Raw genomic sequence first — 72,089 nt, forward strand, 5'->3', positions numbered from 1 at the left:
GATGGTCCAGGAAAAAGGGATTCTGTCTAGAGAAGTACATCTGCCTCTTGAAGAGTTAGAATGCACAGCATTGTATTGAGAGGACTTCTGAGAACTCCTACAATAAGGGAATACAAAAAACTCAGTTTTTCATTCACTGTTTCACAACTGTACATGACCAGGGAATCCCTTTTTAACACACACACACACACACACACACACACACACACAACACGCCACTGATTAATATGCTGAAGAATACACTTTTGGGGAAAAAAGATACATCAGCATCAAGGCAGGAAGGGCAAATAAAATGGCCCAACATAGTAGAAAACTCCTAGAGATCATGCCCAGACTAATAATATCCATTTTCAATATTTTTTGGCAGCCCTTGGGCTGGACTACACATAAATTCATGTGGAGTTGATTCTTGATCCAAAGGATGCCTGAGTTATTGGATTGGACTGTTGCTCTCTTAAGAGAAGAGCTTTGGTTCATTTCAAGATAGGTCATAGAGTGATTACTGATAAAGACAACTGCCTCTCCCAGTTTTAAATTTATTGAGATTTGAAAATTTGAAGTAAAGAAGCAGTATAAAATCTATCTAGTTGTTTCTGGAAGCATAAGATTGTCTATTAAGGCATCAGTTTGAAAGTTGGAAGTACAACCGAAAAGTCAAACAGGATGGCATAGTGAAAAGATGGGGTCAGATAGACCAGTTTTAAAATTTTGGCTTAGCTGTGTGACCTTGGGTCAGTGACTTAACGTCTCTGAATCTCATTTTCAATATCTGTAAAAACATTTCCCTTGTAGCATAATGCAAGCATTAGAAATAGTACATCCATTCTTGTGAATTATTAACTCATCGTTGTGAAAATATAGAACCTATGTGCTTATCATGTAATAAATGTTCACTTAAAGCTATTTCTATTAATTCTAATAGAAAAGAACTAAGACACATACTATTCATTTGATTCCCATACTATAAATATTTTCTCAAATCTATGTCACCTTTTTGTCTTGCTAATATAAGGCATAGCCTGGGGTCTGGAATTACTGCCAGGTTAAAATCTCAATTCTACTACTTGTTATCTATGTGACCTTGAAAAAACCACAGTACCTCTCTCTGCCTCAATTCTCTAATCTACAAATTAAGGACACTCATATTATCTATCTCCTATTTCTTTTACAATTTTTGTGAGAATTCAACTAAACAATGCAACGTGCTGCAGATATAGTTAAGGACTCATTGTTTTTTATTGTTGTTAGTATCAGCATTTCTCAATGCTTTATAAAATGTTTGAATTTGAAAACTCTGACTCATTGCACACAGAAAAAGTGATTGGACATAAGACAAAATGTAGCAAATGATTTCTTTATTTCTTCATCTCCTTCCTCTTCACATGTCACCTGTGGCTTTCCTTGGCCTTGGGTAACTGCTGTCTGAGTCTTAACTGTCACTTTGACACTCACTTCTCATTGCAGTCCAATCTTCATTGGCTACAATTAAATGGTTTCCAATATTGCCTTAGGAGAAGAAGGTTCCCATTGGAATGACAATTTCCAAGGCAACATCACCTTGGCCAGTAATAATTTACAGTATTTCCATCTTCTTCATTGATTCTAATTTTTTCTCCTTTCTTGAATTTGTAGGTAAGAGCTGCAAATTCAAATCTATTTGGCTTTAATGTCCATTTTCTTTTCACAGCACCACAGTAATAATAAGAGTAACAGTCTCACTAGTTATAAAAACTAAAATTTATTGAATATTTATTAGGTCAAGAACCATACTAAATTATTTATCTCCATTATCTTATTTAATTCTAACAGTGAACCTATGAGCAGTAGACTTCATTGTCATACATGAAGAAACAAGACCCAGAGAGGTGAAGTAACCTTCTCAAGGGCACACAGCTGGGACATGGTAGAGCCAGAATTCAAATTCACTTGTGGCTGACTCAAGAACCTACACCTTTAGCCACTTTGTGTTGCTGTTGCATTTTCAGACTTTTCTTGCCCTTTAATAATGATGATGCAAGAAGTAACTCTAAAGGATTTAAGGCAGAACCAGGTATAGAGGCTACTCTCCTCACATCAAAGCAGCATCTAGATGTATAAATCATCTGCTGTTAGGGCTACTAGGGACAGGGATAAAGGAACTGACGATGGAAGGGAATAGTCATGACAGCCCTGCAGGAACAGACCTGAGAATGTTTCCCCCTACCTTCTCCTATGAACAAGACCCTTTTTGAGACTGTGGCCCCTTCTCCAGGTAAATATTCAGTGAAGATACCTACAATATGGGCTTCTGTGGAGGTGGAGGGTATGTGGGTGTGGATGAGAGTGAAAAGTCCTTTGTGGAGTTCCAGGCAAGTTGTCTGGAAGGAGCACATATGATAGAGGTCCCGTATAGAAAGTGATTTTTGCCTCCCTTGCAGATGCCCTGAGAATGGTAATGACCATAGTCACCTCTTTGTCCATACATTGATGATAGATTAGTGCTTACCTAATATCTACATGTAGCAATATACAAGCAACACAAATTGTACAGATGTACAAATTGCAAGCCAAAACCCAAGTGAGCAAAAGTTACTTCATTTTTTTTGTAACAGAACTTTATGTTGAAAGTTGGCTTTCTAATAAGTGGTGTCAACTTGATCTCAGCCAATCAAGTTTTCTTCCCTTACCCTGGGGTTGCTTCTGAGCACGGCTGGTGGACCATGGAGGCATTGGATGGGGTAGGGACAGGGGAGAGAGGGGAGCATAGGTGTCTGCTCTGAGCTACCTTCTACCAATGCCACTGTCAGCTGAAACATCCATTCTAGTCTTTGGGAAGTCTTGTGCTGATCAATGTTACTCCATGCTCCTTGAGAGTTATGTGAGAGTCATTTTTGCTCTTGGCTATTACCTCCTAAATGACTACCTGTATGCAGTTGTTCATTATCTGAGGCTCTGCTTCCAGGTGGAGCTAAGCTTGGGCAGGGTCTTTGTTTATCTATTGGATCAGCATTAAAAAGTGTATGGTTTAATACTGGCTCTTCTTTTGTACTCTAGGCTCAAGAAGGCACAATTTGAAAGGGATGGTATTGGTAGTGGAATGAACAAATGGAACTTTTATTAGTTTTGTTGATATAGTAAGGCTGTGTAATCAACCACCTGAAGACTCGGTTGCTTACAACAAGCATTTATTCTCAATTCAACTTGCCAAGGTGACAAGTTCAGTTTATTTAGGCTGTACTCATCTGGACAGCTCTGGTTCATGCTGTGAGATGGCTGGGTTTTGTTCCAGAATGTGGATCTGCTCCATATACATCTGTTCTGGAAACAGGCTGAAGGGGCAATAGCTCCCAGGAACGTACTCTTCTCATAGCACTGAAGCACTGAAAAGTCAGCGCCAAGCCAAACTGCGAGCAGATTTAGGGCCCTTATTTGCACCACATTCACTAATATTTCATTGACCAAAGCAGATCAAGCTTAGCATCCATAGGCCAGGAAAGTACACTCTGCCCACTGGGGCAGAAAGAGTAGAGTGAATAATCATCATCATCGTGTGTATTAGTGCTATATAGCCTTGTAAAATTATGAGGCAGTTAGGAAAACATTACTCTTCCTCCTTATGGGTTTAAATTTATATTTAAGAATTAATGTCTGTCCTTGAGTCATGTGTGTGTATTTGTGTTTGTACTCACAACCTGCACATGGTTAGTCCAATAGTTACCAAATGGGCATTCAAAAGAAAACAGAGATATATCTTCAACCCTCCTGGTGGGAAGACTTTGAAGATGGCTGGATATGGAGGACAAAAGCCAGTTGAACAATCCTCTGGAATTCTTGAAAAATTATTTTAGTTTTACTGAGTATTTATTACTTAGGGGGAAGGAATGGGGTCTGGGGGAAAACCAACACTTCCCCCCCCACCCCCCAGTAGGAAGAGGTCAGATTCTGAAATGGTGGGTGGAAATTCCTGGAATGAAGGTTTGAAGCAGGAGAGAAAAATGGGCCTGAGAATAGGAGATCAGAATTAGGAATTGTGGGCTTCTAATGAGGGGCCCTCTGGGAAGGAGTTAATGCTTAGTTGCTGTAATCTGGCCTATAAACAATGTCATGATTAGTGAACTGTTGCAAATGACTTCTCTCACATGCAGTCCCTGTAGTTCGGGTTTTTTGTTTTCTGTTTTTCCCTCAACACTTTAGTTAACGCTCAATCATACAACTCACACAGTGAAAGACGGGGCTATAAAGGAAAATGAAATATACCTATTTAAGCAGATTCTTAAATTACCTTCAAGAAAGCCCATTTAGGGACTTCCCTGGTGGTCTAGTGGTTGAGACTCTATGCTTCCACTGCAGGGAGCTCGGGTTCAATCCCTGGTCGGGGAACTAAGATCCCACATGCCCTGTGGTGAAGCCAAAAAATAAACAAGAAGAATAATTAATAAAAAAAGAAAGAAAGCCCGTTTAACTTCTTAATGTAAACCTTCACCTTTTCCTTTTTACAGTTCATTTGGGAAATATAATAAGTAAGAGAAGGAGGTCCTGTTTTTGTTGGAAACATAAGCTTTTTTTTTTTGACTTTGTGAGAAACCATTTATTCTTTTGATTTATAAGCATATTGTACATATTCTAGTTAATACATCAAGTATATAATGTGGGAGTTCCTTTAAAAATGCGAAGACCATACATGTTAAACTCAGCTACACATTGTATTAGGCTATTAGACAAATGTCATTTTTAATACCACAACACATATATATTACACTTTTTTTTTCACTGACAGAGGAACATGCCTTTCAAAAATATTTTATTGGATGAAACTCTCTTATTCTCAGGAAAATTTTGGTTTTTGATATAATTTATTATGCCTTTTAAAATTCTGTTTGATAAAAGCATTTGGTAAAGCATTATAAATACCTGTAAAGAAAATATAGTTTAAAATTCTGAGGGAAATATTATATAAGTTTCCTTTTCTACATTTTCACAAAAATCCACACAGGCACTAAGAAAGACTGACAAAAATATTTTATGTCTGAACAATATGTTCCAGGTTGGAAACATTCAAACATGACTTTATTTAAACATTAAAGCTTCTCTTGATTGAACCTTTGGCTACAATCCAATGGTTGGTTGGGGTTTTAACCAGGAAAAGATACTGTCAGAAGAATGAAAAAGAAAGCTTCATACAATTAGCACTAGGTTAGGAATGGGGATAGGATGAGTTTTCATTTTTTACCGTTTATTGGCCTCTCTGGGCCTTAGCTTTATTTTTTTAGTTGAAAATTGATCCAATAACTCTCTGGTACTTTTCAGCTTTATTTAATACTTTTTGATGTGCAGAAATTTTCAAAATTCTATCTAACACTATGTATCAAACAACATGTGATACTTCCAAGGACAGAGTGATACTGCAATTCTTTCAGGAGAACATCCTAGATGCATCATGGGTATTGCTCTGGAAATACCCTCATTCTGCACAAATTCAAATGGTAGAATTGGGGGTGAAAGTTTGTCTTACCAAACACACTTTAAAGCAAGTGACAGACTCTAGGGTTCTTTTCCTGATCTAGTTCAATGTAGTTCTCTTCCTGGTCCAGTGCATGTGTGGCCTTATGAAGTTCAGACTTCATGGAAGAATTGCAAACAGCAAACTCAGTGGGAGAATGCCAGTATTGTAGGTGACTGGAACCTTTGTGAGCATATAGGGAGTGGGAAGTGAGGGGATTGGCAGTTAATGAATTAGTATAAATGAGCATCTGGGTAAGGTGAGATTAAACATATAAGTCAAACAAGATTTCAGAGGTATTTTCAGGGGTCTCAAATACCATTTTTTTTTTTTTTGGCCTATAAATTAGATCATGACAGATTCTTATAATTATTGATTATCATACAGGTCCTACCTGAAAGAAGTTGGGGATATTTTTTTCCTAATGCATTTACACTTTGTACATGTTCATTAGTGCAGGAAAGGGTAAAATCAAATGCCTATTGAATGCTGACCGGTAAGGTGCCCGTGATAAGCAGCACGGAACAGGGTATCATGGGGGCATGTGTTCAAGTCTAGCTGGGCAGCTGCTACTCAGCTCCAACCAACTGTTGCGATGAGGGAAGATGGGTCTGAGAAGTAGGTTTTATGTGAAATCTCATATTTTCAATAATCACTCACATATTTAAAACATTTAGCATGCCAAACAAAATCTAGCCTTTGGGCTGCCAGCTTGTGTCCTCTGAGTTGAAGCTTGGAGACAATTTGGTGAGAATTTGGATACTATCATCTATAAGACTGGAGAAGGGCCTTTAGTGTCAAGGAATGAACACTCAGTTTCAAAGATCTAGAAAAATCTGCTCTAATGAACATAATTTAAAAAACAAATGAAGCCTCCCATTGGCTCTCCTTATTATGAATATTTTCCTGTTATTGGTTTTCCATGTTATGAGTGGTTTCCTATTATGACTATTAAAAAAATTATGATTAGGAATTTGCCAAGTCCCAAGTATAAGTTTGTTCTAAGAAAGTGGTATCAGTAGCTCTCTCAGTATTTAGTTTGTGGCTGAGAAAGGAGAAGGTAATGAGGAAGAGAGGAAGGCCAGAGCTCACAGCATGAGTCACAGTCACCTTTAGATCCATGGAGGCCTCCCCATGGCACACCAAGCAAAGAAAAATGCTCTAAAACTGCTCAAACCAGAAAAGGCAGGGTTTGAGGCCTGTTTCTGGATCTAAATAACCCAGCCTTTCCCCAGAATGATCTAATGGCCACTTCCTGAACGAGCAGTACTTTGGAGTAGAAAGACCCAGGGTGTGAGTCTGATTGTGAACGCCTTCATTAGAGACTTTCCAAACCCTTCTTTAGCATTACAATTTGAATCACCACCTGGCAAAGACAGAGGACAAGCTGTTAAGAATAGTCTTCCTTCCTCTCATTTTTTGCAGATTACTTTTTCAAATTACCTGTTGCCCAGGTTATGCTTTTTTCTTTTCAGACATGAAATGGGAGGCCTGAGGAGGCATTCTCATGTGGTATGAGGACCACGTGTGAACCGTGGCTCCGGGAAGAACAAAAGATTTGACTTGTGCAGGCAGGGAAGATGTGTTTTGAAAGAGCTATAATCAATTCAGGAAGTTGGATTTACTGCTTGAGCTCATAGCTTTCAACTATCCAGGCTGGGGAGAAAAAGAAAAAGTACCGCAAAGGATATTACAAGCAGAAGAATCAATGACAAAACAACCACTTCAGACACAGGCAATATCTAACGGGAAGGAAGAAGCATGACTATTTCCAACTTAGGACCACCACTCATTTTAATTTTCCTTCCTCAGAATGTCCACCAGAGCTTGCAGCAGCCGGTCATCCCTGTGCTTGTAAGGCTTCGTGTTATAGAAAACATCAACGTAGTCATTATACAGACTATCCTCAGAGTCTTTAAGCTGGGAAGGTTTGTTCAGCCTTTCCAGGGCTTCATGGAAATTTTCGTAAGGGATGTTGAGCTTTGCACTTGGAGACTTCTTTGGTGATTGCTTTGGGGGTGGGTTTTTGCTGAAAGCGCTTTGTAGGAGTTGTAGCATGGCCTCAGAAGGGGCTCCCTCTGCCAGCTCATCCCTTCTGCCCCCCACACCGCTGCTGCTGGGGCTTTTGGATGCCAGAGGGTTCTCATGCAGGTTCTCTTGTGTGGGCTGCTCCTGAAACACAGAAAGCCACCGGCAAAGGGGAGAAGGCTCATTATTTAGGAGCAGGCAAGGCAGCTGCAGCACACGCCCACTGCCTGCCCCTCGAGAGGCAGTCTGGGGAGCCGAGAGAACACAAGGCTTGGATTCGCACTAACTCGGAGTTCAATCCTCATTTTCTCATTTACTGAGGCACCTGTGGCACCTTTTTAATCTCCGTGAACTTCTCCTATAAAATGGCAATTAGAATCCCTCCATTTCTGGTGGTTTTGAAGACTGAACGAGATGATGTATGTAAGCGCTCATACCTATCGGTCTCCTTCACTTGTCAGCCTGCTGTAGTAGAATTCATGTTAGGGAATTTAACAATATTGAATTCATTAATTTTAATGTCTGAATTCTGGATGAAAAAATAAATTTTAAAAGATAGTAGGGTTTCATCCTATGGAAAAGAAGCAGTTTAGCACTCCCACTCCCTTTCCTCCCACCCATGTTTTGGGAAGGAGCTGATAATAAAATAGGTAATAACTCGTACAGAGGCACCAACAGTGCTGTCGTGTGGGAATAGCTTTCTAGAGGCCTCTGGCTCTGTCAGGAGCTGCCCTTTCAGCCTCTGAGTTGTCAGAAGGGACCTGGGAAGAGACTGGGGTGGTGGGCGGGGAAGGGGGGAACTGGAGAAATCAGAGAAGCGGCTCTTTGTCAACTGTTGTGGAAGCATTTCAATATTTTAACAGCCAAAGGGTCCTGTTAATACCCTTTAAGGAATCTTGGAGGAAGAAATACCCACAAGGTCCACCTGCCTCCAGAATTGGGAAGAGCAGGCCTCCAAGGTGGAGTCCCAGAGGAAAGCTATTCTGTGGAATATAAATGGGGCCATAATATGAGCTGAGGCCTTCTCACAGCTAGTTTATAAATTTCTTGAATAAATAATGTCTTTGTACCTTCCAAAACACCTGTCACAGAGCCAGACCTATTCAGGGAAGGACATTCTGGAAATTCTGATAACCTACCTACTACATCTGAGGCACTGTGCTAGAGGCCTGAGGGATACAGAGATAAAGAAAATGTGCTTTCTGCCCACCATCTGATAAGGGAGAAGCCAGCAGCCTCAGTAGGCTGAGACCTAGGAATGTAACTGACTGACTTTAGCTTTCCTTGGCAATTTTCTGAGAGAAACTGTGATTCTATAGCTCCCCTTGGAGTTGCCAAGAAGTGTCAGTTAAGGAATTAGTAAAGAGAAGCCTGCATGATTTGGTCACTTGAGCCTTGGTCTTCTTTCTGTAAAATGGACATATTGAGGTCTATCCTCTCTAGGTTACAAGGATTATAAGTTAAATGAGACAATGTGAAAAATGCTTACAAACTAGGTGCAATACAAATGTTAGCTATATGTGATCATACAAAAAGACAGCTCTCTTTAAAATTTGCTATTGTTATAAGTGGAGAAAATTCATGTTAGAGAACTGAATAATTTTGAATTCATTAATTTTAATTACTAACTTTTGGATAAAAGAATAAATGAAACAATTTCCTGTGGAAAATAAACAGTTTACTCCTACTCCCTTTCCTCCCAACCCATGTTTGATTCGCTTCCTGCCTAAAAGTTAGGGGCAGCTTCACCTACTACATTGTCTACTACAGTTCACAAAAGAACATGCCAGTAAGAACAGAGCCACACAGACCTCCCCCGAGTCCACCATCTTCTCCACCCCTCTTCGGTCATTCTGAACGGTGTTGTAGGACGTGTACACTCGGGGCTGTTTCATGTGTTCTGGTTGAGAAGAGGTCCCATGCAGAATTAGCTTCCAGTTCACGATTCTTCCTTCATTTTGCATTCTTCCAGACTAATGAATAAGCATACATAATTTTAATGTATGTTCTGAGCAATATAAACTCCTTCAAAATAGCTAAATTTTATAGTTTAATTTTAAAATTCTGTGCATTTCATGTGTAGAGCTCTGGGTACAAAGACATAAATCACTGGACTCACTCTTGCTATGAAAATAGATAGTTGACAGGTTCAAAGATTTAAAAACTGATTAATTGCCTTCAATTAAAAAAGGAGAACTCTCTACGTGAACCTTCTTTTCTATATTGGGTGTGTCCTTGAAAAGTTGACTGTATCTTATATAATGAGAATTATATTTATCAATTATCAACTTGTAGAAACATTCCATTGGGAAAAAAAAATGTCTGCAGAGTAATCTAAATAGCCTTCAGCATTAATCAGTCCTTAAGAACTGTATATTTATGGGAAGAGTACTAATTTTCACAGGCCTAACAATTATGTTAAAAATAATGCTGAAATCTAAAATATCTTTTAAAAAAATCTAAAATATCTTTAAAAAACATCTAAAATTGTAGAGTCAGATTTTGCAGACTTGGTATAAAATAGTCCCATCTTGGTAAACAGATTTTCTTAGTTTCCTTATGGTGAAACTGAGTTAAAGAATGGAGGCCAAGGTTAGGAACAGGACCATAAACTAAGAATGTTTTCTTGTTCTCCCTATGAGAGCAGAAATTTTTACAACTTCCATTGCTAAATCACAATTTTAGCAGTCTTTAGGTGAAAGCTATTCTCAGAGAAAAAAAAGTAACAATGACTGTAGAATTTTTATTAATTTAATTAACATCTCCAGGAATGTAAAATCATTTATTTTTAAAAAGTTATCTAGACATTGAATCTGGTGCTACTGGTACTTATAACACTGCTATCTCAGAATAACTTGGACCCGAAAAACCATTCATTTATATGCTCACCTATAGAAAATGCTGGAGAAATGATATAAAAATAAATAATTCAACTGTATTTGGCTTTTTGCTCAGACACTTTATTTTTGGGACTGTGTGTTACAATTATAGATGAAAATCAGAGTGTTAGCAAACAGAAAGAAAACTGAGAAATGCTTTTGTTTCATAACTGAAACAAAACCAAAAAAGTCATATTAAATAAGATATGTTATCTAACAAGTAAGCTACTTTTAAATAGCCACTGCAGTAAATATTGGTAAGAGTTCTGTCATATGACCCCAGTAGAGTGTCATAGCAAAGTTGGTGTAGCATTTAACTATGGTTGTGAATACAGCTGATTCTGGTGGCTGAGTAGGTCATGTGGCTGGCTGTGTTCTGACATGGGTATACTTGGATTTGCCCCACAGTCTGCCACATTGTGTATCAAAATATCTTTTCTTCCTTCTTATATGGCTGGTGCCTGATTTTTTAAAATTTATTTTCTATATAGCCAAGTGGGCAAAGCTTGAGACACTAAACTTTCTCCTTACCTCTATAAGGAGTGATCAAATTTCCTTTGGGTCCTTTCTTATGCACTAACTTTATAAGTGCTTCAGAGTATTTAAAAGTGAGCTTGTGCTTCTGTATCCTTTCATTCATACTTACAATGTCTGTAATTCCCAAAGTCCAAGTGCCTATGGGATTCTCTCCCCATGTGTGAACAGACATGAAGTCCCAATTCTTAAAGCCATTAGGAGATGTATCCCGCTCTCTTTCAGCCAACAGTACGGTGCTGGTTCCTGTTTTCATGCAAGAATCACGAATTAACATGTGTCCTAACAGATCTGATAGTAAGACACACTTTAGCATTTGATAACTGAAAATGGAAGCCGGGAAAAACTAGCCCTCTTAATTTTCTCTTTGAGTATAATACCAGGATAGAGACATTCTCAGGAAATAAAAAAGTTTTTATTCACAGTACTTAGTGCATTGCCTGACATATAATAAGTTATCAATAAATATTGTAGAAAAATAAATAATGGATGAATATATTGAGTAAGGTTTATCTGAATAAGGAGAACTCAGAGAACTATGTTTATGAACTACATTAAAGAAGAGCATCAAAGACCTAACATACATATTAATGGAACTATCATTTTGAAATTTAAGAGGAATTTTTGAAAATTTAATAGGTGCCTGAGTCTATAATGTAGCATAGACATAATAAAATAAAGCCATATATAATTTAATCTCTTGTCATATAAAAGCTACTAGTAAGAGTAGTTTACTAGTAAGAGTAGTTACTCTAAATTTTCAAATCCAAGTTCTCTATAGATCAATAAATAATATTTTTAAGAGAAAGTGTCAAATGAACTATAGGGCCATTAATGAAAAAGCATTCTGCCAATATTTCAGGCCAATTCCAAGGTATTAAGGAAGCATAATTCCAGAATTAACAGAACTTACTCATATCCTGGAAGGGCATTATAGAGATAGTTCATCTTTCTCATACATCACTTATGGGAATTAAATTTAGTCAGTTGAATCCTACTAAAACATGAAAAAGGATTAGGACAGCTTCTCCTGGTTGGATCGTGGTTTATGTTTCACAAGCTCTTTACCATCTATGATCTTGTCTGACTTAGTAACCTTTCAGGAAAGGACAAGTGTCCGTATATCATATCATATGCCTTAATCATATAATTGTGGAAAATTTGTTAGTCTCCTCACTGTCTTTCATGGATCAGAATTCTCAGTTTTTCCACTTAATTCCTTGGATGAGACTGATGTATCTGTCAGCTTAATTATTAGAGTAACTTTCACTAATGTGTTACCTGAGAGAAATGAATGATAGATCAGTGACCTGGGATAATGAGCACAGTTTGAAAATGCATAACTCAGAAGGGTTTATTAATTGGTATTATTTGAATAGGCCTCACTCTTTGCTTATCTAAGGATCAGTTTGAATGAGCAGAGCAGAGGTCTGATGCAAAAAAAAAAAAACAAACAAACAAACATATTTTTTAAGACTTGGAAGTATCTATGGGAAGACTTAGGTCTATATATAAACACAAATCAATCATTGATTTGAAATCATTTAATTTATACTGAAAAATTTAAACACATAATTTAGAAGAAATTGATTTTTTTTTTTTTTTTTTTTGAAATTTACCAGCAGCAGAAGTGAGGGTGACATGAAGGTCTCCTCTGCGGGAATATTCAATTGTTGCTTCAAATTGCACATGTTCCAGTGACTTGATAGCATTTTCTTGTCCTTCACAAGCTCTTGTTGGAATTTCTATGATAACTTCTCCATTAGCTTTCAGGGCTCTAAATACATTAAAGAATCATCACTGAACAAAGTGTACCTCTTCTTCCTTGCATTTTATGGAAATATGTACACCACACTCTTGAGGAGATACTCAGCTAGGCTTGTTGTCTCTCTCTACTATGAGTAGAACCCAATTCAGGATTAGGTATAAAGTAATTTTAATGCACAAGAAAATGATAAGGTTTTCTGGAAATAGAAAAAAACAATTCTACAATTTATATGGAACCACAAAAGACTATAAATAGCCAAATCAACCCCAAGAAAGAAGATCAAAGCTGGAGGAATCACACTTCCTAATTTCAAAATATAATACAAAGCTACAGCAATCAAAACAGTATGGTACTGAAGAAAAAATAAAAAAAACACTAATTCAAAAAGATACATGCACCCCAGTGTTCATAGTACCATTATTTACAATTGCCAAGATATGGAAGCAGCTTAAGTGTCCATCAACAGATAAATGGATAAAGACGATGTGATACACACACACACATACGATGGAATACTAACCAGCCATAAAAAAAAATGAAATTTTGCCATTTGCAACACCATGGCTGGACTTGGTGAGTACTATGCTAAGTGAAATAAGTCAGAGAAAGACAAATACTGTATGATATCACTTATATGTGGAATCTAAAATACACAACAAACTAGTAAATATAACAAAGAAACAGACTCACAGATATAGAGAACAAACTAGTGGTTGCCAGTGTGGAGAGGGAAGTGGAGGGGCAATACAGGGGTAGAGGATTGAGAGGTATAAACTCTTAAGTATAAAATAAGCTATAAGGGTATATTGTACAACACAGGGAATATAACCAATATTTTATAATAATTATAAATGGAGTATAAACTTTAAAAATTGTAAATCACTATATTTTACATCTGTAACTTATATAATATTGTACATCAACTATACTTCAAAAGAAAAAAAGTATAGTACTGGCATAAAGACAGAAATACAAGCCAATAGAACAGAATAGAGATCCCAGAAATAAACCCACCCATTAGACCTGAAACTGTAAAACTCCTTGAACAAAATATAGGGAAAAAGCTTCATGACATTGGTCTTGGCAGTGATTTAATGGATATGACATTAAAAGCACAGGCAGCATACACACACAAAATAAATGAGTAGGACTACATCAAACTAAAAAGCCTCTGCACAGCAAAGGAAACAAACTGAAATGGCAACCTGCAGAATGGTAGACAATATCTGATAAAGGGTTAATCTCTAAAATATATAAGAACTCCTACAACTCAATAGCAAAAAAACCAACAACCTGATTCAAAAATGAGCTAAGGACCGAAATCAACATTTCTCCAAAGAGGACATACAAATTACCAACAGGTATGTGAAAAAAAAAAAAGTTTACCATCATTAATCGTCAGGGAAATGCAAATCAAAACCCACATCAAAACACCTGTCAAGAGTCAGATGACTATTACTAAAAAAAAAAAAGACAAGTGTTGGTGAGCATGTGGAGAAATTGGAGCCCTTGCACAATTGGTGGGAGTGCAAAATGGTGCAGCCACTATGGAAAACAGTATGAAGTTTCCTAAAAAAAATAAAACTGCCATAAGATCCAGCAGTCTCACTTCTGGATATTTATCAAAAGAATTGAAATCAGGATCTCAAAGAGATATTAGCACTCCCATGTTCATTGTAGTATTATTCACAGTAGTCAAGATGTGGAAACAACCTAGATATTCATCAACAGATGAATGGATAAAGAATATGTAATATTCCATACATACAATGGAATATTAGCTTTAAAAAAGAAGGAAATTCTGCTTTATGTGACAATATGGATACAACTTGAGGACATTGTGCTGAGTGAATAAACCAGTCACAGGTAGATAAATATTGCATGATTCTACTTATATGAGGTATCTAAAATAGTCAAATTCATAGAATCAAAGAGTGGAATGTTGGTTGCCTGAGGCTTGTGGGGGAAATGGAGAGTTCCTAATCACTGGGCATAAAGTTTAAGTTAAGCAAGATAAATAAGTTCTAGAGATCAGTTGTACATTGTACCTATAGTTAACAATTATGTATTGTACACTTAAAATTTAAGAGGGTAGATCTCATGTTAAGAGTTCTTAACACAATAAAATAAAATGGGAAAAAAGGGAACAAAATGTTAAGGAAGACACAGATACTTAAATACAATGCTATTTGCCATGGCATTGAATTCAAGCAGATTTGCCTTATACCCATCAAAAAGTGGTCCAATACTGAAATATACCCTCTTAAGAAATGATTTTCTCTCCCTAATGCAGGCCCTCCAAGCCTCCCACCCTTGGGTATTTTGTGTGAGTGGGTCTTCAGTATAATTGCAGTTGCCTTGATATGAGATTCTGCTTCCGTAGCTAGATGTAGTGGGAGAGGTGTAGTCTAATTGAAAGCCATATGATAAAAGATCCTTCACAGAAGGGAAGTCATGAATCACAAAGCACTGTGGCATGAAGCGAGGTTCTTTTGGAAGTAGGTTTGGGGTAACACTGGTTGGCAAGTACTGCATTTCATCATTTCTAAGATGCGCTAGAAAAAATTTTAACATCTTTGAATTTGGAATGAATATTAAAGAACTGATGGTTGGTAATAGTTTAACTGGCAATGATTTTTCTTAGTGATATATAAAACAATGGTGCACATTAACTTACTGCTATCTGGTTGGTAGGCTATGAGAGGAAAATACAAATATGTTAACATGATTTGCAAATCTTTGATCTCTGTGATTCCTCATGGACACACAGGGAACACTGACAAATGCCATCTCCATCTACTTCAGAAGGGTAGGTGAGAAAAATTAGGCAGAGTGACAAACGTCATACTCAAATAGTGCCATGGGCACACATTTGTTTAAAATTCCTGGAGACACTTACCTGGGCTCAAAGTCATTGTCTTTTACAACACACTCCTTCTTCTCAGGCACACTGCTCCAGGTCCTGGGATCAGCTAAATCCACCAGAGCTTTGGCATTTAGCAACCCGAATCCAAATCGACTATTCACCATCAAGCCTGCTCCATTCTTTTTCCATCCAGGGTTATTGGCCAGTGGGTCATACTCAGAGGTCCAGACAACCAAGTGCTGCATATCTCGCCAGGTGAGATTTGGACTGGAGAGGAAGTGACCCAAAGAAATCTTTCAGGGACAAAAAGAAGTTTCCTTGCAAAAGCAAGTGCTAAAAACAATCATCTCCATCCAGAGATGATGAGGTATCTTTTGCAACTGTACTTATGTAATTTTTGTGCGTATCACTATTGGTATGTCTTTCATTCATAATTAAAAATACAGTCTTGAAAACTTCTCCTCATACCGCATAAGTTAAGATCTTAGCATGAGTAAAATTGGTTTTCAGCATTGTAGAAAGGTAGAACTTGGCCCCTGATTCCTATGTACTTACATTTAACTGGAGCAAAAATTAAAAATGACAGCACTTCCTTTGCGCCCTCCAATCTTCTGCTGTTCATTAATAGCCTTAGTATTTTCAGCATTATGAACCCACAGTTGAGCTTTTGACTTCCTTCTTAGGAAGACTCAGATTTAGACATGGGCTGGCTACCTACTCTTAAATATCTTTTATCTCTTTTCTTTATATAGCAAAAGTGTCAAGAAGTTCTTAGCTACTTGAGATCATTCTTACAAGGCACCATGCTGAATAGTGTGGGGATATTCAAGGAGGTAGTTCATGTTTTTAAGAAGTGTACAATCAAGTAAAGAAACTAAGTCTTTCAATAACTATAATATATCTGTTGAACGCTGTATTCATAGCATAATGTATTGTAGAACTTTGAAGAGAAAGAATTCTTTTGGGATGGAAAGATCTAGGAAGGCTTTTCTAGGAGGAAATATTTGAGTTGATCTTTAAAGGGTGGGTAGAATGTCAAAAAGTGGAAAGAGAGAGAACAGGGGATGAGGCAATGGGTCAAAACCTCTGACGGGGGAAGGATAGGGTGTGGCCAGAGTACAGTGAACAGTCTGGTTTACTGGAGCAAGGAAGAGGTGAGCAGGAGTACTGAGCCGGATGGTGAGGACCTTGAATGCCAGGAAAAGGAGCTTATACTTTATCGTTTGGGCAAGGGGGAGCCATCGAGGATTTTTGAGCAAGGAAATGGTATAATGAGGAGTCTTGGCAAAATTAATTTAGTAGCAATATAAAGATAAATCAGAGATGCATGGGATTGTCAGGTCTGTTATAATGAATATGAAACCTTCCCTGATCACCCTATTTAAGATTTCAATTCTCCCCAAATACTCCTGAGCTCTCTTATCTTGCTATACTTTATTTTTCTTTTATAGTGCTTATCATCTTCTAACATACTGAGCAACTCATTTGCTTTGTGTATTATTAATGTCTGTCTCCCCTGCTAGAATCAGCTGGGAGAAGGGCTGAGATTTTTATCCATCTTGTTCTCTGATGTGTACCAAGCACTCAGAAGAATGCCAGGCGCAGGGTATATATGCTGGGTAAATATCGGTTGGTTGGATGATTGAATGTGTCTAAGTGTTAACTAGCCTTAAATACAATTTTAAAACTTACTGCTATTAGTCGTTAGAGTCTTTCATGATCTCAGGTTTTTCCTTAGCTTTGAGACCTGCATTGTTTCTATCAAGCCAATCAAGCATTATTTATTAAATAATAAATGCCTAAGTGTTGAGTCTTCAAGGTTTCTATCTTACCACTAGGTTGTGAAACAACCATCTGGGGAATCTGGCTCAACTTGCTATCTTCTCCCCAGAGCCCATAATGGACTGGTTTAACAATCCCCTGGTGACAAGCAAGAGGCAATACACATTCCTAAACACTGAGGAGTCGGTTGCTGGCTAAAAGCCTCGTCCTCATCATAAGCATTGCAAAGGCTCTATCTGGTGGACCTCAGGGGGAAGCTGTCCTCTCTCCACACCAGCCTGAGTGCACAGCCCGTGCATCACCATCTCTGAAGGGAGCTGCAGTCAAGGACTCAGGCCTTCCTCCCCCATCAAGCTCTTCCAATATTTACATTCCTAGGCCCTGCGCCTTCATTCCTAGGTCTCCTTATCTGAGGCCTTGGGCAAAGCTCTTCTTCAGGCGCCTCAGCCAAGGCCTCCTAATGCGGGGAGGAGAAGGAACCTTGAAGATACTTCTCCCCACTCTGACTCAGTACCCAGTACTTCTCCACTCGGAGCCTTCCCCCTCACCCCACCCCACCCCAGAGTCCATAAAACTACCAGAGCCTTCTGTTGGGGCTTCCTCAACAGTGAGACAACCCCCATGTCCATGCTTTCAGCTGACCATCAGCTGGTGCACCTTTCCATGGGGGAAAATGGAATAGGGAGAGTCAGTGTTTTGTCTGGTTTTAGACTCTGGCCTTTACCATCACAGTAAGTGATGAAAGGCTTAACTCTTTCATTTTTGGTCTGTTGCTTTAAAGCTACTCTGACCCCTGGCAGCTCAATATGCTTTCTCTCTGCTCAGCTGAGCTCCTGACAAACAACACAGAGAGTGACTGATAAAGGCCTAAACCTACTGAATCAAAATATCTGAGGGTAGGGCATGATTTTGTATGTATATTTGAAAAAAACTGTCTAGGCAGTTTTATGTTATACCTAAAATAAAGTTGGAAGAAAGAATACAAGCATATAACTAATTAAGACAATTAGGGGTCAGAATAGGGAGTAATAGAAGGCACATTGAATTATATTCTACTGCCAAAGACCTGTATGACCTTAAGCAAACAACTTCATCTCCCTGGGCCTGAGTGGACTCATCTATAAGATGAGTTGTTGAGTATGACAATCTTGAAAATTCCATATTATTCAGAACTCCAATCTGCCCAATATCATATATACTTCATTGTAGATCTTGTTTCCACACTGGCCATCCCACAATGAGGAATAATTAACCAGCTGAGCAGAAATGGCTTATTTTCTGAATGTGGAAACTAGTTCTGGCCCATATGGCACTTTATTGAAATTCTTGCTTCCAGTCTTTTAAAGAGAGTTTTAGGTAAAAGCCTCTTATCAAGGGGGTCTCTGGGCAACACACCAATTTCCCACTTGGACTCTCAGTGTGGGCAGGTGTGTGTGTGTGTGTGTGTGTGTGTGTGTGTGTGTGTGTGTGTGTGTGTGTGTGTGTGTGTAGGTTGGGATGAGGATATGTAGTAAGGAGGCATGGTCTTGATAATCATGATAATCAAACACAAAGCTGATTTTCTACATTAGTTAGAGAATTTGTTTTTTATTTAGTTGCAGATTTTATTGTTTTTTAATTTTCTTTTACCTATTCTTTGCAAAATATTCAGAGGCTTCATTGTCATGCAATTAGGAAAATTAAGCCTATTTTTCATTTGAGTGATTGCATTTCATAAATGAAAAGGAGCTTCTAACAATAGTGCATCTCATTCCTGACAGTCTTCCTCTGTTAATTAGCATCTCACTCCTCAATGGCATCCAGAATAATTAAATTTTTTAAAACTACATTGGGTTGCTAATCAAGGATGTGTTTATAGAAAATAAGGGCTTTGGAATTAAACACTGAAATTAAGCATTGCTTCTAATTAGAAGAGTGTAGGTAAAGTAATCTGGAGACAAAATTCTAAGGTGAAAAATCTTAAAGGCTACGTGGTTTAGCCTCTAATCACAATTAGATAAGCCTAGATGTTGAAGATTTTCTAACCTAGAGACTTTCCAACATTTCACAATCCACTGAGTCAAGGATTTCTTTGATGTGATTTATCCAAAGGTTTCATGCAACTTTGAAAGTACGTTTCCCATCCTCTAACCTTTAATGAAAACAGAAGATTGGTTCATCTGTTTGTTTAATACCTCCAAAGGTGTGAAGGGATTCAATGTTTCAATTTTTGCTCTTTATTAAAAATTATTCTGATTCTTTGCTCTCCCCTCAAAAGACAGGTTACTGTCTGCCATCTTTCTTAAGTATAATAGTACCACAGGCATTTATCCAAGGAATTCCTGTCTCTCTTTGTGTGTGTGTGTGTATTATTTATAATATATATATATATATATATTTCCAGGATATGCCTATTAAGTATCCTAATGGGCATCTTCACAGTCACAGCCCAATGAGGTTGTAGGAAAATACAGTTGTAAGGTAACCCTTCATAGCAGCTGTTTCTCAAATTTTGGCTAAGGTAACTACCAGCATGAACATTGCCTGGAATATCAGAAACTTCTGAATCTGAGTCGCTGGCAATTGGACCCGGGAATCTGCAAACTAAATAAACATCCAAGGTGATGACTGTATGCTGGTGTTTGAGAAACACTCTTCTAGGGAAGGAAAATATTCCTCTATACATTTGATCCAGAAACTATTCTTTGAGCGAGAAATCATTCTTTCTCCTTCCCTCTCCTCTTCCCATTCCCCAGACTCCCATATTTAATGCAGCATAGTAAGTAGTCTGCATGACAGGAGCCTTTTATTCAGAATTCATAAATATGAGTTAAGATGTTTCTTTATCAGTCTCAATCTTCTTAACTCCTCTTTCTTTGAGGGGATGAAATTTCCCCTCCCTCACAGGACTATAGGAGGTAGTGTCCTGTAGCTGCTGGTAGTACAGGCTTTGGGGTCAGACAGACCTAAGTTTGAATCTTTTGTGGGCTCTTGGTTACATTTCTCAACCTCTCTAAGTCTCAGTTTCTTCCTTAGTAAAATGCAATTAATAATTTCTGTGTCACAAGACTGTTGTAAGGATTAGAGTTGGTATTGTATATAAAGAGGTTAGCACAGTGTCTGGCCATGGTAAGAGCCTGATAAATACTGAATGTTATTATTCTTGACAAATTTAGCCCAGAGTTGTTCTTCAGTCTCCATAGTTGTTCCTTGAGGAGAAGCACATGGTTAAATGATTCTTCCAATCTTGATTGTCTAGGGACTCTTCTAGAAATTCTGGCATTCAGATTTTCTGGAATAGTCATTTTGGTATAGACAGTTGAATGGAGCTAAGAAAACTGCCCATTTGAGAACAGACATCCCAATAATCTGTATGTACTTTGGCAGGAAGTTTATAAATGTTAAGATAGATTATGGCCATCTTACTGATGATTGAATCAAAATGAAAAGAGTTAAATTCTTATTACATGCACCAGGGAGATCATAGACTCTTAATGTCTCTTAAATCATGAGCAGTGTGAGAATCTGATGGAACCTACAAACCATTCCCCCCAAGATGCCAGACACGCACTCTCAAACATTTCTGCATCTAGTTTCAAAGAAGTTCATGGACCCCATGTATTTCATAACAATCCATGGAGCCCCTGCTTTATAAATAGTCCATTAGGAATTAACTGAGATTAATGAGGCTAGATCATTCTTAGATCACTTTCTTCTTATACAGAAAAAGAAGGTTTGAAATTTTAGAAGTTAGAGATTACACTTTTAAAATTTCAGTTCTTAGTCAAAATAACATTACATCTGTTCAGCTAGATGGGTGTTTCTACTATTCTGGTCACTAGACAAGGATGGGCTAGGTCTGGCTAGTTACATTTGCACGCATCTGATAGGTGTTAGGTAGGGAAGACAAGATTTTAAGGATGGTTTTCTTTTAAAAGCTCCCTGGAGCTAAAAGCTTGTATCCTAAAATCATAAATATTATGATCTTGTTTCACTACCTGTGTGTAACTACTTGCCTTTATAGGACCTTATTTCTTTCACTCTGGTCCTCTTACCACCAACCTCAGCAATTCGTGTTAGATGATCTGTATATGCTGATACCTTCAGTTTCAAGCTGGAGGATTTTATAAAGGGAAAAGGTTTGAAAAAAATGATCTGATCTGACCCCTCCATTCTATAGATGATAAATTGAGCCCTCTTAATTTGCCTAAGGTCACATAGCTAGTGATACACCTAGAACTTGAAGCCAGGTGTTCCTTGCACTTTTCACTGCTTAGATTATCTTTCCTCAAATTTGGTTTGGGTCTGCTGATGCCAGTCATAGCTTGTGTCTTTAGACTTTGCCCTCTGTCCATCCCCTTCCTGTTACAACTGGACTCAGATTCTGAACATAGCTTTTCTGTTGGATTCAAGAGCTTCAGATTTCCCTGTTTCTGATTGGGCATCTGGATTTGCTCTTCCTTTATCAGTATCTTTCCAGCCCCTCCAAGTAGGTAGACTCTTGATACAAGCCTTACTAGGCCTATCTTTCTTAGCCGCTGTGGCCGTTTCATAGCTGAGATACCAGGGACTAAACCACAACTCCACAGGTGGCTCCAGGGCTCCTGGAACGATGCTGGACTCTCCTCAGGAACTGCAGGGCTTTTCCAGCTATGGCCCGGGCCAAGGAGTTCTGTTCTTCTACTACTGTGAACCTCACCTCATCTACTGAACATGACATGAAGGAACTGCTCTGTCCTCTCTGTAGAGAATATGGATGTTCTTCTAAGATAACTTCCTTATTAGGAAGGATAATAGTAATTTACAAGTTTTAACACTTCCTCTATCATGCAACCATAGCACCTGACTTAACATTTAAAGATTTCTCACCACACAACATCAGAACATTTTTTCCTCTGTATGAAGTATTAGACTATTGAATAACTATTATGAAGGGAAAAATGTTGCTAAATCTCTTTTTTGGTAACATACACTAAAATAAATTCCAGGGGGATTTAGAACATAAATATGGTAAAGGAACCATAATAAAAGACATATAAATAAATGTGTATATAATTTGGAGTTGTAAAGATTTTTCCGAGTATAAAAAGGAAAAAAACCTTAAAGAGACTGACAAAGATAACTGTATACATATTAACTTCATTACATTAAAAATTACATGTAAATAAAATTAAAAGGTAAATGTCAAACTAACCAAGCATTAGTAGCTTTTCTAACTAAGGCCATAAAACAAAATCAAGGTCATAAACAATCACAGATGATAAATGGCAAAAGAATATAAAATATTGAGCTTCATTAGTAATGAAATAAAAGCATATAGAGATGAGATGCCATTTTCACCTATCAAAGTAGCAAACATTTTAAAAGATAATAAAAGTAGGTTTGATAAGGGTTTAGGAAACTGGCACTCTCACACATATACTGCTGGTGGGAATACAAAATGGTACCGTCTTTATCGACAGTAACTTGTCAATATGTATCAAATTCATTAAAACATGCATGCCCTTTGACCCAAAAATTCCAATCGTAAGTGTTTATCTTAAGGAAATTATCAGAAATGATAACTAATATCTGTGGACAAGGGTGTTTGAGCATGAAATGGCCTTAATGAAATTTACATTTATATAATGGTGTACTACAAAAAGATAAAAGTCCTGTTTTTAATTCTCATGTCCCCTGATGTGTTATATCAGCTCTAGGGTGGGGCTTATATAATCTAAAAAAAAAAGGATGTTTTTTAAACTTATTATTCCTAACACTACCCACAAGAAATTATCTGGACAAAGTCTTTCTTGGTGGGAATAAACAGAAGTGAGAAGGCCTTATAGCTGAGTGGTAGGAGGACTGGAGAGGACTGAGTGGGAGGAGAGCATGAGTTTTTAAAAGTCAAGGAAGATAGCTTTAGATATGAGAAAGTGCTCTTAATATAGGTGGATTAAAACAATTACAAAATAGTGTGTGAATTAAGATTCCAATTTTGCAAGATAAGTGTGTGTATTAAATCTACATTGAGATGTTGACAGGAAGAGAGCTTATTTTTTATTATTTTTTGTAGTTTTCCACTGTAACAATATATTCAGAAAAAAATATATGCTATGAAAAAGAAAGAGAAACAGCTTTTTACGGGTGATTAGACGCTTTCTGGGCCTTACTTTGCTTCCAGGGCCAGAGCGAAGATGCCAGCAGCCAGGGGTGCTGATGCAGAGGTGCCTGTGTGGGTCTCTGTGCAGTCGTTGTGCAGGTCAGCACTCGTCTGAGGGGCACCAGGAAAGAAAGAAACATGGGAGAACATGTGAGGAGTGTGATCCTGTCCCCGGGGGTTAACCCCACCGAGGGCTGCATCTGTTAGGATCAGGAAGCCCAGCTGATTCGATTCCCTACTTCCTCCTCTAAACTACAGGCGGATGTTTGCCATCTGCTGATATTTTAGCTCACTCTCCTCTATATGCAACTTGTCTATAATTCTGGCATCAGAGTGCCTTTTCTGGGGATGAAGTCCTCCCACTATGAATTTTTTTTCCTCTTCTGAGATTCCCAAATGAAATGCTGTCTGTAAAAAAGGGACTGTTTCAAAATCACTGTGAATCATGCTGGCCCATTAATCATCAGGTCCATTGTGTTTGGCCTGGCATATTTAGAAATTTTGCCTCATGCACAATTCCCTTTTGCCTTCAGATTGACATTTGACTGCCTCTTCAGCACGAGGAGGTAAAGCCATCCTGATTTGGGCCACTTGAACTATTTGCACAAAACGTGTTTAGTGTGTAGCTTGCACTCACTGTTGATGTAATCTGATGGCCATGAGTTAGTGTCACATTTGTACTTTGATGAACATGGCGAGTTTTTTTCAAATGAAAGTGGGCTGGACTTAGATCTGGGCTCAAATTCTAAACCTGCCACTCAGTAGATGTGTCCCATGGGCAAGTCACTTGGTTTCCCCATCTGTCAAATGAGGTTGATATTTCTTGACTTATATTCTGAGGCTGAAATGAGATCCTGTCTGTGAAAGCATGTTCACACAATGTGATTGCACATAAGGAATTACCCAGGCTAATTTTAGCTTAGTGAAGAGGTTGCTGAGATGAAGGGAAGAAACCAAAGAGACTTCCGATTAGTCTGCCTTGAGGACCACAGTGTTGTTGGTTGAACAAGTACTTGGGCCAAAGGATTACTAACAAGACACCCACCCAGGCTCTCACACTATGATTTTTAGCTAGAGATTTCAATGTGTGGGAGGGAGGTGCAAAAAAACAGTTTGTTCTATTATCACCTCCTTTGGCTTCCCACTTGGAGTCGCTGAATATCTCAAGTTCTGGTGGCCCTGTTCCTCTGGGGGCTGCGGAAGCAAGGTTGCCCTTTTTACCTGTTGACGCAAGTAAGCCCCAGAGATGACTGTGCTGAGGAAGAGGTTTGCGTAAGACAAAGGCTATGTTAGTGCAGCCGTCTCAAATAGAATCCACCAGCTGTCTCTTCTATGGCTCATTTACCTAAGGAGGGATCTTTACAAAGATGGAAATTCTTCCTCCTGCTTCACAGCAGAGTGGCTTAGATGAGGGACCGTCTATGAAGTGGTGACTCTGAAATGGACCACAGGCCATTTTTTGAAAAGCCACTCGGAACACCCACAGGGCCATCAAGAGCCAGGGGCTGTGAATGCAAGTGGGGCACATGTCTGGTAGGCTCCTTTACAGCAGGGTATAAGATATACCTGCTGTAAAGAACCCCTAGGTAGAATGTTATTATCTCTTTGAGTAATTGAAGATATGGGCATGAGAGGTAGGCCAGGGCTTCTAAGTTGAGACCATAGTTCTACTGTCTAAACTAGAGTAGGTTGCAGAAACAGGCAGTTCCAGAAGAGTGATCCTGCATGAAGATTGTAGTTCTGACAATTTTGTTGAGATGCCATTAATATGAATTTTACACACATTCCAAAGGCTAATTATTAGGCAGGTTACCCACAATCTAATTGGATCGTGACCTGTTTTTTAATTGAGATTAAGATCTACATACTTTAGCTGGTTGGTTCTTTCTGTGTCAGGAGTTAAGTTTGAGGCTTTCAATTTTTAAATTAAAAGAAGTGCCTCGGGCTTCCCTGGTGGCACAGTTGTTAAGAATCTGCCTGCCAATGCAGGGGACACGGGTTCGAGCCCTGGTCCAGGAAAATCCCACATGCCGCGGAGCAACTAAGTTCATGTGCCACAACTAATGAGCCTGTGCTATAGAGCCCGCGAGCCACAACTACTGAAGCCCGTGCGCCTAGAGCCCATGCTCTTCAACAAGAGAAGCCACCGCAATGAGAAGTTCTCGCACCGCAGTGAAGAGTAGCCCCCACTCGCCGCAACTAGAGAAAGCCCGCGCGCAGCAACGAAGACCCAACGCAGCCAAAAATAAATAAGTAAAATAAATAAATAAATAAAATAAATTTATTAAAAAAGAAGTGCCTCTCTTTGTTCTCAAAGCCCCCGAATGGGCCTTCCTCATCATGCCCTTGAAGGGAAATCCAATAATTGCCCTTGGTAGTCTGACTCATGGAAGTGAAGGCACAGCCAAGCGCGCAGGCTGGAGATGTTCTCTGAGCATATAACCTTCCTAAGCTGCTTATTCGGATGCTGAGAAGTTCACCTCAGGGGAAATTTAGACTGTTATTTTCCTGTAGGTCGTCCATCCTTAGGAGACATAGCTGGTGTATGCTCTGTATTTTTATCATCTGCTAAAGGGCAAGTCAGACATTTTCCCTGCTATTAAAGGATCAACAAGTACAAGGGTGATAAAGCTCCAACAACCCTAAAATCTCCTTTAAGGCTGTTTTCAGGGAGGCATCACACAAGCTGAACAGACATTTGGAGTCTCGGCCATATGTAATGACAGATTGGTGGCTTCTCAGGGCTGAGTTTAAAAATGACTGAGAGGCGACATCATTTTGGCAGAAGCATCATTATCCCTGGGAGAGAAAGCTTCCCGATATATACCCACCCTTCAAGTGAGCAAAGTGTGAGTCTCCCCAACTGAGACGTGAAGCTTAAGCAAATCAGTTTGACCAAAGGATCCTTCTGAAGGAAGCCGCGTTCTCCTACCTAAGCAGAGAGAGTTAGACAAAAGCAACCTACAATTCGCTGGTCGGTGTAATCGCCGCTGCTGTACGAGGTGGCCAGCGTGGAGGAGCACTTCTCAGCGTACCAGGGGGATAGGCCTTGCTGCGAGGCACTGCTGATGGAGATGGTGTAGATACTGTCCGTGTACCCGTCACAGTCACAGTTATCTCCCTGACGCCCCCCATTCCCAGAAGCCCAGACGAAGATAGAGCCCTTTCCTTGTCTCCCCTAAAGGAAAAGCCAAAACATATCACGTCTATTATCATCACTGGGGTCACTGTCACATCCCAGTAAAATCCCCAACAAATACATAGATGCATGCATGAAGTTCTCAGAAACAGTAATCTGGAGTCTGTTTCAACTCCAGGTCCTCCAGCATCGATGCTGGAACTCTCACGAGACTGTGTGTTATAAGCCACTGAGCTCTGGTTTGCCAGTCCTTCATCCGGGCCCTCTCTGGGACGGCGCTGAGTGAGGACTGTTCTTTTTTTTCTTTGTTATGTGGATTCATAATCTGGCCTTCAGCACTCACTCGAATTTTTTCACTGTTCCCTTGGCTTATGTCACTACGCTTGAATCTTTGAACTTCCTCTCTTTCTTTCTGCTTGAATCTTCTGGCTGACTGATAGAATGACAAAATCAGGCATTATTCAGATCTGCTTTGCAGCTGCATTAAAAGGGACTCTTCAATTGAATGGAACTCGTCAAGGCTACCCTTTCTATGATTTTTCAATTTGTGCTCTCCAAAATTTCTACTTTTGTTTCCTCCTGTGCAGAACGAGGCCTTAGAATCCTGGCAAGAATGCACTAAACCCCAGTGACAGAGCAACACAACCAAGGCACAAGTATTCATCAGGCACGTGCAGAGAGGGAGGTGACACATTGCTATATTTAAGGATGCATTTTCAGAGTATTTGAAAGAAGTCTGGGTAGTAGTTTACCTCGTGTAGAAATCCAAAAGCAGCAGGAAAATGAGAAAGGACATATCCAGAGTATTTTTGAAAGTAAATATTCTAAAGCTAATGAATATCTGTTGAATGTCAGACCCAAATGGGGAAAACTTTCTTAACCCTTAACTTCCATCCCTCTGAAGAACGATTTGGCTCTCTAAATGCACTTCAAATCATAAACAATAACAAGAAGTTCACAACCATTTCTTTGCGTATAAACTAAGCGTTCTTCCCTTCTCCTCATATTCAAATGGTCAGGTTTCATTTCAAGTGGGTCTGTGTTAAGCATCTCACCTGTTTGACACCATATTCAAAAGCCTTCTGGGCTAGTCGGCCAGGCCCCTCCACAGTTTTCCCATCATCATTAGGGCCCCAGCTCGCACTGTAAATATCCACATGTCCAGGATTAAATCCAATTGAGCTGGCTTCAATAGCATCCGTCACAATGCCATCGAGCATTCTTATCCCTGAATAGCGAAACAGACAAATACATATGTTGATGTCAGTGTGTACATGTAGAATGGCACAATGCTCTTAATATTCATTTTTTTAAAAGGACTCCCAAAAGAGTCAAAAACAGGTAACGAGTGTACGTCCTAAAAGCCTGTGACCGAGCTGCTAAAAGCACAGCAGGAAGATCAAGTCACCGCCTCCATAAGCTTCCTTATCTGCCCTTTAGAGATAACTCTATGTGCTGTGCTGTGGCCATGGTTGTTGTCGCTTACAAAATGTCTCCCCTCCCTCTGCTGCCCTGATAACCTGCAAATGACAGGATAGCTTTCAGAAAGAGGCATCAAACAGCTCTCTCTCAACATGCCTGCTCATGACTATACCACGAATGGCTGTGGCCCAGTCAGTGCCTTACAAAGGACTCTGTATGGGAAACTGTGCAGCTTGAAAAGATCTACTTACAATAGGAAACTCACAAATAGGGAAAGAACTCTTGTTTCTAAGCACTGATTAAAAATAACCCAGAGGCCATTCTTTTATGTGTTTGCTAAGAAACATTTTCAAGGAGCATGCTTCCTTTTCTTCTAAATAATCTCAAGGATGAAATCATTGCCATGGATTTCACTCCTGAGGGGGAATCAGTTTTCATCAGGAGAAGGCAGATGCAGTGGCTCTTTATGCTTTCCAACAGGCTGTCACCCATCATCAGACTCATGTATTCAAGAGCCAGGAAGGCAAAAGCAATTTAGACAGATACAGGCAGCTACCTGGTTATTCCTGGCTTCAGGCTAATGATGCAATGGAGTGCACAGCTTTAGATTTTCACACTATTATTTACTATGGAGCTTGGGTAAAAGAACATGTAGTTGACATGACTAGTAGAAGTTATATTTATTTTTTAAAAATTGTTTAAAATGCATTTGGGAAAAAAATCCCAGCTCTGCTATTTACTAGCTCTGCGATCTTGGACAAGCCACTTAACTTCTATGTGCCTCAGTTTCTTCAGCTGTAAAATGCGGATGATAACAGCTCGTGTGCCTTGAGGATATACTATATGCAGCTACCATTGTACAGGCCTTAAACATATGAACTCATTTATCCTTATGACAACCATTTGAGGTGGGTGCTGTAATTCTCCCCATTTTACAGGGAGAGAGACTGAGGCCAGAGAGGGACAGGGACTTGCCCAAGGCCACACAACTTGCAGCTGGGAAGCTGGGACTTGAATCCCAGAAATCTGACACTCAAATCCATCCTGTTAACTTCCAGGATGTGGATAATGTCTTGGAAGGTAAATGATGGACATACAGTAGGTGTGTTTTGGTTTCCTTGAGAATCTTGCTCCTGATTCCTCCTCTATAAAATGAAGGGATGAGATGATTCTCTCACAGACTATAGCTACTTAGTTCATCATTACTTAAAAAGTGCATTCTTTTTCTAGGTGATTATGTAATTTGTGCTCCTGCCTCCATTTTCTTTAAATTAACATGGCATTTTGACGACGCTGGTATAAAGGAATCGAGAATGATCCTTAAAATCTAGGAGTGTGCTGTAATAGTGAGAGATGCATTCTATATGCTAGGATGTATATTTATTTGATTTCTGAAAAGGAATACAAAGCCAAATTCAAGGTATACTCAGGTAGAGCTTAAAGGAGTTTTACTGTCATTGCCATGTTCTACAATGAATCTTTTTTGTTGTGGTTTTAGAAAACAAACTAAATGCAAAGTTCATAGTATAACCATGAGAGCCTGAGGCAGGGCTAGTGTGAAGAGGAGAGACAAGTGTTTTATTCTCTGTGAGCCCCTGCAGATCCACTCTGCACCCTTCTTCACGGGAACGTGGATGACAGCAGTGGGTTCTTTAGTCTTCCCATTGGTTTCAGCCAACTGAAACAGCAGCAGGAGGTTTGGGGGTGAGGGGAGAGTGAGGTACTCATTCCTGGATCCCCCCTGCTTAGAAGCAGCTCCATTGTTGTACTCATGGCCACAGTGGCTGTCTCATGTGGTCACAGCTTTCTCTCTCCAGTTTCCATGACTACTCCCTCCCCTTGCTTCATTAAGTCTAAAGGTGGTAACATCTGCTTACATCAGTTAGTCCCTTGTTGGTTTCTTTTAACTCTTGTAAATAGTTCCTTTATTAAGTTGCCCTGATGGAACTTACCATATGCTTACCTATAAAGACACTGACTGAAACAACCAGAGATTCTAAATTTTTGCTACCACAGATAACCTTTGGCTTCTTACTATAAGAAGTATGTATTCTTTTTATTGTTTTTAACTGTTCTTTGTTATGAACTAAAGGACTACAGAATTGAGAGGCAGGGAAAATCTTTGCCTAAATTTACCTCCTCCTTCTGTTCTCTTAGCAAGCACTCAATAACAAACTCTTCTAAATCAGAACACAGAGAAAATTAGATTTGCTTCAAAAGCTATTCAACATTTCCTTTTCCCCCCAACAAAGATGTATGGGCTATATTCAGCTATCATTTTCTAAGAATCCAGATCCATTGATTTGCTTACAAATCACATTCAAGTCATGTAGCAAATTTTGCTACATGAAATGGAGTTCATTTCTTCCTCTGGTTGTTGAAAAGTCCCCCCCGCACCACCCCATTTACACCAGGTAATGCAAGACTCAAATTAAATTGCAAAACTACAGGAACAACCCTTTGCTTTACCTCCAACTTTGGAATTGTATGCAACTCCGACCCCACACTTGTGATTATTTGCTTGCATGGCAATTTCTCCTGCACATCTGGTCCCATGTCTGAGGATTAGAAAATAGGATTTATAAAATGTAAATGAGGACAATCATTGGTGTTGCATATGAATCCATGGTACATGGATATGTTAACTTTTTGTCAGGCTTGTTGCTGGTTTTCTTCCCATCAGTATTAGATGAAGTGTAGGTATCAGATGAAGGGAACATGTACTGGAGCCCAAGTATATGAGTTCAAGTTCTAGCTTCTGCCACAAACTAGTGATGTGACCTTGGGTAAGTTACTGGTCCTCAAAGAATTGTGGCATCCCATGAAATATTGTATGCAGAACACTTAGAAAAGTGGCTGGTATATAGTAAGAACCCAGGAAGTGTTAGCTATCGATACCATCTCAAAGAAATGGTTTCTGCAGCAGAATTTTGGTGTTAAAGTGACTCCTCACTTCCCCTCACTAGTGACTTCCTTGGATTAGTTTAACCTGTACAAGTCCTAGTAGGAATGTAAAACAGAGCCCCCTCTCAAGCCCTCCTCTCCTCCTCTAACCATATACCAGACTAAAACATCTGAAGGTTTCCTGGAACCAAGAGGATTTTGAAATTTTAACAAGATGCTACAGGCTATTTGGAAAACCAGGGTGCTCCTGCAACTCTGACTGGGACCAGAAACCTGAACAAGACTAGTTTTGCAACTAGGGACAATGAGGGTAATTTATGATTTCAGAGTGTTTGGGCAAAAAAAAAAAAAAAAAAAATCCATCTCTAAAACAGACCAAAGTCCACCATTAAAGTATCAGTTCTGAAATTCTGGGGATAGTGATTGTCTTTTCCCATCACTTCCCTGACCTCAGGAGGGTCAATAAGTTGAGAGAAACTTTAATGTGAATTTGTTTACTTCATGACTTTATTCCATTGTGGAAGCTCCTGGGAGCAGCATGAAGGCTATTGGTGCTTTGGAGGAGCCACTGACCAGAGATGCTGACATAGAGGGAAAAAGAGGAAGGGTTAGCTCTGAGCAACTCTGTCAGCCAGCTCCCTTTGAACACTACTGTACTAGACATCAATTAATTTAGCCCAGCATGAAATATAAAAATCCTAAATTGACTGGGTCATTTAAAATAAGCCTGTTTCAATCCCTGGTCTGGGAAGATCCCACATGCCACAGAGCAACTAAGCCCGTGCACCATGACTACTGAGCCTGCACTCTAGAGCCCGTGAGCCGCCGCAACTACTGAGTCCACATGCCTAGAGCCTGTGCTCTGCAACAAGAGAAACCACCGCAATGAGGAGCCTGCACCCTGCAATGAAGAGTAGCCCCTGCTCGCTGCAACTTGAGAAAGCCCCCGCGCAGCAACAAAGATCCAATGCAGCCAAAAATAAATACATTAATTAATTAATTTTTAAAAATTGCCATCTCTCAAACCACTAAAAAAAGTTTAAAAAATCTAAATATTGATACTTGATTTATTTAATACTTGTATTATGAATTAAAGAAAAAATAATTCCTAAGAAAAAAAATAAAATAAAATAAGCCTGTTTCTCTTATCTTTTTTTCCTAAAATACCAAAGATGATTTCCTGTTCTCCTTCCACTAAATGATGTTCCTCCTTTATGTTAATACTGGATAGGAGTCCTAAGTCAGAACAATGTAATTATCTTTAATTCACGGTCTTCCCTAATGTAGCAGACACCCACTTCTTTTTGGTCTTCTAGCATTTCCCCCTTTTGGAAAGTGGCCCTCACTCACTTCTTGTGATTCCCTATCATGAGACTTGTCCTCCCAGAGAGCATTTCAAGAATTGATGCAGATTCTGGGGGAAAGAATTATATTCTTTCTTTAAGTTCCACGTGAGCCATGTGGATCTTGCTACCAGGCAGTGTTCTATTGAGAATGAAGCTAAGTAGAGGTGAGCAGCACTAGGAGATGGATACAGAGTAATTGGTGTCCTGATGGCATACTATTTGAGTTTCTGGATCTTGCAATGCCTGAAGCTGAACATCTCTTGGGTAAAAATATTTTAATATCTCCATTTTACTTAATCTTTGTGTTAGGATTCTCTCACTTGCAACTGAAGCTCTCCTAACCAACACACCCATTCTCTGAGAAATGCATGCATGTTGAACACATAGAAGGCACCTTATGCCTGTGGATTAGCCTTCTTTCCTTTTGTGGAAGGGAAAATTCATTTGCCATCATCGGGGAAATATGCTACCAGAAGTCACCACCACCTGTATTTCCATTTACACAAGATGGAAGACAGCGTCCAAGATAGCAAAGTCTCCAGGTAGGGCCTACAGAATCAACCTGTTGGCAAACATCTCCAGCATTGTACCTCTGTCCTAAAAATGATGCAATATGACACTACCTATTATTTATCTCTCTTTATATAGTGTTTATCTCTCTTTACATAGTACTATTTTCTTAAAAGGTGCAGGATCATGGTACAAATAGGGGTTGATATCTTTGCCTCCTCTTATCCTCACTTCTCACCTCCACACCTTGAGAAAAAAAGACTTTATCAAAGTGGTTCTATATCATTCTTCCTAGACCTGCAGTTTTCTTTCCTTAAATCAGGCTCTGAGATAAAAGAACACTCTATTATCTTAGAACAATGGTTATAACTGGCATTTAAACAAATTGATTTTTAAAAAATTATTCCAGAAGATAATTTAAAGACTACTATTGTACTAGTTAAAATATCCTTGCCACACATGTTATAAAACAGAAGAATAATCTGTAATTGGTGTTGAAATACTGACCACAAATTCATGCCAGATTAGTAGTAAGAGTTACCTGCACTTTTAAGATTTTGTTATTTAGTGATTCCTCATTTGATTTGCAGAGGAGAATTCAAATGCAGCTTTTATTAACCTCATTTACATAGTAATAAAGAACAGCAGCAACACAGATAGTTTGGAGAGATAATGCCCTTGGAATTGGGAGATAATAGGTCTCTAACTGCTATAAAGGCCAAGACAAAATGGGGCCATTCATTTTGTAAACCTAAGGGATTTATTTCTGACAATATGCTAGAAGGGTAACTCTACTTTTTATTATCCCTTTTGATAAATGATGGGGATGCTAGCTTTTTGGTTGATAGTCAAGAGTACCCTGAGACATAGCTGCTTATTGTGTAATTTTCAAATAGCAGATTCTGAATTGGCTTAGAAAATTGTCTCTGCTTCTGCTCTTATCAGATGATTCTATTCTTGTCATGCTTTTTTTCTCAGTGAAAGGAGGTCTACCTTAGTTGCTAAATGAAAAGCCTTGATCATTATCATCATCATAGCACACATTTAACTTTTTCTGTATACAGGGCACTATCCAAGCCAATTACATATATAAACTTATTTAATCCCCCTAAGAACCCAGTGAAGTACGTACTATTATTACCTCTTTAGTAGATGATAAAACTAGTCACAAAGAAGTTAAATAATTTGCTCAAGATCACTCAAATATTAAGTGGAAGATCTAAGATTTGACCTAAATCTAGCTGCAAAGTCTGTGCTCTCTTGTTTGGCCATGCTACACTAACTCTGCTATGTGCAAGGTCCACGGTCTGCTATGCTCTGGAAGCTCAGAGTTTTCAGACACAAAATACATACAATTATATGTGTTGCTTCCTTGGGGCCTTTGGAACTCTGTGAATTGGGGGAAATGTGGCTATTATCAGTACCATAAGTTGAGAGTCCCTTTTTTTGGGGGGAGGGAAGAGGGACATCTGAATTCCCCTTCTCATGAGTACAAAACTCTAGAGAATGTCATTTCACCAGGTATTCACCTATCATGCATCTACCACACAAGTTATCACTCTCTTTGGATCCTGGGCCGGACACTGCCTAAGAAGGAGGCTGACATCTTCAGCTAGCAGTCTCCTCAGCTGTGCCCGTGTGGTCGGGAGCAGATTTCCCTCTTAGTCTTGATCAAGGGGATGGAATGAGAGTTGTCATTTTTACTTCATTCTAGGAAGAGTGTCCTTTTCTTCCGAGCACTTATTGCCCATTTCCTTAGGAAGCTTCTTTTAGGAGGGTAGGGAACAGATACCTTGTCACCATTTTAGGAGATGAAATAAAAAATAGAGGCAGAGTGAGATGAGTGATTTCCTCAAGGTCATCCTCCCTCCTGGTAATTGGCAAAGCCATCACTACCAGGCAGGCTAACATTACAAGGTCATGCTCTAAAAGAACAGGTGTTCCTCCTGGTCCTGCACTGCCCTCACTCAGAAATACGGCTGAACATTTGTCTGGGGTGTCCTGCTCTAAGTTCCTGAGACATCCCACTTTCCTCCAAGGGTGCCCTCTCATGGTTCCTTTTGTATTGTTACTGGAATGTTCTAACCTCAAGGGCTGTTTGCTGTTAACCCCTTTAAGAGATAAACCCTAAAAGAAGTAAATGGTACTGAAAGAACCCTCCTCAAGCCTCCCCTTCCCCTCAAGGAAGAAATATACACTTGGAAGTTGAGGCCAAATCCTTGAGCCCCAGCCTCCCTTCCTGGGGTTTGTTGGCCTTCTGGAGGACAATCCAAAGTAACAACTTTAGGTCAACATTACTGCACCAGCCACATGGGAATTCTGAGAAAATAAGGGAGAAGGGGAGAGGGAAACTGAGAGCGAGAGAGAGAGAGAACTCTATTGACCCTAATTGGTTAATAATCTGAGAGAGGAAGAAAGAAAAGGGAAGCACTTTACGTGGCATCCACAAAGAGCTTTTCACCACTTGCTCTTTCCATCCCCATTTGTAGCAGCACTCATTTTGCCTTGGCTTTCATCTGCTTTGGTGCAAGTTTCTTTTGGGTGGAGCAAATGAAGAGGAAAGTGTGACTGTCTCCTTGAAGTCTGTGAGAGACATCATTATGCACAAAGATGAGTTTTCATATGGGCATGGACACTTGAGGCTGTGTGCCTAGAGGGTGACGTTCCTTTGGAGCTAAGAAAAAAAAGGTTAAAATGTCTCTTGCCTTTGGGTCTTTATTTGGCCTCTTGCTTTGGTGGGTCTGGCTCTTGGTCTCACTTATCACCTTGTGGCTGCTATGGAGAGTTAATTTAGGAATCAGAAGATGTCCTTTTTCTCTTCCCCTTAGCTTTAGAATACCCAGCAGAAACTCTGGAACAGGCTACTAATTAGCCCAATGCCCTGGAGACTGTGTTGGATTTGAGGGCCAAGCCCATGGTATATTTCTCGTCTGGTGTCTTGCCATATTCTTCTGAGGGAACTAGTGAGCATGGTTGTGGCCAACGTAGGAAGTCGTGGGGATTTGTTACCTTGGTCATCTATATTTCTCTTCATGACTAACACCAAGCATGTTGCTAGCAATAAACGATTCATAGAGGAATTGGGGGCAGGGGGATGGACTCAGATTTTTATTCTTTATGTCTCAAACAGTTTTTTCTAAAGCCATAACTATTCAGTAACATTTGAGGGGAACACTTCATAATGTAAGAAGAAAGTTTAAATGAAATATGGTTCTATAAGCCCAAAGGAATATATATACATAGAACCTTTTGTTTCTGTTTTAAAAGCAACAAAATATTGTGGTATGGATGGTGTACATGAACATTTTCTGAGAGCTAAAATGTGGATCATATTTATAGTGTAATTTTCTCAAATAAGATAAAAGCATTTTAAAGCACTTACCCCCACCCCCAAACCCACATTTACTCACTTGTTCTCATTTGTGGGATCATATCGGGGAAATGGATCGTGGTCATTATCGTTAAAATCATAGCTAGCCTCTGGATCCTAAAGAGAAAACAAAAATAACACTGTAGCATCATAAAAAAAGCAGTACTTTCCGAGTCTTCTATCCCTATTCTTTTCTCATCCTGGCTGATAGCTCGAAAGTCTGCATTTTAGAGTTTCTGGCCCAGTTGCTGATCATTTATCATACCCATAAACCAGGCAGAGGTGACGTACACAGAAAAGTGAGCCATCATCCAATTCTCAGTGAATGTTTCCAAAGCTATAGCTCATAGACTCTCATAGGATATTAGAACAGAAGGAGTCAACATTTACTTAGTTCAACCACCTCATTTTCCAAATGAGAAAATTGAGGCCCAGAGAATTTGAATGGCTTAATTAAGTTAGAGCACTAGTTAGTGACACTTTGACGCTCATCTTTCTTAAGAATACAGGTGCAAAGAGCTGGCTGTGGGCTGGGGCTCAGGTCTACAGTGATCTCCTTCAGCCTCCTCAGTTAAAATAAACATGTAATTTAATTAAAGAGGCTGTGCTTGAAATTCAAGACAAGCTTCCAGGTCCCACCCCCTTTTGCAATCAGATTGCTACACTTAAACATCTTCCACGTAGGAATTGTATCACTACTACTGCTACTTCTCTATATTTTCCATATCTTTTAATAATTCCTAATCTTTTTCATCTCTTCTTTTCCTTCCTGTTTCCTTTGCTCTTTAGCTGGGGAATGTTGGTTGAGTAGAAAGGATGAGAGGAAGACAAGGGGTAATATTCAAGATGAAACACTGATTTAAAGACCTAAAATATTATGGAGAACTTCATAACCAATTAAGTAAATAACTTTCATTTACTTATTTCCCATTTTTAGTAAACTTTTCTCAGCTTGTCATTTTTGTATTGTGTAGTGCATGCTTTGATTTGCATGGAAGGAATCACATTCACATAACTTCACAATGTGAGAGATATTGACCCATAAGGGATGTGAGCAGGAAGACTGTGAAAATGGTCTCAGACGTCAGGCTTGATTTGATTGCTTTCATGTCCCCAAATACTGTGTGGCATAGAGTTTGAATGGCTTTTAATAATTTAGCTGATGTTAAGTGCCTCCCCCTACCCCAACACACATGCTTTTGTACAATCCTTGGCTCCAGCGAATTCTTTCAATGCCCAGTGATACAAAAAAAAAAAAAAAGTTTATGTGCACTGGTAGAAGGGTGAGGGAAGTGGCAAAACCGTGGCCCGTCATTACCAGGGCTGACATCAGAGTAGCCTCCTGCTTGAGGGAAGCAAAGCCCTAACTGTGTGTCAGTGTAGACAACTCCCTAAGTTGCAGCAATAGGAGGGCTTAGACTCACATAGTTGGCATAGATGTCTGTGTGATTCCACTCCAAGCCATCATCCAGTACAGTGATAACAACTCCTTTGCCTGTGATGCCTTTTTGCCAAACAGGTATCACATGGAGGTCCAGCTTGGGCAGGGCTGCAGTCATCCTAGTATCTTGCTGATAAAGAAAAACAAAGAAGCATTGGTAAAACCATGATTTGTTTGCTGCAAAATAAGAACTGAAGCTCCAGTCTGGAGACCCATCTTTCTTCTTCCTGGGGTCACTCTATTCTTTAGAAGCGGGCAATTAGGTGAAATAAAAAAAACAAAGTTAAGGGTAGGACCAAGTGAATCGTCAGAGTGCTGCTCTTTTTCCAGCTGTTCCAATGGAAAGTCACTCAAAAGGATGACTCACCCTGTGCCCCTTGTCTTTGAGCTGCATGGCTTTGAAGAAGTTCATCCCTAAGTGGCTTTCATTTATAATTGCATGCTCAAGCTTTTCATCTACCAAAGCTTTATTTGATGTCCCATGTTTCCATCTCCCCCCGAATCCTGAGCCTCCACTGCCACACTGAATGTACTTTATATTGTCTGGTTCACAGCTATTCATGGATGTTTTTATAAATTTTCTAAAAGAAAAAGCAGAACCTGGAATGCCCAGGAGGCTGTGGTCTTACCAAGACTTGCAATCTAACTGCCTATTTCCAAGTATGAGTGATTTAGGGAGTAAGTATCTGTGAGAGAAGATTTGGGATTTTTTTTCAGATAATTTTTCTGTTAGTTACTGGATGTGGGACTGTAAGGAAGAAGAGCTGGACAGCAAGGGAACACGGATATGAGCACATCCCCAAGCATTCAAGAGAGATGCACTAGAAGAATGCCAGCTTTTTAGTGAAGAGGTCAACAAGAAATGTATAAATAACAACAATCAAAAGTGTCAGTGAATGCACTGGCCCCTGGCTGATGCTCCCCAGAAAGAGGTGGGGCAAAACAAGAATTTACTAGGCCACCATGAAGCTGAATCATAGGCGGCTGGAACTACACACAGATTGCTGGCCAAGGCCAGAGAAGAAGGACTCTCTGTCAGTCAGAAGAACAATCATAGAGTGTGGTTGTTAAGAGTATGGCCTCTGGAGCCATGAATTATGGCCCCTCCAGTATAATTACGTGATTTGGGCAAGTTATTCAACTTGCCAATGTCTCTGTCTCTTCATCTGTTAAATGGGTGTACTTACTATACCTACAACAAAATGTTGTGTGAGAACTAGATGAGTTAACTCATGTCAAACATTTAGAATAGTATTTGACACATAGCAAATGCACCAGTGTTAGCTAATGAGTCTCTTCTGCTGCAATGAGGAGGTATTGCCTAGGTTAAGAGAGTTTCAAGAGGAATTGATCTCCTTTCCCATCCATTATGCAACAAGGATGTCTAAGCCTTAGCTTATGGTTGTCATGAAAATTCATCTTTTATAATAAATAAAATATTTTTATTTTTTTAAAATATTCTTTTATAATATTCTCAACAATAAACACTTCTATTAACATGTATTACTACGATAGAGGCTTAACATTAAAACAGAGGAGAGCACTCTGCAGGCAAGCAGGAACACTTACAGTTTCTCCACTCAGTGGCTACATTCCAACAAGGATTTGATAACTATCTTAAGGGTAGAACTGGTTCTCAAGTCTAGACATCTGCAAATAGATGCCTTTTGTCTTTCCTTGTGTTCCTTCCTTTAGCCTAGTTCAGAAATTCTCACCTGTAAGCATGTAAGAATTGCCTCTCAGGGCTGTATATACTGAATCGTGTTCATTGTACTCTTTGGGTGATTTAAAGTGTTCTCAAGAGTAACTTTGATCAAATATGTTCTTTGCCATGAGTACTGTTTTGGAACCCCTAACTTGCAAGACATGATTCTTCTGTACTTATTCCAGATAAACTTAAGAAGACAAAAGGCAAAAACCCTTCCTCTCATAGTAGATAAAGATCTGTGTTTCAGACATCCTCACATAGTAAAACAGAAGATCCAGATCATGGAAGGTCCCATCAACCCTAATCTCTAGGTAACACAGCCCTCTGCTGAATTATCTATCATTAAAAAAATCTATTGTGCAGATATAACAAATAACCCAGGTCCTACACAGTCCTCCTGTAGGTACTTACCAAGTACCACTGCTGATTCCACATCGGATCATTGAAGAGATCTAGTGCTGAGTCTCTTAGAACTGAACGTTTACTTCTCTCTTTTTCATACTGTTGTTCAGCCCATAGCACCTACAAGGAGTTTTAGAGCAAAAAAATCAACAAATAGCCACCTCTGGTGTAATCATCTTCCCTCTAACTAGCTCTAGTACTCTCTCCATCAGAGTTCAGGCAGCTCCACAGTGTTTTTGTTTGACTATAGATCAAACTGGCAGCTCAGTGAGAAGAAGGGATTGCCCACTGCGGAGATGAACATTTCCTCTATTACAGTAAAATGTACCTTTAGGGGGAGGAGAAGCAGTCAGTGAAGTGATGATTCCCTCAAATTATTTACACTGTGATTACAGTGGAAGTAAAAGTTCAGCCTGCTTTCATCAGCAAATGGACCATATTACTCACTTTTATATTGAGGTTCCAGGGTTCTGTGGCAGAAAATTTGTCCATTTTCATGGAATGAGTCAACAAGCTAAGAGATCCCAGAGACTGCTGTTATGTTGCTCTTACAGCTTAATTTCTCTTTCTTTATATACAAAAATAGAAATTGCAAATGTGACAAAAGACAAGAAAGGCGCTACGTCTTTGCAGATTTGAAATTCTGCCCCCTCTATTCTTCAACCTTCTGCTTAAGCGTATTTAATATGAGAAACAGATCCAGGGTGATGAATGAGCACTACTGGACATGCACACTTACCATTGATTTAGTTTCATGTATTATGCAAAGACACCTGACAGTACAAAAATTACCTTCCCCACATTTATAGCATAATCCTATTATACTTGAGGCCCTGACAGGGTGAGGGGCTGCCTTGTGGTTATATTCATTATGAGATAATACCATGCTCTAATTTTGCTGAGCAACATGACTCTTTCCTACCCAAAACATATCCTCTCTTCTGTACACATGGTGATAGTCCGTGGTGTGATAGGATATTGTTAATGTGAGAATACTAATGAGTCAGATCCAAAAATAAAAACTGAAAAATAATTTGCAACTAAAGATAAAACCGTCCACTAAGACTGTCCTGAATTTCCAATTGGAAAATATACTGCAAACCTATTATAAACATTGGGAGGGACTTGAGAGTTGGAAATCAGTCACTATAATTTATTTTTAAAGTGCCTGTATTTTCAAGCTTAAGTGTTTTGGCTTAAAATACCTCAATGCTTGGAATATACTGCCTGTCTTCTGAGTTGGTCTTTGGGAATTGGCTGCTAGGGAACAAGTACTAATCTTTGAGGGAGAGAGTCACTTACAGTTGGAGATTTCATTAACAGACTTATAAAGATAGCTTATTGCTGCATTTCAGAGTGCTAATTTGCAAGGATATCATCCCTATCCAAAAAAAGGAGCAATAAAATGAAAATCAAAAGCAATTTTTAAAAAATGGAATATAAGAGGAGGCACTCTGTCATCTGATCAGATAAACATCCAATTGTTGGAAACAGTGTTATGATTAATGTCATTAACTCCAAATGCCATATTAATCTCTGTAAGAGGAGACCAAGTGGAACAGAGCAAATTAATGGTGTCCTTCTATTATGTATATAGTAAGTATCATGTACTTAATTGTAAATAATCCTTTTGATTTGAAAAGGGAATTAAAAATCATCTAGTCTAACCTCCTACTGAGAGCTTCAGTGTGTTCTAGGGTTTTTCCTGAACTAAAGTTATTCTGGGGATAACTTTTCATAGGATTATATAGACTCCTTTTTTATGAAGTTATGCTGGAGAGTAAATTCTTAGCTCTTCTTCATTATGCTCTGAGATTTCTCCCGCAAATCAATTATTAAGGAAACATCTAAAGAATAGAACTGGGCCATCTGTTCATTTTAGTGAGATACTTGAGTAATAGTAACAGGTCTGCTCCACTCTATCCAATTTCCTCCTATTAAGATGAGAAGGAAGGTCAGTTTGACTTTCTTGTGCATTAATGTCAGGCATGCATTTAGGCAGACAAGGAAATCTCTCTCTTGTTTTGCCCAAGGACTAAGCCTAGCCAGAGTGCTAGAAGTTGCCCCACTTTCAAAGCCCACATACAATTAGCCACCTGCCTTGGGACAGAAAAGAGAAGATTTCACTGGACAAGAAACGTTTAAAGTAATGTTCAGGGCCTCTGATTAGGTCTCTCACTTCTAGCCATTAACTTGGGTAAAAGCCAGCAATGGTTGTTTGTGAGCTGTGGTGTTGCTGTCTGTGGTCCTGATACAGCATTCTTGGTCTCGGTTTGGTTGCTTCTTTCATGTTTGAACACTGGTAACCCAGGCCCAGTCATTTCCTACTCTCATAATTTGTCTTCCTTTTCTTCTTCTTCTTTTTTAAATTTTATCAGTTGCATAAGAAATAAAATAGCAAATTATTTTACAGGGTTCACGAATTCCTGTACTTTCAACAGTTCTAGCACCTTTCTGTCACTTATACTTTTCTTTATGGGAAGTTGAAAGCATGTGTTTTATCTCTCACAAAGCTTCCAGAATTCTTTAGAATGTCCTAGACAACAGAAATCATGTACACAGATATCAGGCCAGCCAGGATAAGTTTTCACCAGTATGGCACATTCTTGAGAAAAGGCAACATTGTGTATGCAGATTCCAATACTTCTAATTTCTATTTCATATCAACATTCTATTGGTGTGTTTGCTGACCTTGAAAACAGACTTCAGAATCAAAGGGTACATTAGACGTACATGAAATTGGCTCCACACTTTACCTATATTCATTCTAGACATTTCCTGCTGTTGCCTAATCATTGAATATGTATACAAACCAGGATAAAAAGAGATCAAATGCTTTGGATCAGACTATACAATACTTATAGAAACATTTTCCTCATGAAGACATGGATTTAAAACTCCCTCAAAAGCACTAGTTCCCTACATAACCAAACCAGACAGAATGACAGAATGTTTTTTCAGTTACACTGAAATGTTATTAAGAACAGGGTTTACGTATTATATTTCTTTGGCATCATCACATCAGATATCAAAGTGCTTGGTACATAATAGGCATATAATAAAAGTCTGTTGATTGATTGTACTGTCAAACAGTTCATCAGTGCTGCCACTTGATTCTCAATATTCATTTTCACGCTCTTAGACTGGATTTGTGAGCTAGTGTTTATATATATAGTGTGTGTATATATATATATATATATATATATATATATTATATATATATATACTTTATATATATTTATACGTATAAAATTTAGTCAACCAATTGAATCCGATCCAGTTATTATTATGTGCAATTATAACTCTATGGAAATAATAACAAACACTACAGATTGTGTGAACACAATTTTAAAAATCACATTTGCTTTTGCTCTTGTTAGCAATCACAAAGAAGGCAGATAAGTCAGGTTACTGGTTTGAAGACAAATGCACAACACTTACACGATCATCATCAGATAATCTCTTAGTGATACGAAGGGCACTCCTTCGAGACCTCCGAGGATGGTTTTTGTGTTTGAATAAGTAGTGATTTTCAAGTGAGCCAATCTATAAGAGAAAAAATTAAAATAAAAATCCTCTTTCCAAAATAAGTATCTATAGGTTAGGTTGAAACACAGCTAACTTGGAGACAGGCAGCTTTTGTTAAATCCATTTCTTGTATTGAAGTTCACTTTTTTCTTCATGAGGAAGACACTGATAGAAGCCTTCCCTCTCAGTGTGTTGAGTGAGATGAGCTTCATGATATTGTCACTTGGGCTCACAGCACACTTGGGAGCTGATGATGCTTCTGCTTCACATATTTCAGAGGAACTACATTTGCTTTTCTAGGTGATGTTATTGTGTAGATAGACATTTCTTAAAAAATATTCATTTTGTCAGATTTATTCTGTCAGAGAACAATAATTTGTAGAAGGCAGGCAAACCCTTTGGTACGATATATAGGCAGTGCCACATTCAGCTAGAATAATTTGTTGTTATTATGAAATATAGCCATTGAATCCATAGTGATAATTATTATACTACTAGTAGTGACCATCTGACTTTCCAATAGTTCAAGGCTTTGAGGAAGAAGCCAGCATGCCACATTTAGGACAGGTGTTCCACCTTAGAGGGTGTAAACTTCTCTGGGTGACTATCAATACATTTGGTCCATTTAGAACTAAGTTCATTATTCTTTTAAGCTAGTTTCCCTTTATTCAAAATCGTACTTAATTTGAACCTACCAAATTCTCTAGATGCCCTGTATGTTTTTAAACTGAGCCAAACAATTGACAATGGGTTATTTCAGAAGAACTACATTCTTTAAATTGGTGTTTCTTATCACCTAGAGAATTTTTTAATAGAGATGCTTAGGCCCTGCTCCAAGCATGAACCTCAGGGGGTGAATCTGCTATAAGCTTTACATGGAGTTGGGGAGAGAGAATATTAGCCATAAGAAAAGATCACCAGTGCTTAGCTCTGTTTCTGCTATCAACTGGTTTTGCTTCTTGTCACCCCTGCCCCCAATCCTAGCTTTTGAGGCCTTAAGGAGCTCAAGATAGTGACGCTAAGTTAAGTGTAAACAAAGGAAGAAATAAGCAGAGCCAGGAAAGCACTATCAGTCTTTTACAAAGAATTATTATTTTAAAAACATTTATTAGTAATGCCATTTAACTGGGAATATGCATATGCAAATCACATGCAAGTATAGATAGGTTTTCCCACTATTATCTAAAGTCTCTTGTGACTATGCCACCCCTTCCTCGAAGATCCTACCAAGAGTACTGATTTATTGTTATTTATTTATTAATTGAGACTTTTGATTTTGAAAGACAGTCCGCATAATGAACGGTCCGGGTTTGGATGTATGTCTGGGGCTAATAAGGTGAGAAAATTAAGAGGGAGTTTTTTTTTTTTTTTTTTTTTTGATTTATTTATTTTTGGCTGTGTTGGGTCTTCGTTTCTGTGCGAGGGCTTTCTCTAGTTGCGGCAAGTGGGGGCCACTCTTCATCGCGGTGCGCGGGCCTCTCACTATCGCGGCCTTTCTTGTTGCGGAGCACAGGCTCCAGACGCGCAGGCTCAGTAATTGTGGCTCACGGGCCTAGTTGCTCCGTGGCATGTGGGATCTTCCCAGACCAGGGCTCGAACCCGTGTTCCCTGCATTGGCGGGCAGATTCTCAACCACTGTGCCACCAGGGAAGCCCCAAGACAGAGTTATTTTTTGCTCTCTCCTCCAATCTCCTTTCACACAATTACCAATGCTATTTAGCTGCCCAAAAGATTAAGTTCCCAGTTTTTTTTTTTCCTCATAGGACACACAAGATTTCCATGGTGCCCACAGTACCCACCCGTACAGTTCCACCCACTACTCACTCTCTTTTTAGATCCCAACAATGCCTTGCAGTTTCCAGACTTATAAGTAAGTCACTTTCTTTTTATCTCCCTGGTTTCCCACAAGCTGTTTTCTATGCCTGGAGTGCCTTCTCCAATGTCATCATGTTCTCCAGGGCAACCTTTGATTCTTCTTCCTAAACCTGTGCAAGTGTTTCCTCCTTGGGCTGTCTTCTTTCACCCCTCCCCAATTCCCTTCCATCCTCAATCCTTCAGTCAACAAGTATTGAGACTCCAGGAACAGCTTCTATTGCTATACCAATTGCTTGCAATTGCAGTCATTTGTTTCTAAACCAGTCTCTAGACTCTTGATTCCTTGAAAGTTTATTTTCCTCCTATTATTCCTCAGCCCCTAACACGGAGCCTAGCACAGAACAAGGACTGGGTAAAAGCAAAAGTATGGGTCCTGCTACTGGGACACGGAGAAGAGAATTCAATATGTGTATTGACTTTCCTGCTGGGGATTCCAGACAGTTTGGTCATGAAGTTGGAGAGTGAAGCCTCTGGCAAGGAAAGGCACATCCCCCAGTGCATCTGGATCTATGGAATTGCCAACGCCCACACCCCATTACTCATCCATGACTTCAGCTGCATCTCTACCACCACCTCTAGAAAAAACGCGCCAAAATGTTTTACAACTCTTTCCTCCCACCCCCCTCCCCCCCCCCCCCCCCCCGTTTCCATGCACAGCAACTTACAAGGCAAGGAATGAGGGCTTGATTCTGAGCCAAGGGAAAGGAAAGCTCAGATTAGAACTCACACCCTCTGCGGCGCACAGCTAAGGAGCCCCCTACATAATGCCTTAACGCCCCCCCCACCCCCCAGCTGTCTATTAACCAAGGCCTTGCTTGGACGGGCAACAGTTTTTTTCACAAGATGAAACCCCTGGAAAGCTAATACGCATTTGGCTGGGGAACAAGAAAGAAAGAAATCCTTTCCCCAGTCACTTCGGCAGCTTGACCCTTCAGGGGAACTGACCAAGCAAAGTTGTGAAGCTCGGACTTTGCAAGTTTCCATTGAGAATCCAGAGCTCCCGGTAGAGGCCCGGAGAGTTGGTCCCATGTCTTTCACCCACCTCATCTACCACTCCATAGCCCCCGAGCCCCTGGGTCGCGAGTCCCGGCCACTGACACTCTCCCAATGCCCTGGGCGTATCCTCGAAGGCTGCCGGCGAACATCTCCAAGCCTGCTTGACCCCTTGCATCAGGACTTGGATCTGATGCTGCCATATTGAAAAGAATGAAACAGCCAGCTCCTGACGCAGACCCGCTGAGTCCCAGGGGACAGAGCGCTCTGCCTCTCCTCTGGGCACTGGTTGGTAAGAGCCTGCGTGCATCTCAAGTTCCGTGAACAAGCGTGGAGGGATTTTTCTTCCATACCGCGCGGGAACGGATTTCAATTCCAGAGCGGACAACAACAAGACTAAGCTGTACCCAGCTGCAGCGGCTTGGTTCTGCCTGGCTGCGCCCAGCCCAAACAATAAATAAGGCAAGCCTTCTCCAAGCGCGCCGGGGCCGAGAGCTGGAGAAGCTCGTGCTCTTCGCCACTGTGCTCAGGAGAGTGCAGCCTGGGACTCCCGCACGGGAGATTACGCTCCAGTCCCGCCAGCCCCCTCGAGCCCCGGAAAGTTTTCTGAAAGTGCAAACTCTTACCTGACCCAGAAGATCATAGCCCAGCTCCTCGGCTATCGCTGAGGCTGCCTCCGGTCCCCCGGGGATCTCCGCCGCCCATTCATTCACAAACTGCCTCTTCGCTTTTACATTATTCAATGCACACCAAGCGCAAAAGAGAGCGAAAGCAGTACACTGCAGAGTCCAGGCTCTTGGCTCCATGGCTCTCCCACTCGCTCGCACACGAGTGGGAAGGAGAGGGGGGATGAGAAGCAAGATAGAAAAGCCAGAAAGGATCGCCCCTTCCACCCTCCGGCTCTGGACCACTTCTCGCTCCCGGTTGTTCTGCGACAAGACAGAGAGACGCGCCGGAGAGGCTGGGTGGCGGCGAGCGCTCAGTGCAGCGCTTCGGTCTCCCGGTCTCCCGGTCTCCCGGTCTCCCGGTCTCCCGGCAGAGTGGAGCCCCAGCCCTTCCGAGTCGGAATGGAAATCAGTGTTTACACGTCAAATCTACGAAAGCCATCTCTTGACGTCAGATCTACCTGGACTAAGATCTGGATGGTATTCCCAGCGGGATGGAGAAGCGGCTAAAATAAGCAGCAGAGAAGAAAAGGAAGGAAACGTTTGCTCGTATCGGTTAAGTCTGCTCCCGTTCTGATTGTAAATTCTGTAGCCGTGAGAAACACCTTCACTTCTCAAAGAGAAGTGCCCCATTTGAATATAACTACCAGGAATCAAAGATCTGGAGTCCAGCACACTTTCCTTCCCTTCTGTCCGTTTTCTTTATCTTTACTTGATTATCTTGTGTAAGAGGAGAAGGGAGGGAGGAGGATTCTTATAACGGCCCTGTGGATATCGGCGCCTGCTGTGAAGAACAGGGCTTTTCCGTCTTTCAACTCGGACAGAGGCTGGGAGGGCAGAGAGAAGAAGGGAAGCTTCTACTGCCCGGATTCTAACCTAAATTGCCTGGGAAAATGAGCACTTCTGGAAGACAATGCTAAAGCAATACTTTTAAAAACGTATTTTTAACCATTCAAAACCACCTTAGTTAACAAGTTCACATCCTTCTTTCCTCTGTTTCTCAACCTCAGTAAAACAATATCTAAAATTCTATCCCAGATATTGCAGGACCCACTATCACCCACTTTACAGTCCTTATCAGAAAAAATGATTAATCTCGTGATTTTAAAATTTTATTTATTTTTATTCACATGATTTTTAAAAACAGAAAATTATTTCCTTTATTTATAAACAAGGGAATGTAGGGACCCAAGTGCTGTTGTGTTGACTCAGGGAGAGAAAGAGCAGGTTTCATTCGCTCTGAACTTTCCATTCTTCCTTCAGCTCTTCACTTTGGGGTTGAACTGAAGCTATGCCATTACTTTCCCATAAAATGCACAATTTCTTTTTGTGGAAGAGTGTTTTCCCGTGGAAAGAGAATAAGCAGACGTCTAAATGATTCTCCCCGCCACCCCCCCTCCCCCCCGATCCCAGAACAGGGAAATGGGTACAGTGCACTGTGGCTGAACCTCTTCTGATCCTGAGGGGTTGAACCTGGCGGGAAATGCCAGGATCTCCATTCAGCACCGAGGGATGGACAGCGCCACAGGCGCTGGTTGCTGGAGCTGCCCTTCTGAGCTCCAAAAACTGTCGTCCTCCCGCAACCGCCTAGAACCAAACTGTTTCTCTCTTGACTGGTGCCTTTCCTCTCTTTAAAATGGAAAAATAAGAAATTGACCTCAAGGGAGAAGTACGGTTAGGTGATGATCGTGACTACTTGCGTCGGAGTTCGCGGGAAAGTGACGGTCTCAGCCCAAAAGTAAAATAGCAGGGGATTCAAAGTCTTGCCTGCGAAAGGTCTTTTTCTTTTTTTAAGCTCCCAGCCGCCGGGGGGCGCAGCCTATTCTAAAAGAAGAAAAGAGATAAGAGTGGAAGAAAGCATACGAGCTTGTGGAGAAAGGAAGCCAGAGATAACTCTTCACCGGAAGCAAATGAGATGGAGGCTTGGTGGAGGATAAGGCTGAGAAATGCATTTGCCTCCATGTTTGCAGAAATGTGGAGTAGATTGATAATTTCTTTAAACCTAAAGCTTCTTAACAAAAACAAATTCCAACGTTAATAAGCCATGTGGTGCAGTTAAGTCTATTACTATAATGTAACTCTCACATGAGGTGCTGTAGAATGGCCTCAGATTGATAGTTCTTCTATCAACTCTGTAAATTCACATGTGTGAATGTTGATGGCTGGGTGAACTGTCTTCTTTTCTCTTCGTGCCTCAGCCTGAGTTGTGGCCTCAAGCTCTCTAGGGTGTTTCATTCTCACAACAGACAGATGCTGTGTGCTAGCAAAGCAAAAGAAACTTGTGGCAAATATTTAATAATGGTGCTTCATTATTAAATATTTTTAAATATTTAATATTATTTATTTAAAATATTTAATATTATTTAATAAATATTATTAAATATCTACTGTCAGTTTGACAGTTCAAGTAAATTGTTAGCGAGGCCAATGTCTCAATAATGAAGAATTTGTCTTAAATGGAGTACCCTACACACCTGTAATAAACATTTGGTTGATATATTTAATACGGCAAACTAAATTCTCACAGTAAAAAGATAATATCCCCATCCAAACGATATACTGTATATATATATACATATATATATGTCAGTAATTTATTTTGAAATTCTCTGAATCTTATCTGATGGACCTTATTTGGCACAGTTTCTGGGATGCAGAAGAAATGAGTGTTTACCAAGGCTGGAGGGTGCAAATAGATGTAGAACTCATCCTAACTTTGTCATATCAAGGGCTAGTCTTATCCTGCTATGTGGATAATAGTAATAACCTCCAGGCCCATCACTGTCATATTTTATATCATGAATTAGAAGAGCCAATTATCACCCTTAAGTTGGTTCTAACAGCATTTGATTCATCTGATTAATTTATGTAGAAAACAGGATAATTCAGAAACTGAGGAGGACTGTGTTTCTATTACAAATTATTAAGTAAGTGTCATGCCTTTCATGACTGCTCCCAACTGCCCAGTGATACAGTTAATCATTTATTAGGTTTTCTTGGAAAGTAATAAGAACAAGGCTATTATGAACAGGAAGTAAGAATATGTTCAGAGATGACCGTATCTCTTTAGTCTTAGAAAACAAAACGTTTAACCCTTTTGTTACAGTGCAATAAACTATGTACACTAAAATGCACAAAACCAGGTGCTCAAGGATTTATCACAGCGTGAACACTATGTAACCATTCAGGTCAAGAAAAAGAGCATTGCTAGCCCTCCAGTATAATATTCCAGGTTTTTTTTCAAGAGGCATAGGAGAAGGAGTGAGGAAATAACTTAGGTTTAACATTTTCCAATTGTTATGTAGACTTACCTGTTTTCTTTGGGTAATAGTAGCTATATATTAAGACAAATATATAATTAATTAGTCTGTATACTAGAAGGTATTTGGTAACGGAACATATTATAGAGGGAAATCTACCTATAGCAGTGTTCCCCCAAATAGAAAATTACAATATTTGTATGACACACTGGGGTAAAACTGGAGGAAATTTGGGAATATCTGTACTTAGTACTTAGTAAAGATATTCATTACATATTTTTACATGATACAGTTTTGACAAGAAAATAAAATACAATATTTGGAGCAATATATTAAAATTGAATATAGATAACATTAAATTGAGAACTGTGAATATACTTCCATCAATATAACTTTTTAAAAAAAATAAATTTATTTATTTATTTATTTTTGGCTGTGTTGGGTCTTTGTCTCTGCACGAGGGCTTTCTCTAGTTGCGGCGAGTGGGGGCCACTCCTCATCGCGGTGCGCGGGCTCACTATCGCGGCTCCTCTTGTTGCGGAGCACAGGCTCCAGACGCGCAGGCTCAGCAGTTGTGGCTCACGGGCCCAGTTGCTCCGCGGCATGTGGGATCCTCCCAGACCAGGGCTCGAACCCGTGTCCCCTGAATTGGCAGGCAGACCCTCAACCACTGCTCCACCGGGGAAGCCCCATCATCAATATAACTTTTTATCTCAGGTTTTATGCTTGAAAGCCTATGTACCATTTCTAATCAAAACATTTTCATGTAAGGCTTTTTGAATTGTTGATGGTTGCTGTCAATGAAAAAAAAATTTCGTACAAGAGAATAAAAATTTTGAAACAAGTTTTACAACCATTAAACAATTTGCAACATTTGATTTTAAATGTAGCAACTCTTCCTTTTAGCTCCTTGCCAAATTTACCATTGGAATTTCATAAGAGGATGCTATAGATTTAGAATTTACCTAAACTTTATTTGTCAAGTATTACAAAATCATTTTTCTAAATTGAAAAATACACGTACCTTTTAGAGATGTTACCATGCACCTACTTTGCCACAAATGGATAAAAGTATTTAACGTATGGGAAAACTGATATTGGGGTCATCACCTAAAGATACACCTGCCAAAAACCTCTTTCTTTCTCATTGTCTATCCTCCCATGGCCAAATTTTGGTGGGCATGCTATGCTAGTGAAGCACTTAAGACGTGAACTTCTCCAACAGATCCACAGATCCTTCTCCTAAGATAAAAATGGACATGCTTGCAGCAAGTTGCTGAAGTTGATATCAATGTGATAGACACTTGGCTTGGTTGAGCTCAGTGTCTTGAGGCCAGACTAATGAGTGCTAGGTGTCACTCACTAATCATGATTGACTAATTGCCAACCTGGTTGGGTCTTCTTCCCAGGAGCCCAGGATCAAGCTACTTGCCTGACCTTCCCAAAGGATAAGAAGACCAAATATCTTGAGGGACATCTATAATTCTACCAGCTGGAAAGCCCTAATCTATAGAAATGAAGGTAAGAGAATAATAAAGCAAAGTCAGTACACAGAAAGGCTCTGGAGTGGATGGATAATTATAAAGGACTTTTGTTGAATGAACTAGACAAACACTTAAAGTCTTGAATTTAATATAGATTTGGATTATTAAAATTGAAGAAATGAGTGCTATTCTAATTATTGAACATGACTCGTCACTTCTAATGAAAGTGGATAATTAAATGTAGTCATATACAAGTATTTATTAACAATTTTTCTTACCTTAGAACAGGTTCCTTAAAAATATGCATTTACTGAGTAAGTTTTGGAGTATGGCTGCTTCTGTTTCCAGGCAATGCTCCTGCTTCCTCTATGCGCTCAAACACTGCCATTTTCATATGGAAAACACAGTACATAACTGCTTTCTTTGTTCCTGAAGTGTATTTTTTTTAATGAAAATTATAGACTCTCAGTATCAAAAAGTAACCTTAACAGTTCTCTGGTTCCTTGCTTCTCAAAGTGTGGTCCATATACCAAATGATAGGCATCACTTTGGAGCTTGTTAGAAATTTAGTCTCTCAGCCCCCAACCCAAAACTACTGAATCAGAATCAGTTTTTCTAATTAGTCCATGTTGATTCATATGCAATTAAAGTTTGAGAAGCACTGATCTAGTTAACACATCCCTAAATACTTGACACTCCTCAGGAATTGTCCTTTTCACCATTGAGAATGATGTTAACTGTGGGTTTGCCATTTATGGCCTTTATTTTGTTGAGGTAAGTTCCCTCTATTCCCACTTCTGGAGAGCTTTTATCATAAATGGGTGTTGAATTTTGTCAGAAACTTTTTCTGCATCTATTGAGATGATCATATGGTGTTTATTCTTCAGTTTGTTAATGTGGTGTATCACACTGATTGATTTGTGTATATTGAAGAACCCTTGCATCCCTGAGATAAATCCCACTTGGTCATGGTGTATGATCCTTTTAATGTATTGCTGGATTCGGATTGCTAGTATTTAGTTGAGTATTTTTGCGTCTATGTTCATCAGTGATATTAGCCTGTAATTTTTTTTTGTGTGTGTGTGGTATCTTTGTCTGGTTTTGGTGTCACGGTGATGGTGGCCTCATAGAATGAGCTTGAGAGTGTTCCTTCCTCTACAATTTTTGGGAAGAGTTTCAGAAGGATAGGGTTAACTCTTATCTAAATGTTTGATAGAATTCATCTGTGAAGCCATCTGGTCCTGGACTTTGGTTTGTTGTAAGTATTTTAATCACTGTTTCAGTTTCAGTACTTGTGGTTGGTCTGTTCATATTTTCTCTTTCTTCCTGGTTCAGTCTTGGAAGATTTTATCTTTCTAAGAATTTGTCCATTTCTTCTAGGTGGTCCCTTTTTTTGGCATATAGTTGCTTGTAGTAGTCTCTTACGATCCTTTGTATTTCTGTGGTGTCAGTTGTAACTTCTTTTTCATTTCTAATTTTATTGATTTGAGTGGATAAAGAAGATGTGGTACACATATATGATGAAATATTACTCAGCTATAAAAAGGAATGAAATAATGCCATTTGCAGCAACATGGATGGACCTAGAGATTATCATACTAAGTGAAGTAAGCCAGACACAGAAAGACAAATATATGATATCACTCATATGTGGAGTCTAATAAGAAAATAAAGATCCAAATGAACTTATTTACAAAACAGAAACAGACTACAGATATTGAGAACAATCTTATGGTTACCAAAGTGGAAACGTCGAAGGGGGGAGGGATAAATCAAGAGCTTTGGTGAACACACACACACTACTATGTATAAGATAGATAACCAACAAGGGCCTACTGTATAGCACAGGGAACTCTAATCAATATTATGTGATAACCTATATGAGAAAAGAATCTAAAAAGAATGAATATATGTATATGTATAACTGAATCACTTTGCTGTACACCTGAAACTAACACAACATTGTAAGTCAGCTCTACTCCAATAAAATTAAAATTTTTAAGAAAAGGAATATTTCTTTCAAGTGGTTAAGTAATTCAAGGTCTCCCAATACAGCCCATTCTTTGGTTTGGGTTGGCTCAAATCGTTACAAAGCCGTTCCTTATAATGACATAAATCTTCCCTCATTATCTGCCTCTAGTCATGCTAACTTTGCCCTATAGTACTACACTGATAGGTCTCAAGCTCTTTTCTTTATGACAGCTCTTCTGACCTGAAAGACAGATTATTATGTCTTGTCTAAGTTTTTTCTACTCTAGGTTAAACATCCCCAATCGTTTTAATGATTTTTGCATCCTGGTTACTCTTGTCTGAACAGGGTCTTTTTAACATACTTTTAAAAATATGGCACCCAGAATTAAATGTAATATAGTTGGCCAAACCTGTGTTGATTAGAGCAAGAATTTTACCTCTTTTTGGAAACTATCCTTTTGCCACTATAGCCTAAAACTTAGTTAGCTTTACTTATTTCTTATTGAACAAATAATTTACTAGAATCTCTATTTGTAGTCACATGTGCTGCTATTAAGTTACATTTCCACCCTGATTTGCACAGTTTTTATGTTTTTGTTATCTGTGTATATAGAGGTGGGGGTTAAGTGTTTTCCTTGTTGAGTTTCAGCCTCTCAGGATTTTTGGAATCTTGATTTTTTCATCCATTGATTTGCTCCTAGCTTTATGCTATATACAAATGTAGTCAACTTTCCATTAGTATCTTCATTCAAGTTATTAATAAAAAGATTTTAATTAATTAAGATGGAACCATTAGAAACTTCCCTACAAGTTAACTGATTTAATAATCATTATGCTTTAGAATCAGTTACAAATTTATCTTGCCGGTGACTGTTTAAAAGGAAAGCAAAAAGACCTTGTCACGTGATATGCAGAAGTCCAGATATATAGTGGCTATAGGACTGACTCTATGTCATGCTGGGTGTCAGTGATCAAAATTTATTTTGTGAGTAATAAAAACTAAAAACTTAATAATTTGTTCTGAAATTGATGGTAGTCCACTGATCTAGTTCATAGAACTTACTTCTTTTTCATTCTTGGAACTGAGAATTTTTGACTCTCTCGTCTTTCAGTACTGATCTTTATTCTGCTTTCTGGTATTCCTCAGTGATCTTTGACACTGGTTCAGGTGTCTCCCTTTTAGAATAAATTTATTCTTAATTGAAGTTTACCCATATTATCTGTCCCCTCCCCTTGAATTAGTCCCAAGTAGTAGTGGTATAAACAGAATCATCTGATACATGTAACATTTTTGTCTATCAAAACAAAAGTCATCTTGGATGAATCAAAATTATTTTGGTTTCAAAAGACAAAGAGCTGTATCCTAACTAAAACTAACTTAAACAAGAAAAAGGAAATACATTGGCTTATGTTATTAAAGCTTGAAAAAAGAAAGATAGAACTGGCCCAGAAGACTGGAATCAGAGACTTAAACAGCATTATCGAGTGTCCTCCCCACCCCCTCTCTCCTCACTTCTCAGCTTCTACATCTTCTTAGCTCTCGTTTCTCAGGCTTTTCCAAAGGGTAAAATACACAACTGTTGGTACTTCTGGGATCACAGCTTTCCAGTTCATAAACCAAGGAGAAAAAGAAGACCTCCTTTCCATCCTCAACATGAAAGTCTCAGAGCAAAACTCTGGGTGCTAGGTAGGTTTGGGTGATACGTTTGCTCTGGGCCAATCACTGTGGCCAGGAAGTTTTAGTGTTGTGATTGGCCAGATGTAGGCCATGTGGCCAACGTTGTATTTGAAAGTGGGAGGAGGGTATTAGCTTTACTACGACTTGTAGCTGCATCATTATTTCAGTGTTTTCAGTAAGGAAAGAGCAATTCCCCAAAGGAAGGGTGAAGTGGAGGTCCCTATAATAAAGGAAGAAAAAGTGTTTAGAAACAAAAGGAAGTTCCCATAATAAAAGGAGAAAAAGTGTTTAGAAACATAAACAATCACCATGCCCTTGAGTAGGCAGAAAGCAAGTAAAGAATAGTCATTGACAATTCATATTTTCCCATTCTGCATATTATCTGTCCTGTGATTGATGCATTTAAGCATCATTCAACATTTAAAAGCAAATATCAATGTTGAATTAATTAATTTAGACAAAATAATATAAATATAGCATGTGATAAATTTAAATACTTAAAAGTTGTTTAAAGAAGACTTAGGGGTAAGGTTATAAAAACAAGATAATATCTTTCCTAACTTTTCGTCTTGAAAGTTTAGATTTACAAAAGGTTACAAAAACAGTACATAGAACTCTTATGTACCCTTCACTCAGCTTTCCCATCTTATGTATCTATAGTACAATTAGCTAAACCAAGACATTAACATTGATACAATACTATTAACTATTCTACCGAACTTCTTCAAATTTTCTTATGATTAGATTGGAATTATGCATTTTTTAGTAGGAAGTGATGTTCTGTCATTTTCATTCCTGGTATCAGGAGGTACAGATATCCACATGTCTAATTACTAGTGATGCTATCTCTGATCACTTGAGTAAAGTGGCACTGGCCATGTTATCCTCCACGATAAAGTTACTATTTGAGAAAGACTGTTTCAATGCAAAAATAATTGTTGAAGTCATGATAAAAAGAACCAAAGTAAATTAATAATATCCAAATTTATTTTTTTGAGAAAATAAAAATAATTTCACTTCCACGGACACTTGTACTTATGATCCTCATTATTTATTTTTCCACATTCCAGGAGATTGCTTTTCAGCCTTACTGATTGTATTTCTTGCTTGTCATGTCTGAGATCAGGGTTGGCCCACTCTTATAACCACAATTAGAGACAATTGTTTGAGGCCTGCTTTTCCTTACCTGTTTACAGCAGCTTCAGTGCAGTCCTTCCTGGATTACATTTGTTTAAACAATAAGCAGATTAATTCCAGCATTCACTGTAGGGAGATGAGAAGCAAAGGAAAAGTTAGGTTCAGTCCATTGTTGTTTATCCCTCACTGGCCTTGCTAGAAAGACAGCCTGAGGATGACCAATCCTACAGCTGATGCTGGGGGATGGAGGAGGGTCTTAAATTGCCACCCTAGCACAGATGACTCAGTTCTCAGCTGCTCTCCTGGGCCTCTTTGACCACCGCTCTCTGACTGGAAAGAGAAAGCAAATCTGTGAAAGCAGAATCTGTCCATAGCACATTACTTTAAAATTCTGAACTGGTTTCTGACGCTCAGTCTCAGGAGATGTCTAATGCAATAGGGTTTTCTGGCTTCTTTTAAAAACTAGAAAATATGGGTCTGAATTCCCACCATTCTCAGACACTGAGACAAAGTGTCAATTTCTGCCATTACGTTTACCCCCGCTTTTGTTTTCTTATGACAGAGTTCAGGTATCCTTAACTGTATCGAAAGTGGGAAAACAAAGCACAGCAGAAGGAATCAAGTATTTAAAGACAACTTTCTCTTATGCCTGACTTACTCGTTCAGCTATGGTATCTGCCTATCTCCTCTGAGTATTTGTGTCTGCAACCTTTTCCCTGGAGCCTCCTGAAGACTCTTTCCTGTATTGTCCAGAACTGGCCACACTGCAGCCATAGCTCTTTACTCACAACAAGAAAGAGGCAAAGGACAGCAGGTCCAATAGCTTAAGAAAATGTGTAATTGGCCAGGTCTGGGTTGTTACATCCCAGGAAGAAACTAATAGGTGGCAAGAGTTCATTCCCAGCCCATGAACTTGGGAAAGAGATGGACTTGTGGGTGGGTGTGTTGGTGGGGATGGAGGTGGAAGGTATGTTAGCAAGGTGAAGGGGTCAATTCAAGGCTGCTCATGGTTTTCTGACTCTCCCGTCCAGGTTAATCAGGATTCTAGGGTGGGGTCACACTTACACGTGGGGAAATGTGGGGTTTGGCACTGGGAAAGCTGGGGACAAATGGGCATGAGAAAGTGTTTTGTGGGGTGTCGTGGCTGGTGATCCAGTTTCTCCTTCCTGGTACTCTATCGCTCGAGAAAGCAGAAGCAGGGCCTTTAATTTTATTTGCAAGGTTAGTTGAGAGTTGACTGGAAAACTGACACCATTTGACAGACTGGCCCCAAACTCTACATGGACATTGTTTTGAAAAGCAATAAGCACAGAGGTAAGAACAGGCTCTGGAGCAGACTGCCTGGGTTTGAATCCCAGTTGTGCCACTTATTAGCTGGTGATGTTTGGACATGTTTTCGACCCTTCTGTGCTTTTGTTTCTTCATTTGTAAAAAGGGCTATAATAGTAACTTACCTGATGCAGTTATATAATATACCTAGTGCAAATAAATGATAGTTATTTTTATTGAGAAAACAGCACTTTGGATATACCACAGTTTTTTTTTTTGTTTTTTTTTTTTTAAAGACACCAATTGTTGGGGCTTCCCTGGTGGCGCAGTGGTTGAGAGTCTGCCTGCCGGTGCAGGGAACACGGGTTCGGGCCCTGGTCTGGGAAGATCCCACATGCCGCGGAGCAACTAGGCCCGTGAGCCACAATTGCTGAGCCTGCGCGTCTGGAGCCTGTGCTCTGCAACAGGAGGGGCCACGATGGTGAGAGGCCTGCACATTGCGATGAAGAGTGGCCCCCACTTGCCGCAACTAGAGAAAGCCCTCGCACAGAAACGAAGACCCAACACAGCCAAAAATAAATAAATAAATAATTAAAAAAAAAAATCCCCCTCCATACTCTTAACATGGAGTATAGTTTAAAAAAAAAAAAAAAAGACACCAATTGTACTTGAACATTTGTTATTATTATTTTTTAAAATTTATTTATTTATTTTTGACTGTGTTGGGTCTTCACTTCTGTGTGAGGGCTTTCTCTAGTTGTGGCAAGTGGGGGCCACTCTTCATCGCGGTGCGCGGGCCTCTCACTATCGCGGCCTCTCTTGTTGCGGAGCACAGGCTCCAGACGCGCAGGCTCAGTAGCTGTGGCTCACGGGCCTAGTTGCTCCGCGGCATGTGGGATCTTCCCAGACCAGGGCTCGAACCCGTGTCCCCTGGCATTAGCAGGCAGATTCTCAACCACTGTGCCACCAAGGAAGCCCCCACAGTTTGTTATAAAAGTGTCTTTTCAATGGGGAGGAGGTTGCGTGGGTGTGGAAGCACACTGGTTGTGTGATTTCAGTGCTTAAACCTGCCGGGCTCTGGCACCCAATTCGCGTATCACTCTCTCCTCTGTTCCTACTCACTGGTTTCCAGTGTGCTCCCCTCCCTCTTTTATTTCTTTCTATCATAGTCTTGCATATTCTCGGTAGATTTTTCCCATAATCCTGTTGAGAGAAGCAAGACAGATTTGATTAACTCTACTCCACTGAGATGCAGAAGAGTGAGGTAATTTACTTTGGGCTCATGCAGCTGACATCACACATTTGACTTTGGGTACCAGCTCCTTCCTCTTTGAGCGCTTGGCATTTGATTTCATGGTGGAGAATAAACAGTCGCTGAGTTAAGGGTATTGGGAGGAACTAGAAAGTTGCTCCTCTAAACAGTCTCTAAAAATGGCACTTTAAAAAAATGAGGCACTATGTTGACTTGATCTGTTAAGTATGATGAAAATGTATTGTGTGAAAGCTTGAGCCAGTGTATTCTACAGTCAATATCAGGAGTAGTGGTCAGATTTTGAGGCACACAGAGAAAACAGTCAAAGGGGCACCTTTTTAAAAACTTTACTTCACCCCTCCACCTTGTCCTCCTGCTATTAGAACCAACCTATGATTCTACCTGTGTGATTGAATAGTAACAAAATTACTTCATTTCTATTTTCTAACTTCATGGGGGAAGATTTAGATCTGGCCCACGTGCACCATGATTACAGGAGTATAATGATAACTGGCATTTATGTGGTACCTTATACTCTTGATAAGGAGTTAACATCTACTAGCTTCTCACTACACCAATACCACCAATCCCATTTTACAGACGAGTAACCTAAGTCATAGGCAGGTGAGGCCACCAGAGTTTGCATAATTAATCTGATAGAGCTAAAATGAGAACTCAGGCGTGCAGTACTTCTATCTTCCTTTGCATGGAATATTTTGATGTTTAATAGTTTGAGCAGTTGAGGATATGAGTCCTCTTACTTAAACTGAAACTTCAGCTTCCTCATCTGTGCAGTAGGGGAAATAATACTGACTACTCTTTATAAGAACTGAAGGTGACTCGATCATGTAAATCGCTTAGAACAGGGCTTGGCGCAGCATGGTAAGTGCTCAGTAAAGACTGCCTGTCATGACTGCTGGTCTGTCCTCTCTGGTCATTTTCTTGGCCTTGAATCAAAGAGAACTGCCCATGGTTTGAGAGTAATCCTAGAAACACTATGTTCCTAGGTTTATACTATCTTAAAATATTATTACCCTTTGTTGCTTTGGCAAGACTGGGAGCTCGAAAAATAAATGAGTTAAATTGGACAGCATCCCTGGCATTAGTACCAGGCATATTTTAGGCCAGTAATTTTCAAACGGTTTATTTTACATAAAGCTCACCTGGGGTGCTTGTTTAAAATGCAAATTGCTAAGCATCCCTCCTCCCATTCTGATTCTTGGAGAGTGTGGGGTGTAGGAATCTGCAAACTTTAACAAATACCCTTGGAGGTCATAAGAAACTCTGAAAGGCCCTTAACCAGTGTTGACTCCCACCCTGCTGTTCCTTCTCCTGCTCCTCTTCCCTCTGTTCCTTTTTTGTTTTTGTCATTGTGATCATCACCCTCTTCATCCCCTTGTCTTCTCTATCTTCTCATTTCTTTCTTCTTTTTTTTTTTAGCCTTTCAAATAGACTGCCTGAGGTTATTTTCCACTGTTAAGCTAGCTATATTATTATCTCTTTAGAGAAAATGCCACTGAACCTGGGGGAAAAATACAGAGTAATTACTCAAAGGGAAAAAATATATATATATAACTTCCCTGGAGCCAATTAGGAAGACAATTATTTAGTTGAAGTGATCATTTTGCTCTCACATCGCTGTAGGGCTCTGGCCCTCTCACAAAGAGTAAAATAGCCCATGTTTGTTTCCGGAGCTTATGAACGTTAGAACCAAATTTAATGCCCTGACAGTAGTTTTAAAGTCTTTCCTATTAAGATGCATAACTAGGTATAGGATTATTATCCATACAATCCAATAGGAATCTTACTTATATTGATATTTTTGCTTCAAATCAGCCAGGCATTCCAAGAAATATGTTCTTGGTCCTCTCTCCCCATCCCAACTCCCACCTTATAGAACCTTATTGCTGAGAAACCAGAAAAGAGAGCCAAGTGCCAACTATAAACCACTTAAACGAACAAAGTAGGGTCACCTATTTGGATACTATATCTGTACAGCTTCAAAGAAAGTAGATATTTAGCGCTTACCAACTTTTAAAGAAATATAAATAGCTAATCCAAAGCATGAGTTTCAAAGTGTTTTTAGCCCAAATTATAGATGTGATTATCAGTTGTTGTCAGTTCTTGCTGCACATTTGGGTCATTTAGGTGGCTTTTAAACAATACTGATGCCATGGGCCCACACCCAGAGATTGTGATTGAATTAGTGTGTCCCAGAGCATGCTAGGAAGGAAATCTACTGAGCATCACGGGATGGTTATTAATACACACAGATCAGATTTACTTGACAACTGCAGCTCTCTGCCTCCCTCTGTAAGGCATAGGTACGGATTAAGATTAGAAGTAAAATAAAGCAGAGAATTTTAAGAACGTTTTAGTCTCAATTCCTGCATATTTTAGGGAAAGTGAAATATTAGGTTTAGGACTTCTTAACTTGCCTCAATTCTCCATTTCATTTTGCTAGGGTGTACTTGACCTTGTCAAAATACTCTTATCACCTAATAACATATGCAACTTCAAGGACATTCCACGTGAATCTTAGCAGTATGAAGAATGAAGGTAAAAAGCAAGTTAAGTCTGCTGGTCAGTAATTTCTCATGGCTGAATCAGAGTAGTCATAGAAGTAGCCAGAAGGAGTTGAGAGTTTATTCACCCCACCTCACCCTTTCTGGAGCTTGTGAAGATTAGCTGGAGAGATTTATGTAAAGAGGCTATTTTTTTACACTGGTCTTCAATTTTGGCTTAGGCCTTTTCAGCTCTCGTTGAAAATAGGTGCATTGAGATCATGATTTGCCAATATGCCTCGTGTAACAGATTTTTCACTTTGTAGGTGCTAAAATTTGTTTTATTTAGAAAGATCACTAATAAAGTTCTAGTACTCGCTGTTTGCCTAGATGTTCTGGCACTTGGGAATAAACTTTTCCTGTTTTCTGTATTTTAAAGTTTAAAGACCTTTTAGAAGTTGAATTCTTTTCTGATTTTATCTCATGCTGCAAAATCTGCTGGCTTATATAATTTAAAATCTTTCTTTCAAAGATTTCCACCCAATCATTGTCTATAATAGATAAAAGAAAAATCTTTTCTTTCTCATTTACAGTCTTTTTTTTTTTACTACTATTTCTGGAAAATTTTTCTTATATTCCAGCTCTTCCACTGAGTTCTTCATTTTCATTTTTGCCATCATATTGTTAATTTCCAAGAGATCCTTTTTGTTTTACGAATGTTTCTTTTTATTTGTCCTTGTTTTTCTCTCATCGTTGCAAAATGTCCTCATATCTTTAAGAATAGTCATGTCAGTTTTTTGCTTTTTTGAAGTTTCCTCCCCCTATGCAGCCCACTAAGTTTTTTTGTTTTTTGTTTTTTTCTGTTTCTGCTCTGTCAAAGCAAAGGCATTCCTCAGATATCTGGAGATCCTTGATTGCCAGACCTTGTTTAAGAGTGAGGCAAGGAAAGGATGGTTGGAAGTTGTGATCCTTTCACAGGGGACTGACAAGTGAGAACTTTGCTATAGGGCGGTCTAGTAGATAGCCGAGGTGAGAAAACTGATGCCGGAGTCTTTTAAGTCTTTCCTCTTGGGTTGGTCAGGTGCCACAGAGAAGACTCCAACCACCAACCCCCAGTCTGGAGGGAGAGGGGGTGGCTGCAGAGGGAAAAGAACCCTGGGGAACTCAGCATCCACTATGCCTCACTTAGTTCCATAGGAAAACTCCACCTTTAGTTGTGCTTGTGTCCTGGTAAATCCCTGTTTTACTCTCTGTAGGGAAGAAACCTTTAGTCTTTGGCTGGGGTGGCAAAAGAGTGGATTCCTGGTAGTGATAAGGGGATCTGGGGGTATAGTTGCTTCAGAAGCAGGCTTTAGAGTAATCCGTTTTATTTTAGCATCTCTTTACATCTCAGCTTCCAGAGCCATTTGGTGCCATCAATTCCCAAGCCTTAGGGGAATTCTGAGATGTAGAAAGGGTTAGTTCTTAGTTTTCCCTGCTGCTGGCTTAAGATTCAATTTTCTTGGGTCCGCCAAAGTATTTGCTTTTCTGCTTCCATAATTTTATTGCTATTGCTTCCACTCCTGTTCTAATTACAATGAGTTTATGCCTTAAAAAAATCCCTTCCCTGTAGTTTTTGAGGGGTTTGGGGAGGGAGTGCATGTAGACACATGCATTTAATCAGCTAACTTTACCTGAAAGGATAATAGCCAAACAAATAAACACAATCTAAATGACCTCCAATATTTGACTAGTTAATAAACTGTAGGACTCTCAAAAAATGGAAGATTATCTAATCATTAAAAAATTATGCCAATGAATAGTTATTGACAGAGGAATATATCAATTTCCATGTGGAAAATGACAGATTAATAACATTAATAATAGTAGCTAACAAAGTACTTTCTCTGTCCTCACCCTTTGCTAAGGACCCTAATGAATTTTTTTCATGTAATTTCACCAAAAAAAATGTTATAAGGAAACTATCTTTATTATCCATTTTATAGATGAGGAAACTGAGGCTTAGATAGACTAAGCAATTTGCCCAAGGTCACAGTATCTTTGGCCCAGATTTGAGAAGACTGTAACTGGGTTCAAAAATGACAGAAATAGAACTCATAGGCACCAATGAATTCTATTCACAAGCTGTATCCAGCGTCAAAAGGGTATGAGAACAGTATTGACAAGGATGCCTCTGACCAAGTATAGCCTCTGGTGTTCCTCTTCTTCCCCCAGGGATAAGGCAGTGGTCAGCAGCTTGAGCAGGTGAGAAATCTGACAAGTCTGAGAGGCCCAGGGCAAACAGTGGTCAGGCTTATTTCCTTTTATGTTTTCCAGGCCATTTCAATCCCCAGAAACAATTTATTCTACCATGTAAGGTAATACTTAGCAATTGTGCTACCTGGCTATGTCCAGGTTCTAGGTCCAGAGATTCTTATTATGACACACTTTTGTGATTTACTTTATTTGACACCTGCACTGTGGGAGTCTTCCACTTACGTGTATTTAGTGGCTCTCCATAAGTAGGTCTGGTCACAGCCTATTTTGTAGAGTTAATAAGCAAAGTTTATAATATATGATTCAATTTCTGTGAAATGAAAAGAAACATGCTGGGTTCTGAGAAAAGATGAACCCCGTTCTCATTGTTCTGTGTGAAATTGGGGTGGGGAGTAAGGGGTGCTGGGATTCTATTTGGAATTGCAAAATAATTTTGTGTCCAAAAGAACATCAGAGAACTCATAGGATTACCTCCCTACCAGAACCCTTCATTGAGTCTACATAAGAAACCCATCCTTCTGTTGTTAACTTGACTCTTTATTATGGTATAAGAACCATTTACTCATGACCCTGGGTTACATCACAAAGTACTCTACCATTAACATGACTTTGAAGGGTACCATGGCCAGTTGCTTCTCTCTAATTTCTTGGCCTTCTTCCATGTTTGAAAAAAGAAAGGACTGGGTAGTCCCATCACTCTTACGGGTGTGGCAGGATAAAATTTTGAGATATTAACCAGGGTCCAACATCCTCTCCTATTCAGTCAGTAGCAAGCACTGCTTCACAGAAGATGTGGGGTTTTATACCAAGAATACAAAAGGAAAATAAGCAGTCAGTGCTCAGCTTCTGAATGTCTAAAAATAAAATTTCAACCTCACTACAAAGAAGGTAATCTATAAAGTCAAGGGTATAGATATTCCAGTTTCTTTTGAGCTGCAAGAGGCCAAGCCCCAAAGGAAATTGGGCATAAAGTTTGTGCTATAAACAATAGAATGGAAAGAGAATACAGAAAGAGTCAGAGTGCCCTATCCTGGAGACCAGATAAAGGTTATCTAGGCTAGGGGAAAAAGTTACCTTGAAGAAAAAGCAACAGTGGAATATGGGCATGAGACTTCAGCTCCTGTCCCCATCAGAACAACATCTAAGAGAGAGAAGAGGTGACTGAGCTTTCTATCATTTCGGAGATTTGAGAGTATAGTCATCATTCTAAGTATTTAACATAGCACAAAGATTGGCCAATTAGAAGAGATACACAATCAAACCAACTGATCATTTCTGGTGCATGTTGGCTAAATAACAGACCTGGACAGAGTGCAGTAATGCCTGATTCCCATTTGAGAATTCAGGGTGGCAGAGCCTTGCGTATGTGTTTCACAGGACAGTGGCAAGAGAGGAATAAAATTAAAAAGTTAAGGCATGAGAAAGCATGAGATACCTCTCTGAGTTTCTTTCAGGCTTCCAGTAATATGGTGACAGCTGAAAGTGTGCAGCCCCAAGGGGTCTTGGAAGTGGCTGAGAACACCAGTGGACTCTAAGAAGCTTGAACCCATGTTAGGGCCTCAGGCAGTAGCAGAAGTAAGGAGCATAAAGGCCTATTTCCAAAGGGTAGGCAAGACAATTTAGATAGCAGCTGATGCCAGCAGAGAATAAAGAATGCCTATTGACCACACACACATGCACACACACACACATGCACACCCCTGCCAAGCACTCTTTAGAATTTAAATATCATTCAGGGGAGAAAATAGAGAAAGGCAGAACCTTAAAACTGTCTGAGTTTGAAATTAAAATAGCCGAGCAATAATTTTACTATCCACTTGGGAAAATTTGATCAAATTTTCTGCTTTTAGACAGAGATGTGGATTTATGATAGACATTACATTTATTTACAGATAAATAAAGATGTATTTTACCCATTGGGTGCCTAATCAGGTGTATGTGTGCACATACACGTGCACATGTATATAAAACCCAGATGTCAGCTGAGGGGCCCTGTTCTTTGAGATTCTAATTAAATTGGCTCACATGCTCTCCATCGTGTGGTGAGACCACATATCTGTTCCAATCTCTCCAGAAAATACGCAGCAAGAAGTAGAACGGCTGCTCTGCTAGAACAGCACATGTCTACATCAGTGGTTTCATTTTAAGCGGTAGAGATGTCCTGCTGGATGGAACACTCATCTGTAAAAAAAGATAAAAGCAGGGCTCTCCTGGATGAGTGGAGAGGAGGGACCAGGAAGCAACTCAGGGCATCTGTCTGGAGTATTTTCATGGGATAGGACTGCCCCTATATAAAGAACATCATTTTGAAAACTATTGCTCTACTATTGCGGCGCTGGGTGTGTTACAGAGAGTGTATTAACAGGTGTGGGGGCTATTAATCTTTTTTTTTAAATTAATTAATTAATTTATTTATTTTTGGCTGCGTTGGGTCTTTGTTGCTACGCGTAGGCTTCCTCTAGTTGTGGTGAGAGGGGGCCACTCTTCGTTGCGGTGCGCGGGCTTCTCGTTGTCGTGGCTTCTCTTGTTGCAGGGCACGGGCTCTAGGCATGCAGGCTTCAGTAGTTGTGCCACGTGGGCTCAGTAGTTGTGGCTCGCAGGCTCTAGAGTGCAGGCTCAGTAGTTGTGGCGCACGGGCTTTGTTGCTCTGCGGCATGTGGGATCTTCCGAGAGCAGGGCTCGAACCCGTGTCCCCTGTATTGGCAGGTGGACTCTTAACCATTGCGCCACGAGGGAAGCCTGGGGCTATTAATCTTAAAGGCCTAGGTGTAATTCCAAATGGAACAGGAAATTGTGCATAAAATGTTTCTATTTATGTCCCTTGGACTTATAACTTCATCTGAGTCCTTGCCTTGCTGGATTTAAAGAAGTGATAGCAAGTAACCAAATGTTTTACTCTGGCATATGCAGACCATCCTGTCAACCGTCCCAAAAGAATTTGCTATATTTCATTCATTCATTCATTCATTCAATGTATGTTTATTATGCTTTCACCAAATACCAAGCACTGTGCTTGGAAACTGTTTCCCTGCCCTCAATTGACTATGATATCTTTACATATATCCTAGGAACTATAGATCATTCTGCTGCTTGCTGCCTTTTCAGATCAGAACAAGCTGTGAATATTTGGATGTGTTTCTAACAGTGCTTAAATTCTCAAAGCTCTTAGTGCCTTTAGTCCCTTCGGAAAAATCAACCCAGAAACTCGAAATATCTAGAGCTTGCCCAGGTTGTCATGTTCACATGAGGAAGGAATCTGGTCTAAGACACAGGGACACAAAGATCGTATCACTGATCAAAAAAGGTAGGCCAGCAGAGACCCTCAAAAGCATTTCTGTTTGCTGCTTAATTGATTCATATGCCATTTAAAAATGCAACCATTCCCTACACCTAGACTCCTTGATAAATGGTGAAGAAAAATAGTACCTTTAAAAATATTTGGCATTTTATTTGTATTAAGTTGTACACATAATTAGATCAACTACTTCTGCTGGACTCATTATGAAATGAGGAGTCCTCTGCCCTCCTTAGTCTGTCCCATTTCCAGTTCCTCCAAAACAACCCTTTCTGCTTTCTTAGCTTTCAGTATTTTACCTTCATTTTATTTCCACATCTCTATATTATCTTACTTTCCTCTTTCTTGATTTTTTTTCCATTTTAAGCATTATCTAGCCTAAAAGCACCTAGTTTTCTTTAACCACATTTGCACTCCAGCCATACGCAGTAACTTTTGTCTCTTCATACAGTTATATCACAATCCTGTTTAAACACATATTCAGTGTTTACATGATTAGACTGTGTAAAGTCTTTTCACCCATGAGGCATATTGTCTACTATGATTACTTTTCCCTTCTTATACACTTTGCCAGGTGTGTTCTTTGCTTAGTGTTCTATGTGTTTATCACCAATTCATCTCTAAATTCTCACCCATTTGTCTAAATCTCCTCTTGTTATGTTCAGATGCATCAACTAATCTGTCCATCTCATCTTCCTGGGGATATTCTCCCAGAGCCGCCTGGCCTGTCTGGACAGGATTCTTCTCTTCATGCCTGGTGTATCTTGTACACTTTCATCATCATCAGGGATTCTCTTCACCACCCTCTTGAGTTGGAGCCAATTTCCTGGATTCTGTCTCTTTTGCCTTCTTGGTATTTTCCCTTGTGTTTATAGAGTACTTTTTAAAATACAGTTCTGAAAAAGTGTAGTACGTGTCTGAAAATGCCTTCAGTTTACTCTCACATTTATCTAAGAATTTAATTGGACGTATAGTTTCATGTTGGAAAAATGTTTTCCTTGGGATATTGTAAATATTACTCTAATTTCATACTACTGCCAAATGTTTTGTTGAGAAGTTCAAAGTTATTATGATTCCTGTTGTTTGTTTTTTTTTATTTCTGGAGGTCTAACATTTTCTTTTTAAAATTATCCCAGTGTTCTGAAATTTCACAGTGAAGAACCTCAGTGCAGATCTATTTTCATCCATTGTACTGGACATTTAGTGTATCTTTCAATCTGAAAACTCATGTGTGTCAGGAAATCTGAAGGACAATATGGAAACTCATTTTCTTGCCATCAATATTCCTTATTCTCTCTTTCTGGGACTTCTATCTGTTATTTGGATGCTGGACCTCCTGGACTGGTCATTCTTATGGGCAGGGATTATTTCATATTCATATTTTTATCTCTCAGAGTCCCAGGTATCTTATCCTTAGCAGTTGCTCAGCAAATGATGGCTGAATCAGACTAAACTGAAGGAGTTCATATTAAGAAAATTCTCTCCTGCTGGGATGCCCTACTTCTTCATTTACTGATATTCTGCCTTTCCTCCAAGATCTGACCTATGTCCTCTCTTCTGATTCTTCTACTCTTTCCCTGCAGTACTCCAGTGCACCTATCATTTACTTCTGTGGCATGTATTTAACTGTTTATATGAATTCTACATAAGCTTAGATTGCAAACCCCTGAACGGCAAGGACCTAGTCATACATCTTTGCATACCACCTATTACCTACATATAACTCAAGAATCTAACTCAGTGCTTACCACTACATAGTTCTTAATAAACATCTGTTAAAAGAATGAATAAATGAAAATGAGGAAATTGATGTATTTTTTAAAATCCTGTCACAGAAATAACAAGTAGCTAAGGAATGACTTCAGCCAATGAACAGCCATGACCCCCAACAACTACAGAGAAAAAAACACAACTGTTTATTTCAGCTAAGAAAGAATGAATACAGAAAAATGGGCCTCCAAAGTATGATGAAATGTAAATCCTCAAAGTCATTGCTTCTGAATCTCAAAACATAGCAGAAACAGCTATTTAAAAATGCCAGTTGAAAACTTAACCAAGGAGGTGAAAGACCTATGCTCTGAAAACTATAAAACACTGGTGAAGGAAATTGAAGATGACACAAAGAAATGAAAAGATATCCCATGGTCTTGGATTGGAAGAATAAATATTGTTAAAATATCCATACTACCCAAAGCAATCTACAGATATAATGCAATCCCTATCAAAATACCCATGACATTTTTCACAGAACAAGAATAAGTAATCCTAAAGTATACGTAGAATCACAAAAGACCCTGAATTGCCAAAGCAATCTTGAGAAAAAAGAACATGGCTGGAGGTAGCATGCTCCCTGACTTCAGACTATACTACAAAGCTATAGTAATTAAAACAGCATGGAAAGACAACTTACTGAACAGGAGAAAATATTTGCAAATGACATGACCAATAAGAGATTAATAGCCAAAATATATAAAAAGCTCATACAACTCAATATCAAAAAACCCAACTGAAAAATGAGCAGATGACCTGAATAGACATTTTTCCAAAGAAGGCATACAGCTAGCTAACAGGCACATGAAAAGATGCTCCACATTGCTTATTATTAGAGAAATGCAAATCAGAACCACAGTGAAATATCACCTCACACCTGTCAAACCTCAAAAAGTCTACAAATAACAAATGTTGGTGAGGATGTGGAGAAAAGGGAACTCTTGTACAGTGTTGGTGAGAATGTAAATAGGTGCAGCTGCTATAGCAAACAGTATGGAGATTCCTCAGAAAACTAAAAATAGAACTGCCATATGATTCAATAATTCCACTTCTGGGTATATATACAAAAAACCAAAAACAATAATTTGAAAATATATATGCACTCCAATGTTCAAAGCAGCATGATTTAAAATAGTCAAGATATGGAAGCAACCCAAGTGTCCATCAACAAACAGGTGAATGGATAAAGAAGTTGTGGTATCCTAAAGATGCCACCAGAAAACTACTAGAACTAATCAATGAATTTGGTAAAGTTGCAGGATACAAAATTAATGCACAAAAATCTCTTGCATTTCTATACACTAACAATGAAAGATCAGAAAGGGAAATTAAGGAAACAATCCCATTAACCATTGCAACAAAAAGAATAAAATACCTAGTAATAAACCTACCTAAGGAGGTAAAAGACCTGTACTCAGAAAACTATGACACTAATGAAAGAAATCAAAGATGATACAAACAGATGGAGAGATATACCATTTTCTTGGTCTGGAAGAATCAATATTGTGAAAATGACTATATTACCCAAAGCAATCTACAGATTCAGTGCAATCCCTGTCAAACTACCAATGGCATTTTTTACAGAACTAGAATAAAAAAATCTTAAAATTTGTATGGAGACACAAAAGACCCCAAATAGCCAAAGCAATCTTGAGTGAAAAAAACGGAGCTGTAGGAATCAGACTCCCTGACTTCAGACTATACTATAAAGCTACAGTAATCAAGACAATATGGTACTGGCACAAAAAGAGAAATGTGGCTCAATGGAACAGGATAGAAAGCCCAGAGATAAACCCACACACCTATGGTCAATTAATCTGTGACAAAGGAGGCAAGGATATACAATGGAGAAAAGACAGTCTGTTCAATAAGTGGTGCTGGGAAAACTGGACAGCTACATGTTAAAGAATGAAATTAGAATACTTCCTAACACCATACACAAAAATAAACTCAAAATGGATTAAAGACCTAAATGTAAGACTGGACACTATAAAACTCTTAGAGGAAAACCTAGGAAGAACACTCTTTGACATAAACCACAGCAAGATTTTTTTTGATCCACCTCCTAGAGTAATGGAAATAAAAAAAATAAACAAATGAGACCTAATGAAACTTAAAAGCTTTTGCACAGCAAAGGAGACCATAAACAAGATGAAAAGACAACCCTAAGAATGGGAAAAAATATTTGCAAACAAATCAACTGACGAAGGATTAATCTCCAAAATATATAAACAGCTCATGCAGCTCAATATTAACAAAACAAACAACCCAATGAAAGAAAGGGCAGAAGATCTAAACAGACATCTCTCCAAATAAGACATACAGGTGGCCAAGAGGCACATGAAAAGCTACTCAGCATCACTAATTATTGGAGAAATGCCAATCAAAACTACAATGAGGTATCACCTCATACCAGTAAGAATGGGCATCATCAGAAATTCTACAAACAACAAATGCTGGAGAGAGTGTGGAGAAAAGGGAACCCTCTTGCACTGTTGGTGGGAATGTAAATTGATACAGCCACTATGGAGAACAGTATGGAAGTTCCTTAAAAAACTGAAAATAGAATTACCATATGACCCAGCAATCCCACTACTGGGCATATACTCAGACAAAACCATAACTCAAAAAGACACACACACCCCATTGTTCATTGCAGCACTGTTTACAATAGCCAGGTCATGGAAGTAACCTAAATGTACATCGACAGACGAATGGATAAAGAAGATGTGGTACATATATACAATGGAATATTACTCATCCATAAAAAGGAACAAAATTGGGTCATTTGTAGTGAGGTGGATGGACCTAGAGTCTGTCATACAGAGAAAAACAAATATCGTATATTAACGCATATATGTGGAATCTAGAAAAATGGTACAGATGAACCAGTTTGCAAGGCAGAAATAGAGACACAGATGTAGAGAACAAACTTACGGATGCCAAGGGGGGAAAGTGGCGGGGGCCGGGTGGTGGTAGTGGGATGAATTGTGAGATTGGGATTGACATATATACACTAATATGTATAAAATAGATAACTAATAAGAACCTGCTGTATAAAAAATAAATAAAATAAAATTCAAAATAAAAAAGAAAATAAAACCCTAAGGTATGTATAAATTGGTTAGAATGAATAAGGGAATTTATTGAAGTTGAAGATACAAAAATCAATTATATTTCTATATACTGGGAATGAACAATTAAAAAAATGAAACAAAAAACTCAATTTATAATAGCACCCAAAATAATATACTTGGAAATAAATTAAATAAAAGATGTTCAAGACTTGTACACTGAAAATATCAAAATGTTACAAAATAAATTTAAATAAAGTGTAAAACAAAATGAATATGTGGTATGTATAGAAAATGGAATACTACTCAACCATAAAAAAGAATGAAATTCTGCCATTTTGCAACAACATGGATGGACCTAGAAAGTATTATACCTAGT

The 72,089-nt window shown here is 39.2% G+C and overlaps 1 protein-coding gene across 1 annotated transcript; it reads right to left on the bottom strand.

Annotated features, from left to right (window-relative positions):
* Nucleotides 1-4,554: 4,554 nt before the first annotated feature.
* On the bottom strand, nucleotides 4,555-47,543 carry PCSK1 (proprotein convertase subtilisin/kexin type 1). The gene is made up of 14 exons (XM_082376634.1): nucleotides 46,722-47,543; nucleotides 43,141-43,245; nucleotides 39,709-39,819; nucleotides 37,573-37,719; nucleotides 36,189-36,265; nucleotides 30,488-30,576; nucleotides 27,652-27,824; nucleotides 26,423-26,635; nucleotides 23,468-23,568; nucleotides 15,588-15,821; nucleotides 12,540-12,697; nucleotides 11,033-11,166; nucleotides 9,319-9,480; nucleotides 4,555-7,651 (listed from the first exon to the last, which is right to left on the bottom strand). The coding sequence occupies exons 1-14, from the start codon at nucleotides 46,899-46,901 to the stop codon at nucleotides 7,274-7,276; spliced, it is 2,262 nt and encodes a 753-aa protein (XP_082232760.1). The 5' UTR covers nucleotides 46,902-47,543; the 3' UTR covers nucleotides 4,555-7,273.
* Between the last annotated feature and the right edge of the window lie 24,546 nt (nucleotides 47,544-72,089).

This window comes from Balaenoptera borealis, assembly GCF_965194805.1.
Source record: "Balaenoptera borealis genome assembly, chromosome: 2".
Taxonomy (NCBI): domain Eukaryota; kingdom Metazoa; phylum Chordata; class Mammalia; order Artiodactyla; family Balaenopteridae; genus Balaenoptera; species Balaenoptera borealis.

Bases quoted from the DNA above. Each gene is read 5' to 3' on its own strand.
- PCSK1 (XM_082376634.1), bottom strand. From the start codon at position 46,901: ATGGAGCCAAGAGCCTGGACTCTGCAGTGTACTGCTTTCGCTCTCTTT. The intron at 27,825-30,487 runs GTAAAGCAAAGG...TTCGCTATTCAG, and splicing joins ATACAATTCCAAAGTTGGAG to GGATAAGAATGCTCGATGGC. The intron at 12,698-15,587 runs GTAAGTGTCTCC...TAATGTATTTAG, and splicing joins GACAATGACTTTGAGCCCAG to AGCCCTGAAAGCTAATGGAG.